General features: G+C 39.5%; 2 protein-coding genes across 7 annotated transcripts; both read right to left on the bottom strand.

Moving 5' to 3' along the window:
• Nucleotides 1-4,899: 4,899 nt before the first annotated feature.
• Nucleotides 4,900-9,149, bottom strand: CUNH1orf115 (chromosome unknown C1orf115 homolog). The gene is made up of 2 exons (XM_050316579.1): nucleotides 8,799-9,149; nucleotides 4,900-6,359 (listed from the first exon to the last, which is right to left on the bottom strand). The coding sequence occupies exons 1-2, from the start codon at nucleotides 9,084-9,086 to the stop codon at nucleotides 6,240-6,242; spliced, it is 408 nt and encodes a 135-aa protein (XP_050172536.1). The 5' UTR covers nucleotides 9,087-9,149; the 3' UTR covers nucleotides 4,900-6,239.
• Nucleotides 9,150-12,610: 3,461 nt separating this feature from the next.
• Nucleotides 12,611-71,816, bottom strand: MARK1 (microtubule affinity regulating kinase 1). Of its 6 annotated transcripts, none has more exons than XM_050316569.1 (18): nucleotides 71,595-71,792; nucleotides 48,880-49,083; nucleotides 48,241-48,294; nucleotides 40,865-40,913; nucleotides 39,674-39,739; nucleotides 38,625-38,695; nucleotides 37,573-37,629; nucleotides 33,544-33,780; nucleotides 33,335-33,454; nucleotides 29,029-29,128; nucleotides 28,308-28,420; nucleotides 26,847-27,000; nucleotides 25,554-25,747; nucleotides 22,853-22,953; nucleotides 20,497-20,655; nucleotides 19,406-19,660; nucleotides 16,823-16,867; nucleotides 12,611-14,707 (listed from the first exon to the last, which is right to left on the bottom strand). In XM_050316569.1, exons 1-18 carry the CDS (start codon nucleotides 71,643-71,645, stop codon nucleotides 14,353-14,355), a joined length of 2,385 nt encoding a protein of 794 aa, XP_050172526.1. In that variant the 5' UTR covers nucleotides 71,646-71,792; the 3' UTR covers nucleotides 12,611-14,352. The 6 variants fall into 6 exon arrangements, 5 of the variants coding, with proteins under 5 accessions (XP_050172526.1, XP_050172527.1, XP_050172528.1 ...); XM_050316570.1 differs by having other exon boundaries at nucleotides 19,406-19,657; nucleotides 71,595-71,790; XM_050316571.1 differs by lacking the exon at nucleotides 16,823-16,867.
• Nucleotides 71,817-72,089: the final 273 nt, after the last annotated feature.

The following is a 72,089-nucleotide window of genomic DNA, read 5'->3' as shown; positions in this document are numbered from 1 at the left end:
AGCAAAATGCTGACCTCAATTAGGTAATAGAGTGTTAGGATGGAGCTAAATGTAGGCTGGGCTTGTCTCAGTGAAGGAATTAAATGCCCATGATTAGGATAAGGCAGTTACTTTTTCAGTGACTCTGATAATTCAGCAAAAGGGTTTGAGGGGATGACATGCCAAGTATGCGATCATAGGATGATTTCAACAAGATATGATAAAAGTCACATTACACACACACACAGACAAATTATATCCTTTTTCAGAAGTTATAAAACCCAATAAATTCAAAAGATTCCTTCACAAAGAGGAGAGGAGGATAAAAGCATTGCTGTTTCCTCTTAAAATCTTGAAGGAAATCAGAGTTCAGTGAGTCATGCACTAGAAATGAGCTCAGTAAAATTCATGTATGGAAAAAGTCTCAGGCGAGTAATTGGCAATGATAGAGTTATAAATAGAGTCATTAATGATAAATGCCATTTAATGGAGTCAGAGCAGTGAGATAAAAGGATCTTTTTTTATGGTGAGGTTTTTCCTATACAGAGAATCATATATACCTAAAAACCAGACAGGTTGATAGGCTACTTTGGTCACTGTCCAGCCAATAGGAAGATGAACTAAAATTTTTCTTTTTCTTCCAGTCAAATGCTAAACTTCAGTCTGTCTAAATGCACCAGGACAATACAGAAATGGTTGTTCCAGGCCAATGTTTGTCCCAGTATTAACTAGCACAGGCTAATGACATTTCAAGTTCTCCCCATGTTCTGTAAATGCTGTTCTCCAGGTGGGTACAATACCCATCAGGCAGCTTTAGGAGTCCAAATAGTCAGGATAGAGCTGCCTGTCATCTGGGAAAGCAGGCAAGGGCCAAAGGAGAGGCTTTACTAGGGAGCAGGGCAGTTGCTCTGCAGCACAAGGACTAACATACTTCTGCAGCTGTGGTTTAGCAGCCATCACAGGGAAGGATGGGATTCACCAAGGACAGGAAAGTCCCCTCCCTAATTCAGGCACAGCTGAAAAAACAATCTGATGCTAGTTTAGTGTCCAGGGAAAGGAAGGAGCAAGGATTCCTTTATGGGAGCAGAAACAGGAGAATGAGCAGAAACAGAAAGCATGAGGAGGAAAGTATACACAGCATGCTGGAGCTGGAATCCAAGACAACTCCTGGGGAGAGTGTGCCATTCCAGTCTGCTGCCCTCCATTAAAATCACACATCCTGAGATAGGCAGCTGTCATTTTTCCAGCAGAAGATGAGATTCAGAAAGAAGAAGTGGCCGTGGCTCATCCCCTCACCTCTAGTGAAGCATCCAAGGCACAAGAAGAACTTCAGGGCAAAGTGTAATGCATTTTTAGGTGTTACAGGAAAAAAACCCAACCAAGCAACCAAAAACCCGCCACAAGAACAATGTTCCTTTGGCTACAAATTTGAAACACTTGCACACAGGAGGTTCAGGATTCCACTGGATAGGAAACGCTGGTATACGGGAGATGCACGGTCCCCTTCTGGGACCCAACATCCTGAGGATGGATCTGGACAAACCGGGAGGCCAGCCCAGTGGAAGGCAGGAAATCCCTGCAGGAGATGAGGCAGAACAACGGGGCAGGCAGACAAGGCTGGAAATCTGTTTCTCTCCCAGGAGATGGCAGTAAAGGACAATTGCCTTACAGCCGGCGTAGCGCAGTGAAGGGGAAACTGTGGGGAGCCAAACAGCCCCTCAGGCAGCCTGCGCTGCCACCTCCGCCAGTCGCTCCTTGTTACCAGAAGCAAAGCTTTATTCTTAGCGTCAGTGCTCCTAGCGAGGGTGAGGATATCAGTCTTTTAAATTTCCATACAGTAGGTACATTTATAAGCTTTCTGCGTACCATGGCAGAATTCCATTCACAGCCTCATCCAAACTGGAAGGATCCCAGGAGGTTTCTCCTCCAGCCTCCTCCTCACAGCAGGGTCAACACTGCATTCACACTGAGTTGTCCTACATTTTGAACAGTCATGCCTTGAGATCCTCCACGGACAGACACTTCCCAGCCTCCTGAAGAAACCTCTTCTTTCAATGCTTATTGATCATATTAGTGTCCCCAGTTCGAATTTTTGACCATGGCCTCTTGCTGTCTGGCTGCAGTCCACAGTAAAGAGCCTGGCTCCATCTTTTTGGCAATCTTTTCTTAGGTCTTGAAAGCTGCTGTCAAGTCTCTCATAAGTCTTTCCTCCTCCAGCTGAACAAGTCAAAAGTCCTGTCCCTGTCCTCATATGCGATGCAGGATTCAGGAAGGTGCACCACCCTCTCTGACCTCAGGCTAGACTTCACCCCAAACCTGAACAAGCCTGTCAGCCTCGTGCTGCTTCCTGCAAGGAGAAGGAAGGCAAGGATTTTATTCCTTTACTTCTTTTTAATTTAATTATCTCCATTAGTCTACAAGCTCTTCAGATTCTCTACTGCTCCTTGAAGAAATAAGGATTTCCAAAGCAGACTGTACAGGTAAGTGCAGCAACTTCATACACATTTTAGGACCAGTTTTGTCTCAGAAGAGGCCAGTGTCCAAGTAATGAGGAACACAGGATACAGAAAAAGAGACAACTGGTTTTACAGTACCCCAACACAAAACCTGCCCCTGTCCCAGTCTTACAGACAGGTAGAGGTCACAAAGGTCATTCATCCCTGAAGTGAACCTGGTGTGCCATGGTGTGGTACAGCTCTCCTCAGTCACTGCACTTCAAAAGCAAGCTGTGCTACAGTGTTTCCTTGCTGCTAATGTTGCAGGACAAAGGACAATAGCTATGAGTCCTTTGCCATTTCCTCAGAGCCTACACTAAGCCAGAGTAGTAATCAAATACTCTGGCAAAAACAGCCGAAATACGCTTTATTCTACTCTGTGACTCACTGAGCAGTCATTAGGAACAGTCAGGGATTTAGATTAAAAGTGACTTGCCAGGCTGTCAGGTTATGGAGTTCATTCCTAGGCTGACTACCTACTTCTTGCCACTCTTGCATGTATTCGGCTTCCCAAAACTATTTATCCTGCCATTTGTTCTAAAGCATAGTGAAAGGTATGTAGAAATCTGAAGGGAACCAGATAGCACAGTAGCACACCACTGGAGACAAAAACCTGTCAGGTGAAGCAACTCCATACAAGTGCCTGAGGGAGGAACATATTTCATCTAGCTCAAATGTCAAATCAAATCTTCCCCCTGTACTCACTGTACCGTAATATCCAGCACATCTCACCTTTGTGAGAGAGTCAAGTGTCTGTTTTATTCCTCAAAGGCACCAGGAGATAAGCTTCAAACAAGCCTATTTTAATAAAAGGGCCTATGTGCACCTCTGGGTTAAAAGCTCTGTCTGCTGGGGTGGCTCCTCCAAGGATAGCCTTGCTAAGACCACAAACTGCCTGTGCAGAAGCAAAGTCAGTCCTGGACTGCCCTCCCAGCTTGGCACACTGTCAGGGCTGCCTGGGGAGCCCAACCTCCTCCAAGTCACTCACAGAATTCCAGCTCAACAGCTCTGTTTCAGATGGAGGTTGCTATTTCTTGTTGATTGAGTGGGCTGACCTGCCACTCAGTGCTGAGTTAGTCAGGGAATATTTCCTCATCTCCTATATCACTGAGACAACATTTAGCAACAGCGCTGCAGGATCTGTGCTGTCCCACCTGTTTGCATCAGCGCTAAGCCTGATCTGGCCCAGCAGGGATGGTGCCATGACTGACAGGAACTCTGCCATCTACCTCGCTGAAAAATGAACCTCACCCTTCAGATTCTCTGGATGCTGCTGTGTGAACTGGGCTATTGAGGAGAGTGGCAAAACCTCAGGCCGAGGCTTGGCCTCACAAACGATCTTCACCAGCTGAGGAGTGAATCACGGCTCAAAGAGAACTGATAAGCAGCACTGATTAGTAGCCTCAATGAGAACCATCAGTTCATTTTGAGGAAGGAGAATGAATCACCAGCTATTTTATGGCAACAACACAGTTTACTTGCTTACTTTTTCTTTCTCTCTCCTCTTTGTTTTTGGTCTGTTTTAGAAACACCACTCAGCTGATGCTGACCCATCAATGTGCATCAAGCTTTGCTTTTCTCAGGCTCACACAGAAACACCACGTACGTGTCATTCGGGTCCTGTATGGATAGCAAGCAGGTTATTCTCTTAAAGTTGCACCAGGTGAGCAGAGACCATAGTTCAGGAGATAAAGTTCATGTTTACCTTAGTGGAAAGTCCCTGCACTGAACGGGCTGGACCCTGCATGTTGCAATGAGTGAGCAGCATTTCTAGTCAGAGAAATAGATGGACACTAAATTCACACAGAAAAATGGAGCCACGAATCCCTTCTGCATGGCTTTAGTAATTTAAACAAAAAGGTCTAATGATTCATGCTGTAAAAGTGCTGTAAAAGCACTGTAAAAGATAGAGTGGTGTAACAAAATCTGAAGTTAATCCCACACTCTGCAGGCTGGTGTGGCACGTGGGTGGTAGGACAGCCCTGTTCTTACTGCAGAAGAGACAGCCTGTATCAACGACCCTCTGACCTGCTGGTGGGGCAGATCAGAGGAATGGGTCTGTCCCCTCAAAGAAGCTCAAGACAAACAACTAAAGGCATAAAATCGGTAGTGAAATCACACTATGGCTATTCCTACCCCAACTTGTGCAACTTTAGATCCCCTGCAGGCCCCACCTCCACACCTTGCCTTTCCTGAGCACGTCCATGCAGTCTGGGCTACAACTGAGTCCTTCTGGAAGGGCACTGAGGCCACGGGCAAAACAACGTGGGGAAGTTTACACTGCAGCTTCCCCTCGCTGGCTGGGCCACCGCTGAGAGACTCCTCCTCTGGGCGCTTACTTGTGTGTGTAGGTAAAAACACGACATGGATCTCATTACTTTTATTTACAGACCAGTCAGAAAAGAGGATAAACCCACCTCCCCACCCCCTTTGATTCATTCGTTATGTTTACAAGAAATACAGTGTGGTTTGCTAAGACATACAAACCCCTTCATTCAGAGAAGGCAAAGCAAGCAATTTCCAGTTAAGTCAACTCCTTGATTACAAACACTATCAAAACTAGAAAGATCTATAACACACAGAAAGTGCTACCAGGGATGTCTTTTACTGCTACCACAGAAGACTGACAGAAACAAACTAACAAAACTCACAGAATTTTTAAGGCCCATAAACCACCTTGTTCCCGTGTCATCAATACAAGATTTACATCTCTGGAGGTGCAACATGGAAGCTGCCCCACCTGCATTACTGAGCTGAGCCATCTGACGTTGACATCCTCTGGCTACAACTTCCAGATATGGAAATGAAGATGAAGCTGGCAGGTTATTTGGCCCCATTCTTATAAACAAGAGTTGTACATTCTTACACCAAACGCTGCATGTACTTTTTTTTTTTTGGATGGAGCTGGCAATCCATCTTTTTCCCTGGTGAACACAAGAGAACTAGGTGTTTTTATGCCCCAGCTTCCAGAATCAGGTATGTCAGATACAAAGTCTGTTCTCAGTAAAAAAAACATCTGCAGATTTCGTAGTAGCAGAGGAAAAGTTTAAAATGTTGATCACAGTGAACCTTTGATGCCCCCAAATCAGAAGACATACAAAACTCATTCTCTTTCTGGGTTTTTACATAATTCTTAAGATTTAAAGGCTCATTACGTCCAGCATTTGAAATGAACAACCATGATGCAATGAAGGTCTCTGTGTCTCAGGCCACAGTCCATTTACATACAAGCATATTTTTAAGTATATTCGTAATCTTAACCCTCTCAGGGGAAAAAACTCCACCAAACTACAAAAATACCTCTGAAACCCAAATACTATCTTTTCCTGATCCTTCGTTATCTGTTTCCTCCACTGCTTTGACAATTCCTGTCCCTACCCAAACTCATCTACACCTTCCCAGCTGCTCTCATCCTCTATTTTCTTTCTTTCTCTCTCCCTCATCTACTTGCTTTTCCATCCTTCTTTGGCTCCCTTCCACACACAGCACGAAGCTCTAAAAAACAAACTCGTGCCCGAGAACAAACCCCTGCTCAATTAATCAAAGATTTTTCCCTCATCCTTGCATTTCTTTGACCCCATCTGATTTTATAAAGCACTGGAAGTTTTTGCAGAGAAGAGCACTCAGTCTTGGAAAAGGGGCTGGCACAGGGGTGTGGGGCTGGGACTGTTGGTCCAAGAGGTTTCTCGGATGCAGGTCTCAAATTTAATCCTGAGAAAGCCGCAGTGGCCTCATGTCCCTCTCCGTGCGGCGCACGGAGCTGCGCTAGCGGACGAAGTTTGCCACCTGTGTTGCCACTCCGAAGGGAGCAGAATAGGCCGCCGCTAATCCTTGCAGGCCAACCACCAAGTAGCGACATCCCTTCTGCAGAGCTTTGCCGACGTTCTGCAAAGAGAGATGGGGAAAGGGGATAAAAAAAATGAGAGACCACAGAAAACACCTTCACATGAAATCGTTCTGACAACCAGTGTCGCTGTCCCAGAAAATGAACTTCTCCCACAGCTAATTGAGGGCTTGAGCGTGGAAAAACATGTTACCATCTATTTTTGTATAGAAATACACACCCACAGGGTATAGTTAAACTGAACGGATGCAGCCTCCACAGGAAGCCAGGCTTTCACGTGGGCTGCTATTCAAGAACAAAATTAGTTCAAATTCACCCTAGTTTGTAGAGGTGCATGTTTCCCACACACGCATGTTCTAACTACGTTAGTAACTCTAAGAGCACGTAAGGTGTTAAAACTGGAGCTGAACAAAAAGCCAGTAATTGCTGAGAATACATTTGTGGAAATTTAATTGCTTTTTGTCGAAATAAGACTTTTTTGGCCAAAATAAGAATGTTTCAATCCACTTTCACCTCTGTACATGTTTAAGAACTCCTCTGCATACTGCATAGGAGATAACTTGTTACAGACTATTTAACTGGAAACCTTAATCTAATTTTAATTTCACTTCTGATGGGTTTTGCTCATATGGCTAAGGAAAAAATACAGTGTGGTCACTTGGGGAGGAATATCATAATTAATTGTTAGTAACTCTTCATGGTTATGTGGAACTAGATCAAAAGCATGTCTTGTAACATGGAAAACACTAAACCAGAGTAAATACTTTAAAATCAGTGAAATCCAGTCAATATTATATTTCTTGGTTTTCTTTAATCTGGATTACAGTGATACTGTCACATGAAAACCTTCAGCTGTCATGATACCACTACAGAGCTGAGTTTTGCTGGTTTTATTCCTATGGAAACTTACTTGAAGGGAGTTAAGACGCCAAAATAAAAATGCAGATCGATCCTGGGGGCAGAGCCTGAGGCCAGAGGCAGAGACACAGAGCCTTCCCTTCCCACATCTGCCCCATCATGAGTTGTTCTTTATGCCAGGGCCAAACTGGCAAACCTTCCCTGTGGGAATGTCATCTGACCAGCACAAAAGGGAATACTCCATGTCCAAGAACTGGCCTGTGCTCTGAAGGTTGTTATAAGTGCCCCTATACCAACAGCACATACAGCAATAGCACCAGAAGCAAAGTTATGACCCGCTGCCATGTAACCACACTCACTAAACTGCAGTGTATAGATTGAGCCTGCTGGCATGAGACAGCTTCCTACTGCTTGTGACCTGGAAATCACGGAGCTGGAAACTCAGAGTACCAAATGCATCATGAAAGAATGAAATGTTCTATTCAACTCTTTATGAAACAGTAGGATTTGAGAGGGAGCTCCTGACTATGCTGACATTAATTTCAAAACTCAGTTTCAAAAGCAAGTAACTTTGTTGAGCTGGCTGGCATTTTCTGCATGTCAGACATAGCAAGCATAGCTTTACCAAAATCATCACTTTTAAAAGAATGCAGTAGAAAGTCGTGGCTCACACTGACATCTGTAATCTCTGCAGTAGGAAAAGATTCCTGACTACAGAGAGGTTTTTCCTGCTAACATAGGAACTATTTTTTGCTACAAATATCCAAGACATACCTGAGATGTACTTAAGTAACATAAACAAGAGAAAAATAATCAATTTCTGCCACATAGCACTTTTGTAACCAAGACAGTCGTGTTCTGGTGGGAAGAAAATCAAACTACCAGACTGTGGGACTGGTGACTTCCCACATAGAAGCAAAAGAACAGTTTTGATCCAAAATAGCCATTACAGATGAAGAACATGTTGCACTTTTTTTTTGTAACTCACAGCAGTGATTTTCAGGGGACACCTAGAAGACAAACTTGGCCAAGGAATGTACTGGAGGGATGTTTACCATTTCAGTAGAAGGGGGAAAAAATGCAGGCCAATTAACTGGAAGTGTTAAAGAATAGTGTTAAAATAATGACGCCGAGGGAAACGCAGAACCAAGCAAGGCAAAGTACCCGTCACATGGATCAGCTTAGTGTCATTTTCACTCCGAAGAGGCAGATTTTGTACTCTTTGATCCAGGCAGGGGTCGGTGTCTGGCCCTCCCCAGCAGCACCGGCTCCTTCCCGGGAAGGTCTAGAGCAAGCCCCCGGGCTGACCCCGTCTCGGATCTGGGTGCTGGCACTGAAATGCCCCAGGGACCAGGGGCACTTCCCAGAGCCCCTCGGAACAGTCGGGGCCGAGACCCCGCCGCCCGCCCCCTCCGCGGGTCCTCGCGCCGAGGATCCCTGTGCCGGGGATCCCTGTTCCGAGGATCCCTGTGCCGGGGATCCCTGTGCCGAGGGTCCCTGTGCCGAGGGTCCCTGTGCCGGGGATCCCTGTGCCGAGGGTCCCTGTGCCGGGGATCCCTGTGCCAGAGGCCCCTTTGCCGACACTCCCCGCTCCGGCCGCCCCGGGCGCGCTGTGCCCTCACCTTCCCGTACTTCTTCAGCCTCTTCCCGTAGGGCCGCTTGCCGGGGGCCCTCGGCGGGCGCAGCGGCTCGTAGGAGCCGGGCAGGACGGCGAAGCGCACCTTCCTGGAGCCGGTGCCCTCCTCCTCTTCCAGCGGCGCCGCCTGCGGGACCCCCGCGCTGCCCCCAGGAGCCGCCGCCGCCGCCTCCTCCTCCTCCTCGCCGGGCAGGATGGAGACCTGATCGTCGCCGGGCCCGCGGCGGGAGAACCTGCCCCTCACCTTGACGCCCAGCCGCGCACCCACCGTCATGGTGCCGCCGGGCGCCGTCCCGTCTGCGCCAACCTCCGGGCGCTTCCTCCGCCGCTGCGCCACAGGTGTGGCCGGAGGCGGCCGCTGCCCCCTCCCCGGGGCGGGACGGCTCCGGGAAGAGGCGCCCCGGCCCCCCTCGGCCGTGCGGACACCGGCACAGGGCGGGGGGCGAAGGCTGGCGGTGCCCCCGGCTCCGGACCCCGGCCCCGCCGCCGCTCTGGTGCGGGCAACTTGTGTTTCAGCTTGCTGGAGAAGCCGGGACCTGCCGCGGGGAGCCCGGGATTCGATCGACCCCGTCAGCTCAGAGGGGACGGGAGGGTCGTGGCGGGGGTTGTAGGCCCCACACTGTCCCCGGTTTGCTTCGAAGTCCGCGCTGCGACGGCTGGAGAAATCCCTGGAAGCTCCTTCTCTGGCACCGCACGCACCGCACTGGCCGACGGCAGCACCGCTCTTGGAGGTCACGCTCTTTTCCCGTCAGAGAGAAAAACCAAGCTCCCTGATCATCCCTCTGCTATCGGTGTTCCTAATAAAGCCTCGGGTGAACAGCCTCTCCTGCGTCCAGGGCTGCGTTCGGCTCCCCCATAGCCAAGGGGAAAGTGCCTAAGCCTTCGCTGAAAGGCAGAGTTTCGCAGTGGCTTCTTCCCAGATGCTGCGGGAGGCGGATAGCAGCCTGCCTCTGCGGCTGGGCGTGCTGCAGTTCAACAACTTGCTCTTCCTGAGTGGTGTTCCTAAGCTCGGGTAGATCAAGAAAAGCAAAATTGTATAGGGAGGAGTGATATAATTTATTCAACCAGTTGGTATGTTTATCAACGTTTGATACACATACAAACACTTTTGGACAATGCAACACAGGGACAAACTAATCCTTTACCGTGGACTTTTCTTACCAAGGAACAAAGCCTTGAACCTGTGCCTCCCCAAGATGCTCCCGTAACACTCAGCAAGTAGGTCCTGCACTTAGCTTTGTCATCTGCCCCAAGGATGGTGGTTCACCACTGTCACAGCTCCAGCCGGAAATCTGTGACAGACAAGTGGGCCAGTCCTGCTGAAGGGTGGGAGACGTGAGCTAGGTCTCAGGTCTGTCGCTAAAGGAGAAGTGCTCTGTCCCTTTCCCTGTTTCATATTAATGGTGTCACCGCTCCCGTTACCATCATCACGTTTTTAAGCCTCCAGAAGGTTGAGGTGGAGACTTAAACCCAGGACAACATTTCATGCTCTGAGTACATTGCAAACAAACACTTGCCACAGACCGCTGCGTGGCACTTGGAGTTCCTCCTTCCTCTGGGCTCCAGTGGCAGCAGCACCTGCAGGGCCCATTTCTGAGCTACCCAGTTCTTCCCCCACCTCCTGGGGCCAGATGCTGAGCTTTCATCCTGGAGTTGCAGGTGTGTCCTGAACGCTGAAGAGACAGTGAAACAGAGTAAGCACCACAGGTCCACAGTAACCGTGTGGTGCAGAGCCTGAAGCAGCAAGGTATAGGAGGCAAATTTTGCACTGCTGTAGATTTTCATGTGCTACTTTCTTGGTTTGAGGGTTGAAGTAATTGCTTGATGTTGATTAAGTGGCAGCATCAAGAAGTAAAATATCAATAATCTGTTTAGCAGCTACAAAATGGGATCTTTCATCTTGTTAAACGGAAGCTCCCTTCAAAAATCTTAAAGAAAAAAAAATGCATTAAATAATTTTCTGGGTCTTTGGAAAGTGTTTATGTATAGGTTTTCTATTTATAGATCCATTAGTGAATGTATACTTGCCCCTAAATGAGAAGCGGAGAGAGCGAAAGCTTATCTGTCTTCTCAAGAGGGACAGGCCTTTCCCTAGAGTGGGTTTGTAATTCACAAGTTTGCGTCATATTCCAAATTCAACTACCAAAACCTCAGAGAATACATTTCTCAGCTGAGATTTACTGTCTCCATTTCCATGGCAGCAGGGGACTCACAGCATATTCTGAGATGAATAGGTCCAAGGTACCCTTAGGAGCATGACACTAGGCATCAAAATCTCACATCTTAACTCATGGAATTTTAGCACCATCTGAACTATATGGCATTAATGACACCATGACACCACTTGCTTCTCCAGCTGTGTTGTTCACTCAGTGGAGCAGGAGTGAACATTTATAGTCCTTTCATTGACCTATATACATTTTAATGTTTTAAATTGGACTGTGTGAAAAGGGATGCACTAAGTTTGGAAGTGTCTGTATACCTTAAAGAAAGAAATAATTAAAAAAACACCCCAACCCAAAACACGCAGTAGCCCAACTGCTCACCCTAAACCCACCCCAAATACCTCCCAGAAATCCTGTCATGAAATTACAGTCGAATATGTAAGCCCTCTGAAGATTTGAGGCATCCCTATCCCTGCCTGGACCTGTGAAGCATGACACAGTATTTAAAAGTCTTCCAAATTTCTCAAGTTAAAGCTGTGCTGATAAAACATCGACCGCCTCCCACATGGAAGCCAAGAACACGTGGATCCAAAATGCAGTTTATCCCACTCTTATCCAAGGCGTAACTTATATGCAATAGGTCCCTTACAAGCCAGCTGTTCAGAGACCCAAAAAACAGGCATTGAGGATTCAGTATGCACCATCTCCCTGATTTTCACACTAAGTACACTCTACTTGCCAATAAAACTAGCAGTTCTGAAAAACCTCTCTTGCTTGGATCTTCCCATCTTACTTCTGCCAGGGGCAGGAGATTTGGAAAGCCAAATGCTGCATGTGGGTGCAGCTACACCTTTCACACTCAGATTATGCCCTTGCTAAAGCACCTGGTGTATTTGCTACGGAGAGCATTCGGTGGTTCACAGCTCATATTCCAGCAAGGGAAAGGGAGGAGTGCAGCAGGGTTTGGGAATCAGGGGGTTTTATACTGCTGGCAGTCACTGGAAATAATGCCATTTGCAAACTGCCCCTATATATAAACATTAAATTGGCACTTTGTATCATGGGAGAGTTAAACTAAAATTTTTAAGCTCTCTCCTCTGGAAACACTATCTGTGTTTTCTGTAACATTAGTACATCTCTGGTTATACTGAGCAGTGAAAAGCAGTGACAATCTAGGGCAAAGTTAGCCAGGGAAAAACAGTGCCTGTAAAGCAGGAAGCTATCCTAAGTACTTAATCTACTGTCTCACAGCATGACCTATATTTTTTCCACTGAACCTTCTGAAAAGGTGAAGGGTTTTGTTTCATGACTAAGTTCATACACAACCTTGCATTAGCATCATGGTTATGTTCCAGTTGTGTATTTTCAAGGATAACTGAACATTTATGGATAAATTGAGCAGACACACAACCCAATCGCAAGGCTGATTTTTGGTGAATTTCTGAAAAGCTCTTGGACATTTATTTCTAAGAAATCCTAAACCACTGGCAGTTTCTTGACAGCACAGGATCACTGAACCGCTGCAATGCTAATCCTGAATTCACAGGATGTGGAAGATGAAGCCTGCACACCTTTAAAATATTTTGCTACCCATGGTAATTATTGCACTTTTATAAAGGGCAAACAACAAGTATTTTAGTATGAGAACTGTTCAAGTAAGTTTTAATAGAGTGCACCAGTGAATCAAGATGACTTGCATCAGATTTTGTTTCAATGAACATCAGATAAAAAAAAAGGAAAAAAAAAGAAAAGGGGCTACAGTTCTTTCTTTCCAAACACCACCCTTTTTCTAAGGCAACAATACACGTCCATTTCCGAACATAACTGTTACATAGGAAAGCTACATCACAGTACAGTATGTAAAGTCCATCTCGGTCAAGAAGCCATTAGAGAATGGCACATTTACTACACTTACAGCCTTCTAACTTAGGGTTACAGAGTTTACCACAGCTTTTTTTTTAATTTTTATTTTTTAAAGTGACAATTTCTTAATGAACTTTCTATTCTTCACAAGAGTGTGCAGATGGGGCCCATATGTTGATATTACAGTAATTACGACATTAAATAACATTGCACAACCAACCTCTATGGTTAATTCAGTACAAAAGAACAAGTATTAAAATGTACCAGTACTAGTGGTTTTACACAGTTTATAATCATTAATTATGAAGGAAAAAAATGTGGGGCTGTTTTTTTTTTTTCTTTTCTGTAGGCAAGTGCCTAATTACAAAGCTGCACATTACAGGCATAATGATGTGGAATAAATACAAGAAATCTGGTAAAATATTAAACACAAACAGGTTACATGGGAACAAACTGTACAACCACAAAAGCATAAATCAACAATTTATCATTATAAACAATGTATGTTTAGCTGTAAAATATTACGTGGAATTGCATGTACTCTTTGGGGGGCACATGTTCCAAAAGCCAAGCTAATTCCTGAGGTGGTATTATTAACTTATACAATTGGTCAACACTTCAGATTATCTTGTGCTATTAAACAGTCCCAATGTTAATATATTTCCATAAAATGGAATTTGTAGTATTCTGAAGGCAGCAAACAAGTGATATTTTACACCATGATATTCAAATGAAATAATTCCGGTTCTCCATTTGGTGCTACATTTGTTAATGGGCCACGGGAGTAAGGACTGGAATTTGCAGACAGAACACCACTTATGCCTGGTTTCTGTTCCCCCACAGCTCTGAGCTGGCCCAAGGCAGAACAAAGTTTCTAAACTGTAAGTGCCAATACTGTAAACAAGTTTGTCTCTTTTTTCAACTAAACACTGTCCAATAACGAGGATGAGAGCCAAAAATAAGCAGGAACAGTCTCGTGTAGAACAAAAGCCAATTCCTCGACTTCTGGTTCAATTAATGAACAACCTTTAAATAATTAAAAATGGTCATGCTACAGTTGTGAAATTGTGCATTTGACTCAGGACACAAGTTTTTTAAAAAACGCATGGTAGAGGTAAGACTTATAAAAACACCAAAATTGTAAATGATAGGGAAGAACTTCTCCAACTCAAAGCATCAAACATACATTTCTGTGCAGAAATCTAGACAACTATACAAGATCTGAATTTAAGCAGTCATCTTTTTATTATACAACTCTATGAACATAAAATGAACAGAATGCTCTATATACTTACCTGTACATGTGAACATAACTTCTTTAGCTACAGTTATTTAATATAGGTCATACTGGATTTAACTTTACAATTCTGAATAACTATGTATAACCTTATTGCAATAAGGGCAATTTCTACATGGGGAGTTTCACAGGCCAATCACATTAGGCGTAACCAGTACATTCAAAGTGTAGATCATGTATGAATCTTCCCTGATCCCAAAGAATTTAGGTTCTCTTTACAGCTTAAGCTCGTTCGCTATCTTGGATGCAATGTTCTTAAACGCGATAGAAGTCCCAGATATTCTCTTGAAGCGAACTCCATTGAGCGACAATCGTGGCAGCTTGCAGACTTCCATCTCCCACTGAACAAGGCTGTCTTGTCGTGCATCACCGTGAACACAGAAGAGCAAAAACCTCTCTTTTTGTTCGTAATCACAGTTATTCGCATCTAACACTTTCCGAATCTCTCTCATCATATCGTTCGGGTCCATAGAACTAGTGGTCTTCATACTCCATGTGAACCGCAAGGAGCGAGGCTTCGAATCTTTACTATCCTCCTTCTCTCTGTCTTTTGGCTCCCCAGAAACACTCCTGGAACGAGTCACATACAGAAAGTCAAAACCAAAAGCAATACAACCAAGAGAAAGAAGAGAGAAATACAGTTGTTGACCAGGGGTTTCTAAACTGCAACTGACCCGCCATTAGTCACACGCAAGATAATTCCAAGAGTTAGATGGATACTGCTGGAAAGTCGTGCCCCATCTCCTGCACACATGTGCCTCAGCACAGTACTGTGCCACAGTAGTGGCACACAAGCAAAGCAAGTTTGGAAACCCCTGCTCTACAACCTTCTGATGGTGACATGTGCAATGGTAACTGCAGCAGACACACGTTACTCCATACTGCTCCAAAGAAAGTGGAATCTATGTAAAAGCATGACTGAAATTCTGCTGATTTCATGATCTGGAGCATGCCATACACCAACAAAACTGAAGTTGAGGGACACAATCCTGAAGCATAAATTATACTGTAAAAGCAGCAGAGGAAGAAAACCCACCCTGTGATTCACAAGTCTTCAGTAATTTCCTCCCCCTCTTTTCCGCCTTTTCCCCTTTTGCATTTATTACGTATTTTTGACCTCTCTCTGTGTCAAAAGACCTTATAATAACATGTTTTATTTTAACTGATGAAGCAGAATTTTGTGCTGTAATTTGGTTGTAAACAACTTGATATCACTATTTGAGTACAGGGCCAGCAGCTTTTCCACAGAAGAAACAGCAACATCTAAACACAAAGGATTTTATTTGATACAGTGACTCAGACAAAATTGCAATGGAGTCATTTCCAATTAACGTTCTTAATCTGATGCTTCCTTACCAAGTAGATTACTTATTCCACTGTAGAAAGCATTTTGAGAAATAGCACTCATTATTTTAAAGTCACTCCACAATCAGCTACATCTGTTCTTGTCCCAGGTACTCATGGTGCTGAAGCCTCCCCATCTGTCACTGGGGAAAGGTGCTGTTCTCATTTTGACAAGTCTATAAACCATCATTATTCAGAGAGGAGTCAAAATAAGTATTTTTAATTTAACTTTCAGTGTGATCCCCAGAGAACCACATTGATATTAAGAGATAGAGCATGGCAGAGGTAAGATCTCAAATGACTTTTTTAGCCCAAAACAGACACTGTAGGATGACAAAAAGCAGAGAAAGCTAGAGAATGAAAGCAAGAGCTGAAAGCAACTTCACACTTCATTTCATTTGAACACTTGATTAATCTCTTTTCCCTTTCCACACCCAAGAATGTCAGCTAATAGACTTTGAATCGAAAAGGGCTAACTTAGATAAATGCATTGTGTATTATACAGTGTATCCTGTTAAAAAGGTGCTAGTTTTGTTTTGTTTTTTAAATAGAGGCTTTTTTAAAACTAAGTTGATACTTTGTGTAAGTGACCAGTTTAGAATGCAAACTACAATGCCTGTTCATTAGAGAGCAGAAAAATAAAGAGTTATGCACTGTGCTTAAGCACACCAAAAATGCAAAACCAAATGCTGAAACATGGCAAAGAGCAGATACACTGGAAAATGAGCACATGAAGGAATGTTTCATTACTAACAAAGCACCTACAGATTTGTGTACAGTGGTTGCCATACAAAGTCAATATTTGGCAGTCATCACCCCTTTTCGTCTGAATGTCACTTGTTTTATTTCTCAGTGCAAGGGACATTCATTCCTCAGGGACTATAAGGTGTTTACTTCTGGCAAACAGCAGTTTTAGTAATGAGCATAGTATGTAATGATAGTAAAAATTTAATAGATACATATCTACACACAGACACACAGAAAATATATTACATTTTCCACTGAAACCAAAAGTAAACACCATTAAATATTTATTAAGCCAAAACATGATTTGAAGTGCTTAAATGATTGGTTAACTCCTACAAGGGGCTTTATTATTTAAAGAAATACTCTTACATAAGATTTTATATTAAATACTTCGCAAGAAAGCAGATATAAAGGGATATAAAGAGGGATATAAAGGACCTCACCAAAACCCCCTCCCCCCAAATAAAAAACATTTTTGAAAAACAGATTACTTAAGCACTATTCTGTTTTACATCCTGATTAAAAGTCTTTAAGAAATCACTTAAACCTTGATGCGAAAGACCTAGGAGCGAAGTATTAATAGTGACTCCTCACCTTGAGGTGTCAGTTCTGCCACTGGCTTCGCCTTCACTTGGATCCCTCAAAACAAAGTTAAGGTTGAGATTCAATGATAAAGGTGAAAAATAAAAGTTAAGAAAACCTACACCTAGAACAATGTTAAATAGCTACTGAAGAAAAAAAAAAATCAGTATAATAATGTCAAGCCTGATACTGTTTAATAGCACTTTTTCACAGCTGTAATTTTAGTTTCCCTTTATGATACCTTAACTTCTTCCAACTCTGACATGTAATTATTTGGTTTTGGTTGGTTTTGTTTTTTTCAAAGTGATGGCAAAATTAACATGTTGTTCTCAACCTGCTGCAGACAGAGCAACGGCCACATGTAATTCCAGCAAGCACAGAGGAGCAGTCAGTCAAGGTGGTCCAGGGGGGCTCCACTCTGCACCCTTGCGGGTCAGGCCTTTATACCTCAGTCCTGAAAGCACTTTGGGACATGCCTATGCTTAAGCACACTCGAATAATTAACAGTAAGATGTGCCTAAGAGTTTGTGAGACCAAATGTTTGGAGCCCAGTTCACAAAGGTTACTTCAACATCTGGTTAAGCAAATCAGCTGTTACATTGAGTTCAGTAAGAATGCTGGCAAGCTTGAGGTTAAACATATCTCTGTCTTATTGAATTAGAGCTGTGCTTTACAAGGAACTATTTTATGTTATGTCTTTTTAGTATGAAGCGGCTTGAAATATATCCACACATTGTATAAGCCACCTAGGTGTGTTCCAAGTGCTGCTGTACAAACATTTTAGTACCCAATTTCAATTATCTAATTAATTTAAAACCTTCAAAACACCAATACTTTATTAACTAACATCAGGGAAGTATTGCTTGACATAAACCATTGATTCAAAGTACTTCAATACCCTATTCACTAAGCATTCTCATTATGCATGATTTTATATACTTACCAGAAAAGGCATTTACCTTTGCCAAAAGTTAGTAAAAAAACTCTTTCCTGACACCTTCTAGTCAAAGTATGCTTTAAACTATTATTTCCTGAACAGTACAGAAGTTAAAGGCATGCAGTTATGTGACCCAACTCAAAGAATAGCAAAAAATAAAACCCTGAACCTCCACCCATGTAATCCCAGCCACTAAGTCTCAAACAACACACATTTTAACAAAATAAAAACCACAACAAAACAACACCAAAACACCCCACTATCACCAGCAACAAAACAAACACATCCCCTACAAGGCCTTCACTACAAGAAAATATACTTTTAACACTATAAAACATAATAGGAAATTTATAAAAGTCTTCTATACTACAGATACATCAATTTAAGATATGTTAATTCTAAACACGTTTTACAATGCTCTTTTTATACTGTGGTTTAACATAATGAAAATACTAATTCTTTGATCTCTTAAAAAAAAGGCAGCAAGATACCATTCCTTGCAAATAACAATCAGCTATAACACAAAAAAACCCAGCTTGTACTCTTTAAATTGGTTAGTTACTCAACAGGAGATACCTTCGTCTCATTTAGAGACCTACACACTCACTACAGTTGATTAATTTGCTTTAACTTTTTTTTCCCCTCTTTAAAACCAGAGGACAATTCTCTCCTTGCACCTATGTAAGTGCTGGAGATACCAATAAATGAAGGATCATAGTCCTGTATCTTCAGGTTTCTGAAAAAAGAAAATAATTCATATCTTTTTTTTTTTTTAGATCATCATAGGCACTATTACTTAGACACATACTGATGCACTATCAGCTCATCAGGTGAAATCAATTTTATGAGGAACATCACTGCATTTCTAGCTTTCTCTCTTCTCTCTACCACCTTATGCAATTCATGATATTTTCCTTACAAATTTGCAACGATGAGCTTAATGTAGCCTTGAATTTATGTTTTTTTTCCCCCTACACATGAATGACAGAATTCAGTACTTAACAGCATGATTCTGCAGGAATGAATGCAGATCCAGGATGTGTGGGTTTTCTTCTTTCAGAATCCTGAACTTAAATTGCAAGAAGCTGCTGACATAATAGAAGAGGGTGTATGATACTGAAATATTACTTCCAGACATCCAGACTTCTGCCTGCTTCTAAGCTTCTCATTTCTTCACAGATTTCAGAATTCCCCAAAATAATTTGGTAATACCTATTCCTTCTAAGCACAGTAATAAAATCATTGTAAATACAGCCCTTGCAACAAACTGCACCCCATTAAAAAAGTACAATAGTAAAAATTAACTAATGACTCATTTTGAAGGCCCTGTTTTCAGTATTTAAATTAATTTGATTTTAACTGTATCATCTTTGTGTTTTAGCTGTAAAGCTACGAGCAAAAACTCCTTTTGAGCAGGGTTCTCTTGCTCCTTTAAGATAAAGAAGCCAGAGAGCTGGTCAAACATAATGGCTACAATATATACAGAGAAGTAAAACAAGGCAGATTCTGGAAGGACCACACCAGACAAGCAGCATTCTAAGTAAATTTATAATTACTTCAGACAAACTGTAAATTCTCAAAGACTTCGCAACTACAGCCCTTGGTTACAGGCTGGGCTTTTAAAAAATTTTCGTCTCTTAAAAAATCGAGGTACTAACCTGCGGACAAACTTGGAAGTTATCTTGCTTATTATACCAGTTGAAGTCCCTCTTCTAGCATGTGCAAAAGCACCGGTTTCATGGGATGGTGAGGCGGGCGGTCCATTGTAAGTGGCATTACGCCGCTCCCTCAGCTGCTCCCCATGGAAAGTGCTTCGACTTGAACTCCCCCGAGGAAAGCGGGTTCGGTCTGGAGTGGTAGTGCTAATACTATGAGCAGACGGGGAAGCAGCAGGCACTCTTTGAGTTGCACTGCTGGGAAAACAGAAGCATGAATAAAGAGAAAGACTATGCTAAAAACCCTCCTACGTGACAACTGGTCTTCGAAGGCAGGAAAGGAACCCCACTCTTGAGTCTTTTTATTTTAAAAACTGAATCTGCCACTGATTTTCTTTTATGATTCATATTTAGAAATGATAAAGAGATATTGTCATTGTAAAATCAAATTATATTTTCATTGTAAAATCATATTATCTCAAGTATTAAGAGCAGTTAAAAAAAGTACACACAGAAAATAGGACAAAGGAAAAAGGTAGAAAAGTCTGTGGCAAAATCTGGAAGTGTTCCCAGCCCTTTTCTGAAAAAAATGTATTCATCAAAACCTTTAACACAAGCACTTCCAAAAACCTTAATGGATATTTCTTAAGCAATTGTCTGTCAGAAATAAATGTGTAAAGCTATTCAGGCAGTTAATGGTAAGAACAACTACACTATGGTGCTTTTAGACACAAATGTGTTTAGCAATCTACAAATCAGAGAGGTTAACGTTTTCAGTACTTCATCTGAATCTATGGTGGCCTGTGTTGTACAGTCCTGTCTAAAGCAGTCAAATTTTTAACTTGACTTTTCCAAAAGTTTCCAGAGGGAGGCAGTCACGGAACTTGTTTAACTATATGCAAACATGTTTGTCATGAACAAAACCAGGCTTAAATCATCTATAATACCCACAATACTTAAGGAAGCTACTGCTTCAAAACAGAATGCAATGTGACAGTTTCGAGTAGACTACAAACATACTGAGGTCCATCGTGAATTGAACAACAGCATTTTTGAAGTGCACAGCACTAAAGAAATAACCACCCATTTCCTACCTTGGTCGATAAGCTTCAGTACCATCTTTGATGGTTGGCAGTGTAACTTTTATAGGATGACCAGAGGCAGACATAGACTTTTGATGCCGAGGGCGTGTGGATACGGAGGCTACTGCAGAGCCTCCAGAAGATGTGCTACTCGCAGACATTTCCGTCAGGCTTTTGCCATGGCAGCGAGGCAGGAGAGATGGACAAAGGGAAAGGGAAGGAAAAGGTTAGTGTAAAACCCTTTAAATGATTTCTTCTTTCAGAAAACAGCAAGTGCTGTTTAAGTAACTAGAAGGACTGAGCGACCAGGCTGCCTTAGTCAGCTAAAGTAAAGAGTACAGAATTCTGGGAAAATTATGTTCATCCATAAATCAAATCACCACACACGTTAAGTTAGGCCTTTTCATTCCTCCCGAGGTTAAAGTTTACACACAAAAAGTAATGAAGAAAAACTACAAAGAAGATATAGGAAAAAATACCGAAAAAGAAATTTGCAAAAGGTATAAAGAGATTGATGAAATAGACTCTCCTTTTGTGGATACCTCTATTTGCAATTAAAACAAGCATCTAAAACTTGAAACATTTGGAAGTGCTGTTGCACTATCACGTGGAAGTGACTGTGTTTTTAAAGGACCAATTTGTGCTTCTCCTCTAGACTATCCCAGCCGCTCCTGGGCTGAGTCAACCCTTTCAAAGTACTGTTTCTTCTATCGGTACTTTTATTTCTCCTTCCTAATGTGGTAAGAAAGATGAAAGTAGTGGTAAAACTATTGTGTTATTAATTTTTAAAAGAAAAGTCACATGACTTAAGGCAAACTACAGCTTTGCCTCTACAGGCCTAAGTGAAATTGCATTAATAATGTATTAGCAACTACAGTCCCAGAGCTAAATAATACCAGTAGTAAAGAGGTAAAGATTTCAGATTAATAGTTCGATGACACAAGACATTCATCTGCACCAAATCCAAATACAACTGCAACACAATGTCTTGTAGAAAAGGTGTATAAAACTCAAAAAAAAAAAATTTTCATTTCTTAGAATATGCCCAAAGAACTGAGCATGATATTCATTGCACTAATGAAAGGAACAGGGATTAAGAATCTTTATACAGAAATATACATTTTTCTATATATAGAAAAAAGTTAAACTGTAATATGAAAAACTTTGAAATAAAATCCCTACTTTTTAAAGTGTTTTTTGTACTAAACCTCTTGAAAAAAAACTACCTATCTTTGTGAGATCAGAAAAAAATATTGTAGCATATATTTTAACCCTATATCTAAAAAACATGTTATTTTCTTTCTTTTCAAAAAAAGATTCTTACTACCTTAGTTTCAAATATTTTGAACATTACACAAAAATTTGGGAAGACACTTTTGAAAGCACCCATCCAATAATTTGAAACTAAAATACTGAAAATTAGTTTTCTGCTTTTTAATTTTACCTCCTTAAAGCACCTTAAAAACTTTTTAAAATAGCTGTACTTTACAGGTTCCATAGCTCATCATTTTATGACAGGTGAGTAACCCTATACTTCTCTTATTTCAAATATTACATGCATCATTAAAAAATTAAAGCTCTATGACAGAAAATAAAACCAAACTAGTTTACTAGATTATGTCCTCTCATGCTATGGATTTTTTTGTTCATTTTAAATTAACTGTTTTATTTAAATAGCTTAAAAAACATCAGAATAAGAGCTGTTACTTGAATCTAAAAAAAAAAATCCAGATTTTATTACTCCCCATTAAAGCCAGTATTTCATCTCTCAGTCAGGTACAGGGTTTAACTAACACCAAGGGTGAACAAAGGGCATAAAAAAAACCCCAAGCAGTAACTGTGGCATTGTTAAATACAATACTATTTAACAAAACATACTAAACCGAGCATAATTTTTGTCTCATGTAAAGACACAAGTTGGTTACCATCACTACGAAAATACTATTCAGACCAAAAGGTTGTACTGAAAATGACTGACAGGTTTTAACAGTGTCAGCTTTTTGAGCTATTACAGGGGAAATGAAAAAGGATCAAGCTACACTGTCAGAGTGATCCACCTGAAGTTCTCCACAGCATATCTGCCCACTTAGCAATTAGTTGTTGGCAGAGTTATTTTATTCTGTGTTGGAAGACAACCCTTGGTAACAAATGTGATTCCATTCTAAGAGGCAAAGGCCAATTGACACATTTAGTTAAAAAGTTCAGCACAAACACAGAAACAGCAGTGGAAGACAAGATGAAAACATACACTTGAACTTTATGTATCGCACACCATGCTTCATAAAAGTATTGATTAATTGCATAACCTGCTGCTTCTGTGCCTCAATTCTTGTACCCAAATTAATAAGCAAGAAAAGTTGAACAATACCTGTTGTCCTTCCCATTCTGTATTGCAGAATAGCGATCTGAAGAACGTTCACAAACGTAAGTGTTCCTCCTTGTCATTCCACTGCCAGAAAACACATTATTCTAGACGAAAAATAAGACTAAAATTAAACTAAATACTTTCTTCTGCTGTAATTACGTTGTACAAAAACATAAACATCAGAAGCAAATCAGAATGGCATTTCAACTGTTTATGTATATTCCTGAAGTCTTCAAACATACCAGATTAATCTGTTGACATAAATCATTTGTATCATCAGCTATTTTATCCAACATCTCATTACCATTACAAATATGCTAAGAGAAAACACAGACAAATTTAATTTTGCTGACACTTGCTTAACTCAGTATTATTATGCCATTTCCACTTCCTGTGTTACAGAATTATTTGTCTTTGGGATCAGCTAAACTGGAATCCAAGAGAGCACACCTATGGTTGGCTGAAGGGCTTCCCTGCACAGATTAATTTGCCAACAAGGGCTCCAGCCTTACAGTTTGTTGCCCTTGTCAAAAGAGCTTTCAAGAGGAAAATGAAAATACTATCGACCTGTGTCAATCAACCCAGAAATTATGATGCAGATAACATGGTAAATAGGTCTTGTATCAGCAAATACTGACAGGAATTGCTTTCTGTTACTAATTTCAGTTTGCATACACTTCACAAAATATCTATAAATGTTCTCCTCCATCCCATCACACACAGGTTACCAGCTGAAAGCTTACTTTTAATACATGACGTACAATTCTCAGTTTCTCAGTTTCACAGTAGACATTGAATTTAGGGTGGGAGAGGTTGCAGTGTGCTAACATTACATACTGACAGACGCTGGCAAAAGATTTCAAACGCACTAGACTTGGGCACTGCAGGACATCATGAACTCTGCAAGATTTACTGTGCTTGGGTCTCCCTCACCTACAGTTTTTCAGCATTAATATGACCCCACAGAGACTACTGAATAAGCTGTTTCAAGGCCAATTTATAAGGAAGATTAACGACTGCAGCAACTGTTTCTGAAGTTAATTCTCATAAGTTAGAACAATATGACTGAAGGTGATAAATGTTTTCAAGAAATTCTGCCTTCCCTAACATCATGTTACCCCAAAGGTTACACAAAAGTATTTTAAAATTACCCACATCAAATTAGCTTTGTTCACTTTGAATGTTTGACTTTTTAAAAAAACAGTTTCACTTTCTGTGTAAGCTGCTCAACCTTGAACTACTGTTGCAATATCAGACACCAATATTACTTAATCGTGCCCATCACAAAGCCTTTCAGAGTCCCAAAATAGTAACAGAGCTAAAAATGTACAAATACTGAAGTTGCCATTAGCAAGTAAATCAATTTCTCATTCTTCATAGCAAAGATACTCCATTTAATTAGTTCTCACAAAGCAGAGAAATGCTTTTGACATATCAGCTTGAACCATACATGACTATAATCAGCTTTGGGGCAATTTAGTTTTGGGAAAGCTCTGATATGAAATCTAATCTCAGAAGACTCAAAGTTCCTGCATGCAATACACACAGCCATAATTTCAAAGACTCTCAAGGAGGGGTAGGGGGACAATGATCATATTTAAAATCTAAAAAAAATATTTAGGTTCTGCAGATGTATTGCAGACACAGCCTATAGAGCATTAAGAGTTAAATGAACTTCAGCATTTATTTTGTTTAAAACAACTCCAGCAGAAATGCATACAATCTTTTCAGAATACCCAATATGACAGCAAGCAACTAGAATCCCAAAGAACAATGAGGATTCCTGCTGCCAGTCTACTGTACTAAAAGATGGTTGGAATTTTCTTACTTAATAGAGCATATCTCTTAAATAGCAAGAAGGACACTTGAAGATTAAATCATGATTCATGCATATTTTTTCTCCCCATATGAACTCTTGCTCCTAAGAAGCTGCAATATTTTTTCATTGTGTGTCCTAAACACCGATCCTACTTCACATGAATTTCCACAAGATAAAGTAGATGCTTTCACATTAGAAGAAACAGACTCTCCTATGAGGAAAAAACATGTCTGAGACAGTAATATGATAGCAGTTTACAGAACTATGAATGATATCATAACAGAAGTATTAAGAAATTATTAATTTGTTAGTTCAATTTCTGAATACAAGAACCAGATTGTAAATCATAACACCAACAGGCACACGCACCAAGGAACAAGTGGGTTTCTCACCCTCACCTCACCCCATTCCCGAAGTCCAAAATGAAGTGCTTTCAGAAAACGAAACAGCCAAATTTATGGAGAAAATTCATGAGGGATATTATGTAGGATTGACAGATGAAATCTCTGATTCAGGAAGTCCCTTGACTTTCTTGTAGATACACAAGCATTAGAAACCAGAAAAAGAGCACTCTATATTGGCTCTGTTCTTATGTTCTTTCCCTAAATATCCACTATTTGTCTTGACAGAACTTCAGTTTGCCCAAGTACAGACATTCTCATGCTTACTGTTATGTTAGTGTCACAAAAAGTAAAGTTGGTGGGAGGAAGGGAAAGGTTTATTTTAAAAGATCCACTGTAGCCTATTTCTGTCTGCCAGTAAAAGTTACCAGAAATAGACTTAGTGGCTTAGTCAGTAACTATTACGTCTATAGTAACCCTGTGCTGCAGATTTTGTTTAAATAGGGAAAAATAAATATAACAAGCCAAAAGCACACACACTCACACTGGTAACTGCACTTGATTTCTTTCTGTCTGGACCCACAAGTGGACTTGCAGCCATCTCTCCTTTGGATCCCACTGTGGTGCTGCCAAGTTTGCGCGAGACATCCTTGTCCCACTCTTCTTTCTGTTCACTTTCCACACTATTTGCCTGAGACCTTTTTGTGTATGACACAGCAGGAGGAATTGAGGGACCAACTGCCAAATAAAAACAGTATTAATAAATACCTAAAATTAGTCACTGCATTTTTCTTGGCCAAAATAGTCTAAATATAGTCCCCTGAGTCCAAAAAAAGCATTTGAGCATCTATGACGGCAAACTCAGCACATATACCAACCTACTAAACTGAGCTTTGACAGCTCGTTTTCTTTTTACCCACTCTCTCTTCCCAAACAATTTGCAGTTCAGAATTAGTTCCCATCTCATATCAGTATGTAAACCCAAGAAGAGTATTTTAATTCTCATTTTAAACCCATGCAATTTGTACGGTATCATGAAAAAAAGGAATTAGAGGATGTTTTTCAAAATATTTCTTTAGTGCTTTTTGCCACATACCATTCCCTCTAAATACTATGAGAGACTATTTTCCCCTGAAAACCATAGGACTGCTTGATTTAAAGGCACTTTTTACAATTTCCCCCACCTCATCATTCTTTAAAATGCTTTGGGAAAACTCCTCTGTCAGTTGACTTCTACATTCCCTTAAAATCACATTTGCTAATAATTTTTATAATATCAGTTGCTTTTTTGTAAAAAAAAAATAAGAAAGGGGGAGAACAATATTGTGAACTAGGCAGAGAAGAGGGCCAAACATTTATAGCAATTTAATAGCTCTCTGAGGAAAAAAAAAAATCATCTTTCATTTAGTGTTTTAAATATGTACTCCTTTGTGACATAAGCACTGTCACCTGAAAATGTTTCCTGAACACTTGATAAAGTTGTTGTCTCTTGGAATCAAACAATTTGCCCCCCCAACTCCAAATGTACTGGTAAAAATAATGCTTTGCTACCCTTGAGGTTATCCAGACCAATATTTGCCATTAGTTCCTGAACAGAACACACCCACAATGTCTTATTTAGCGAGCCAACCAAGTATCAAGTCCAAAAAACTAAATCTGTGCATTATATCCATCCAGATCTACCACAGAAGCGTTCGTACAGACAGAAGCATCACAGCAGAGCACGATGAGATACACAACAAATGCACAGAGCAGTGGACCTGCCCGGTGCACAAAACGCTGCACATCCAGGCTCAGCTTGCGCACGTTACTTTACTTGTTGGAATGTCATCCCCACCGTGATCACTGAACCGCCGCTGTTTCTGGTTGGTCGATATACTCCGCTGGACCTTCAGGTGAGCGGGAGACTGCACCGAGCTGTTGTTGAGGTCGCTGCTGGGACGAGATCTTTGACCCAAGTTGCTGCCGGACAAGGAATCGCCCACTTCAAACTACAAGAAAAACAGTTTTTCAAAGCATAAGCAAAATTCAGCAGTACCGGTATTAATAAGGCAAAAAGTTGCAATTAAAGGATTTTGTTTTGTTTTTTTTTTTAAGTTTCAAATTGTATCCAGAGTAGAATATTATTCAAGATGAATTTTATCACTTCATCTATGTTTAATGTGCTTTAAAAACACACAGCTAAAGCGAAGTTAATGAATGCTCAAAATAAAATTAGAAGAATCTTGACAGAAACAAAAAGTGTGCTATTTTAAAACCTAAGCCATGGAATGGTTCCCCCTGCTTTTTGTTGGTTTGGTTTTTTTTTTTTCATTTTATTTTAAAGCCTAGAAGCATTCATAGCTTCAGAACAATTTCAAAATGCAGACTGAATCAGAAGGGCTAAAAAAGCAAGTACTGATTAAAGGATTCTTTATGGCCTTCAACACATCTTTATATAACTGGTATGTAACTCAGCCACTGGTTTGTTGATATCTAAGAAGTATAAGTTCTAAGTAAGAGCAGAGGAAAAGACAAATATCCTCTTCCAAGCAATTTGAGTCAAAATGATTTTAGACAGATTCCCTCCATGCTCTGCCATCACAAGGGAATTCAGGTTCAGAGATGTGAGAAAATTCACTCAAGGATGCATGTATCAGATCTACACTGTCTTAGAACTGAAGGGAGGCCAATGACGCAGCAGGAAAAATTCCTTCAAAAAGAAAGTCTTGTTCTCAGTCTGATTTCTTGAAAAATCCATGTGATCCCAGAAGATTTACAGATCTGTCTATTTCCAAAAGATTTACAGATCTTTCTAGTTCCAAAACAGTAGAAAGATCTTCCACCACCAATTTATTAATGACTACAGTGCAATTATTTATTAAATAATAAAATATGCTATAAACAATATGAGTGAGAAAGGATGAGCATTTCTGAGAAATAAACGATGTCATATCTGAGTAGTTAGAAAAATAATTGCTGTAGTCAAATTTACTCTTTCAGATTTTAACTGAAAACACACATGACAGGAAGAAGGCTCGGCACTTAGAAGTTATGCCAGATTAACAGTCAGCTTTTTAAAAAAGTAATTCAGTGTATTTACAAGCAAACATGAAGATACTAAATTTAACTTATTTCTTTGTATGGACTATCTAGTAAGATATCCAAGGAGATATGAAAAGCAAAAGGCACTAATGAGTGATTAATTACAATTTTTAAAAACATTACAAAATAATCAGTACAAAAATCAACAAGCAGAATATTGAACCCAGCCGTATATAAATGTTAAAACAGAAACTATAAATTAGATAGCACTTACTTCAGGTGGTTTTCTACCTAGAAGCAGGTAAGTAGCCATGACTTCATCATACTTTTGGTTTACTAAAGATTCATGTATTTCTTCTCTTGAAAAGCCCATTGTGACCATAATGTCTAAAAGTAAAACGAAACAGATGCATCAGCAGAATAAGTGCTTGGGTTTACTGACGACTTAAGAACAGTGAAAACAGAAAAAATCTTATAATTTACAGTAACTAAGATTCAGTGCAACCCACTGAGGTTCTTATGTTGTGCAAAAATAAAAAATGCTGCAACTCCTCTCTCTCTCATTGTTATTTTCATCTTGAAAACTCTCAACTATATTATACAACTCTTCACTAATTTATACAACACTCAGTGTTATTCAACAAACAAATAAAGCACTGGCAAATAGAAACTATGAATAGATACAGGGCCAACAAAATAACTTAGACTAACCATAGCAGGCAAAAATTATTGCCCTCATAACAAAATCTGTTTCCTTCAGCCTGTTGAATTCTGTAGTCTTAATTGTCTACTGTGCTTGTATATTCATGTCAGCTCAGTGAAGTCACAACAGTAGTTATAAGGAGGGCATTGTAATAGAATTCCTCATTTAAATAAAAAAACCGCATTTGACTTGTATGATGAGACTGCAGGTCAAATTCAGTAAGAGTTTAGTTTGGCTTACAAGACAAAATTGTCTGTGTGCATCAGATGCAACACCCTTGTGAAACTCTTACCTATTCTCTTGGTGTCATTAAAATCCGGTTCAGGTTCAGTATATGGCTTTAGTTCTTCTTCTTCATGGCCAACATTCATCCACCGATCCTTCATAATTTGCTAATCAGAGAAATAAGTTTTAGGTCAACATTCCATTTACCAGACCCCATGTGCTAAGTGCTCTGATGAAAAACAATTTTAAATTCATAATAATCTGAATGCTGCTCTTTCACTTACACTTTTTTCCCCTCACTTCTTTACTTTTATCTTTCGCATCCTTTTGTTTCCATTAGTTCATTTCCCCTAAAATTTACCTTTTATTATACAACTCCCCTGCCCAAAATACCAGAAAAAAATTGAGAAAAAACCCTGCAGTTTCAACACAAAAATCTTTCATTTTGTCCCCTTTGCTTCCACTGTCTCTTAATCTCCTCTTGCAGAGTGTCTGACACTCATGCCCTAATCTTGGTTAAGATCCCTTGATGCTACTACAATACCAACTCTACCACAATAACTAACTCCTTCAAATAATAGCAAAGGAAGTGTTTAGAAATTAAGGAATACTTCAGGAGCGTGCTTGATGCTTCCTACAATCATTAGTTTCAAGATCATGACGCCAACTGGTCATTTTTTCTTATGGACCTTCTCACTGCACTTGACCTAAATATGTTCACAGTTTGGCTGGAGGGAAAAATGCCTCTTAACTCTCTCTATGCCAGGTAGTTATTTACTCCAAAAATTTTTTCTGCATTCTTTGGAAAACTTCCTTCTGCTCCATTCCAGATCTTTTATATGCCTTCAAGATTGATTATCTGGAATCCCTAACCATCACAATTTCTCTATAAGGGCATATTCAGCTTTAAAACACCTAACACCATTTTCCCTCCAACAGCAACAGACACACGTCTCTTTAGGGACAGATGCTAATACTGCTCACTACACAAACAGAAGAATGAAACAAGTGCCAGCAAATCAAGTTTCCCACAGGCTCCAAATATGCCTTGCAAACACCGAATTAAGTTATTTCTTAAAAAGAGCCAAAGACTCAATTTTCCATTGATATAACCAAATTCTTTGTATGTAGTGTTGCTGCCAAATGACAGACTCCAATAGCTGTACCTTTACAAGAACAATACAGAACTTTGTACTTGGGCCAGTTAACATTTTGCTGACAATAAGACTTATAGATCTCTTCTACCATGGAATTGATTTTTTGGCTTTTGAGGGGGATAAAGGGGAAGGGATTGTGAACACATATTGCTGTATTGTGTTTCTGACACACAGAGCATGGGTCTACTTGACAGCAGACTTTGGTTACATATTTGCAGCCTTGCAAGTAACTCCTTGCAGTAACTCCCCAAACAGTACTATGCAGTATCTGCAATCCCAATTTTTTAAAGATACCATTAAATAAATCTGAAGTTAAGTAAATATGAAGTTTAAGCACAGTGAAGTGGATGACAGGAATAACTGCTCAAACCCTGCTCCCTCTCTTGATTTTTCTTGAATTAACAGGCAAACTCAACAATGTCCACTTAAAGTTTTTCATGTCTCTTCAGTAGGTGGATCTGCAGTTCAATGTAATCTGCTCTTGGTTTCCATCTGTTAAATATCTAAAGTGGCTTCTGTCTTTCAAATGCAGTCTCAGAGGCACACTGAGTTATTGTACAACTCTTAAACAGGCTCTTACAATCAAGCATTTTGAAGCGACACAAACAATCCAATTCCAGGATCAATATTACATTTGTGCAAGTTCAGCTGGGCTTCCAGTCAGCTGACTAAAGAGCATCAGCCTTGGTCAGAGTATTTAAAAATCTGACCCTAATTAAATTTCAACCAACTAGGTATTACTAAGAAGTTTTCGTTCAATTTTCAGAAAATTATCTAATAAAAATCTGATCTGGCTCAAGATCTGTCTGTGTCAAAATTATTTGCTTTATTACACTTTGTAAGCATAAATCTGCTCTGTGGGAATTTCAAAGCAATACTGTGCAAAAGAATTGAAGACTGAAGGAGAGGGAAAGAGGAATTTGTTGAAATCCTGACAGTTAAGAGATCCACATATTTCATGACAATGCATTTTTCCTATCTTTTCCTAGTAAGATTTACTGGTTTATAAAGAACATTCTCTTGCTCCTAAAATGTTCTTTCTCTGCTGCAATCAGGAAAAAGCCTAGATGAACCATTTTAATAAATATTTGCCTGGTCCTTACCAGAGGACAAGTGCTAAGCCTAACCCATAGAGTGCTGACCCTGTGTGAATCTCAGCTTTTGATGCCAATGTCACTGCTGAACATCCTCATGGGATGGGCTGCAGAAAACATGCATGGGAACTGAGAGGGTCTATGGCTGGGACTGAGTAAATAATCAAAAGACAGTGCACAAATAAATCTTCCTCAACTAAGATGACACTGTCTTCCCACTTTTAGAAACTTGTAATAAATATACACTTTCATTCTAAACATGAATTTTAGAAGTGTTCAGAGAGAAGAAACAGTAATCACTCCAAAACACATACCACAGTTTTTTAATTCAAGAAATGGGATTTCAGGAATATTTCTTCTAAGAAAGGTTGTGACATCTCTTTCTCTCTCCTCAGATTAGCATACTGATCATTGCCTGTTATCATCAGTGTTTTGGTACTGGCTCAAGACCCTCTGTCACACAACATTCACTTGCTCTCTCCCACACAATCTGACAACCTTGCCGTTTCAGTGAGGCTGCTATCCAACACCTCTCCCCAGGGACTGGAAGGAATTTTAGAAGAACTAGATAACACTACAATATCTAGAATGAAAGTGAAATTAGATCTGAAGAGAAACTGCTGAAAATCCAGAAGAAAACTCAGTAAAGGAAAAATTTGTTTTCCTAAAACTTAAACATGAGACAGGAAAACAGCGATCTTCCTGCATCTTCAAGTGACTACACTCTTATGTCCACTAGACAGTAATAATAGAACATAATCAATGAATATCAGTAAAGTAGAAGCCATCATTCACTATTCAGAACAGATTTTATTCAAGTTAAAACTATTTATAACAAGTCATAAACCAGCATCAGTTTGAAATGAAGTGCATGCAGACAGAGCTCAGTGAATGCAAGCTTCCGTGCACAGGTAGCATCCATGCCAGGGAGTGTAACTCATGCCACTACAAATAAAAAGCTGCTTAAATGGGATTATTCTCTGGGACACCAACCATTGCTCCACAAGTATGTGTAGAAAGATGAAACAAAAGTCACTGGTGATTAACTCATGCAAATACTATTTTAAAAGCATTCTATTTATCTTCTGCTCTACTTTCATCTCTATGGTAAGTAGATGCTATTTTTAAAAAATCTCTTGTTGTTAAAGAAATCACAAAATAGAACAGAGTAGCCTTTAGAGTGAACTCTACACCAAATATTTGTTAAATACCAGCTCTGGAGTTATCCAGTAATTACATGCCAATATAGCAATCTTGAACAAAACAGCCCCTTAAAAAACACTGAACCTTTTAGACACTTCACAAGTTATGCACAAATATACTCTGCATCCCATGAAAAGAAAACCCAGTTTACTAACCAAAAAAAAATTATAGCTCAGGAGAAATCCTCAAAATAGATTTTAGCTGAGGCAGACAGTAGGTATTATTATATATGTTCATTTTTCAGCTATTCAGAAACAAAACTACCAGGAGGGGGAAAAGAAAGGATTGAACAGACATAACTAGCAATTATTAGCTTATCATTCAAAGAGTTTTTAGTGTTTACATGTATTATAGCACTAAAACAAGCAAAAATCAGAGTTATTCTTCTTGTACATATATTTCAAAAAACGTCATGCTGAAAACAGTAAGTTAAAAAAAATTATGGCCCTGCCTGATGCTGTTTTTGTATTTTGTGGGGGTTTTTTGTTTTTGTTTTGGTTTGTTTTGTTTTTTTTTTTTTGGGGGGGGGGGGGTGTTTTTTTTTTTTTTTTTTTTGGTTTTTTTTCTGAAAAACTCCAAGAAGAAGATATTTACAATCTTGTCCTTCTTTCCACAAATTTTGAACTATCTCCATTATCTGACTCGAAACAATGGGGAGTAGCTTGCACTTTGAAATGCTCTTAAATGATAGTCAGCTGCAATTAAAAGGTTAAACTTTCATTCATTAACACTTACTATTTTCAAGCTGTATTGTTTTGGGACATTTGCTCATTTATTTATTTTTTTAAACAAAAAATGTTGGGCCCTTTCAACAGAAAGAAAGTATCTATTGTGAAAAAAAACACAAGCCTTCAGAAATTACTGTATGTTATGCTTTCTTAATCTAAAAACCCTTTTTTCCCAAGATGAAATTACTTACTTCCAAGCTGCCTCGTTTTATTGGATTCAGTACTAGTAGCTTCTTAAGCAGATTTTCACAGTCTGTGGACATATAGAATGGAATGCGGTACTTCCCCCTCAGTACTCGCTCCCTCAGTTCCTTTAAAATAAGAGTTTTAAAAGGTGAGCTCCCAATGACACAGGAGACTTAAAGACAGTAAAACCCAAGTTTTCAGACTGTAACTGTACCTTTAGATTCTGTCCATCAAATGGCAAAGATCCGCTTACTAGTGTATACAAAATCACCCCAAGGCTCCACACATCCACTTCAGGACCATCGTATTTCTTCCCTTGGAAAAGTTCAGGAGCGGCGTAAGGCGGGCTTCCACAAAACGTGTCCAGTTTATTACCAACCGTAAATTCATTACTAAAACCAAAGTCTGCAATTTTAATGTTCATATCTGCATCAAGTAGAAGGTTTTCTGCCTAAGAGAAAAATAAAAAAGGAAAAAGGACAATTTCTGTATGAAAATAAGTGTACATATATACATAGTACAATGTATCATCAATAAATACAAAAATGTTTCTTTTTCTAAAATGATTCACCATCTGCATCTTTCTTGCAGAACAAAAGAAACTAATATCCGCCCAAACACATTAAAGGGACTGAAAGTTCACTGTGTTTACTCAAGAAAATAGAACTGTTAAATGCAGCTAAACAGACTTAAAAGTCAGCTAGTGAATCAACTATGAAGATTTTATTTTCTGGAAGAAATATCTTAGTTCAGCTTTAGACTGAAGTATCTAGACATCTCAGAATAGCAGCTGCAGCTTTTGACAGATTCACGCCAACTTCTGATGCCAAGGAGAGTAAATCTAATCCCTGACATCATCTACCATTTTGTGGAGTAAATGTAAGAAGGGATTTAAGACTTTAGAAGAAGACACCTTCTGCTTACAAGATGAAACATTTCAAGCTACATACTGTATCTCAGCATTCTGTACCAAAAAATTCTCTCCCTTTTATTATTAGTGTTTGCTTCAACAATAACACCAAGTGTTAACACTCAAGTAATTTTTTTTTTTTTTCATGAACCATGTATGTATTCCACACATCTAAGAATATTAATGCCCATGCAGCAACGCATCACATAAACATAGATGCAAGAATGCAAGTATCTGGAAAGTCAGTAAACAGCATGTTATATTTACTATCACAGGTAGGTCAGAAAATTAAAAGGGTGAAGTTAGAGAAATACTAATAAGTCATTGTGGAAAAAAAGTGCATTTCTCAAAATGCAAGGATGCTCTTCTAGGAGTGCAGCAGAACCAGGCAATGTTTATTCACCTAACTGGGTCTCGGCTCCTGATCTGCATATCAGCAACACAGGAGCAGCACTGAGCAGTGCAGGAATCCTCTTTCAACAGGGGGACAGACAAGAGCCAGTGCAAAGGGTTCACCTCACTGCCAAACATCAGTTTTATAGCAAACAGACATCTCTCAGATGCTACTCTAGAATGGAGCTCAGAAAAATTAAAAATGCCTTAGCTTACAATCAGAGAAGCAGCTAATTAATTGTTAGTTGCTTTGATTAAAAGGGTAAATATGATTTTGTTTGGGTTTGCTCATTTGTTTGGGTTTATTTCTAATAATTTCACTTACACTCAATGAACAAAACAGGAGGCAATTAACCACGAGTATATCAAGCCAATAGCTGTGCAACAGAACTTAGCCTTTATCAGGACTAAAATACAGCCCATTTGTAAAAACTCTAGCCTGGAAAATATTTTATTTTCCCAATTCATGGGAAATTCATGAGACCTGTGATCCCAGCTGGTTCCAGCTGATGTGCCTGCAGACAGACTCACAGAGCTATTTTCCAGATCTGACAGCCTTCTACACTAGTGCACAAAGACTTCATTTTCCTTGTGGTGAAAACAGTACTGTCAGTGCAGCTGCTCTGCGATTACAATAGTCCTCCTGGTTCAACAGTACTCTGCTACCCGAGTACCCCATGCTTTTGGGTTCCTTACTTCCAACAAAAGCACCAAAAACCTTTTCAATAAGCCAAAGAGAAAGACTATGCTCTTGTTGGTTACGTGTTTAGGGCAAAAAAGGATGAAAAGAAAAAGGTAAGATAAGTTTTGTGCATTGCGGGATGAGTAACGCCAGAATTGGTTATAGCCCTTTCTACACAAGCTGTTTATAACCACAAAAAGTTAAAAGGAGACAGTTTAAGTTCCCATGGGTCTTGCACTTCCTCCTCTTCTGCCAGAATAGCCTGGACAAACTTGCACGTTTTCTTAAGCAACTTCCCAGTTTAGTCTGAAGTAACTTAAATTTGGTAGAGTTTAACCTGTTATTAAAGTCAAAAAGTCTTATCAAAAATATCCAAAGTGGTGGTAGACCTGTGCCTTGTGGTGCTGCAAATGTCAATTGCTCAATGTGCTGATACCACGGAGAGTCAACAAAAGCAGATGAGAACGCAGACACAATTTTAAAATTGCTTTTTCCTTCTCTGCAGCTCCATAAGAAGAGTTTTAAAGGAGGCAGATGACATAACACTTGGAAAGAAGAGATGAAGCAAGAACACCTCCTCAAAGCCATACATACATTTAGCCTTTTTCCTCTGGGAAATGTATTTTTTGTTGGCTAGGTTGGCTGGCTCTCAGTTATACCTAACTGAACTTTACAAATGAGTCTAGCATAACTCCAGCCAAGAGACGACGAAGGGAGAAAATCAAATAAAAGAGCTATTTTGGAGCTTGCCTGCCTTGCAAATAGGAAGATCAGCAGCAGACTACTTGTGGCAGGTAACTCCTGCGTGAATGCTGCAAATTAGTTTTGGACAGGCCTGCAAGGAATGCAGTGAGTTGTGTGTGTGCTGTGGAACTAAGAAATGAAGGAGTGGTAGGAACTGTAACAGGCTCTGGGAGAAAGAGCAAGACAGAGAATATGCTGAGTAACTGCAAGGGTTAATGCAGCAAGACTCGGTAGTATAGCTGGGCTGAACAAGCCAGTGCGAGATAAGCATGAGGAGATGGCTGGCTCCCTATTTCCAGCCAGAGTGTAGGAGTGAGAAAACCAGGGAAAGTGGCTTGTCCTGGCAAGCCAATAGGTCCCTGGGTGCAGCCTTCTGGAAAGCTCAACAACAGTGGCTGCAATAAGCTCCAGGGAGTTTAACAAAACATTCACAGACTTCAAACCACCATGCAAGATGCGGAGGAATTTTTTTAAACCAAGATTTCAGTGAGATCCCAGCCCTTTCCTTCCTTGCATTCTGACTTCAGAGTGCTGGCCAGGCATCTCCACCATCAGATGACAACAGTCCCGGGGCAGGGACGACTCAGCAGAAAAGGATTTATTATCCTGAACCACGTGCACATGCAGGAGCTGGCAGATTGACAGATACTAGGGAACAGATTTTTAAGATTTGAAGTTCAAACAACAGTGCAGCATATTATAAGAAAATTAAGACAGGGGATACTGGTGGAAAAAAACCCTTAAAAATTATTCAGCCTCAGCTTTTCACAAGTATTTAGATACATTAGTAGAAAAGAACCTACACAAACGTTTTCTTTGTAAATGTACAAAGACATCAAAGCAAGAGCACAAGACAGCTTTTAAGTGGGACTTGTGTCCAAGTCTCATGATATTTAAACTTGGCACTAAGACAACTTCAGGCTGAAGGTCTAGGTTGTACCTATTGTTATTCAGCAATTGCTGAACTCTTAATATGGTCTGGTGATTCACATAGATTACCAGAAAGCATAAAGAAAAGCAAATTCAACTAATTTCTCTTTATCCTCGATTTATTTTTCTGCCCAAATTAGACATCACAGTATAAACCAGAAGTTCAAATGGATTAAAAATCTAACATATTTCTTAAAAATCACTAAGAAAAAACCCTTTTACATATCCTTCCAATATATTTTAACTGAAAATATTTTAATAAGTAGTGCTGACTGGTATCAATTGAACTTCTGCAGCTTCACAGTGTAGGTATCAGCATGACAGCAGGTATAATTCTCTGGAGAGCATGTCCTTTCCTTAAAGCCAAAATTGGAATGAAAGTAACATATGTTCTATTCCTGTCTCTCCCCTGTTCCAACAGGCAAGCCACGTTATTTTTGTGCTTCAGAAAACTAAGAATAAAAAAGTGATAGTTCTTTCATTCACATGTTTGAGGCATTCACAGACAGTGGCAAGGACAAATATACAGAATAAAATTAGGATTATACTGTCAGGCAGTAAAAGTAAAATAAGTAAAAACCTACCTTAAGATCACGATGAACTATGCATTTTTGATGACAGTACTGTACTGCAGATACAATCTGAAACACCAAGATGAACAGTGAAATATTTTATTTCAACCTCAGTATAAGTTTTTGCATATAATTTAGTAATTTTGGTTCCTAATATGATTCATTAGAATGTAAGAAATGAATAAATCAGGCTTTTAGTTTAGAAAATATTCATTTAGGTTTCTTTCATTAAAGCTAAAATACTAAGAGGTTCCTAAAAGTAGCTCATTTTTCTACTAAAAGTAAGTTTAATACATACTCTTCAAGATAATAGGAGAAATACATTTTAAATGCAAATCACCCAAGAGCAATAACTATTAAAAGGAAATTAATCCACCCTTCAACCCAATAGCCCTATGTATCACCTTTAGAAGATTTTATCTTCTAAAACATCAATTGCATATCTCTGCAATTCACCCCCAACAGAACAATTCATTCAACATTGTCATATCTGTCTTTCACATACATAACAAAAACCAAGCCTGAAACAGCAAGTTCAGAGCAGTTCCTTTACATGTTAATTACAGAGCTTAATTCTGAAGAATACCAAACTTGGTATATTTATCTAATTAGAGCTTTTCCAAAATAATCACTAAAACCAGGGTAATAAAAGGATTAAAATGAGAAAGTTTGTAAGAAGAATATAAAATCCTATTACAGAATAGCCTTTATACAAAACAGTGACATGACACAGCAATACATGTCATCATAACATCTGTAGATAGAACATCTGTTAAATTCAAAAATATTCAGAAAAGGAATTAAACCTCAAGTGAATCACAATAAAAAAAAAAAGTGACTCTTAGGAACATTGACTACAGGAATGCAAAACAATCTTACTATTTTTAGACAGCATGTAGGAAGTAGATATTTTTCTCTTCGGGGATTTTTTTCTACTGCAGCTTTAATAAACGTTATCAAAACAATGAATATGTTTCTAAAGTAAAAGAAGTACGCTCACACTCCTGTCTACCTGAAAACACCATAAATAGAAACAGAAGGAAGAGTGAATGTTAATTTCATACCTGCCTGAATTTTGAACGAGCCTCTTTCTCTTTCATTCTTCCATGTGCAACTAGGTAGTCAAACACTTCTCCTGATCATGACAAGGACAACACATCAGTACTATTTTTTGACTGTCATGCACAATCAAATCATGCTTGAAGACAACACACACCCCATGCTCCCTCCCCTCTTGAATGGAAAGGAAATAGAAACAGTCAATAAAAATTCCTTTTTACTGTTTGCACTGGGTTAAATTTTTCAGACGTAATAATCAAGAAGTGTAAAAATGGAACCCTATATACTAAGGCTTCTTCAATTTTTAAAACAAATTGACCTAATAACCACTGTGAAACAAACAAAATAATGGAAAATATTTATGTTGTTTATAAGACACAGTGGGAATTGGGCAACTTCTTATGTACCAGATTTGTTTCACATATATGTAGTGGTTTCCCTTAACATTATCTGTACTACTTTTGGTTTTTTTTCTTCTTGTTCTCTTTCTAATAAAACTGCTCAAATGCCTTTCAGATCCCCACCTCTGCAGTGTCTGACAGCAGCCTTTCCTAGCTGTGTGAATCCAGCCCTGTGCTGGATTCTCTTCCCACATTCAAACATTTCCCAATTCAGGTGCTAAGCAGCTTCTCAAGCAGGCACTCACTATCCCTCTCACTATGACCCTGTGGGTCCCCTTTCCCATGTTCTTTATTCCCTTCCCAGATCTTCCTCTCCAATTGCTTTGGCACACAATTTTGAGACAAAATAAGGCACCAGTGCTTGCCTAAATATAGCAGATAAATACCGAGCTGAGTTTTTGCCAGAATCAGCACCAGATTATCTCATGATACTGCAGCAGAAACCTCAGAATGGGAACTACCCTCAAGCACAAACCTAAGAGGTTACCTTATGGAATATGATGCAAGGAAGAAAGTCTGCCCTGGGAGGTCTGCTAGGACTGTTGTGAAGGCCAGATTGCAATAACCCATTAACCGTTAAATCCTTAAATCGTTTCTAGGCATGTAACTGGCATTTCAGTTTATCTTTAACGCAGATTTAAGAATCCACTTACCCCCACTGGCATATTCCATTACCAAATACAACGTCTTTTCAGTCTCAATAACTTCAAATAATTTTACTGCAAGAAAAACAAATGAGAGAGAGATTGCAGCTGGGAGTAAAAGCACAGCACAAACAAACAATTATACTCATGGAATGAGTATAATTTAAGGCCAGTGATAACACTATATCATACAGAAACTTTATGTCCTTTAGGTTAGCATTCTTTTGAGGGGGAAAAAGCAAAATTAATTTCTAAACCACAGTTGATAATAAAGCATATTAATTCACAATTTTCTGAGAAGTTTATGCACACTGTACAAACGAGTTCATGCTGAAATTAGTGTTTAATTTGACACAGATGTCTTTAAGATCATACAAACCTCCCCTGTTTTGCTAGTAAACTGCTCACAGTCAGAAATCTGAGATTCTGACCAACTAAGAACCAAATGGATACCAGAAATGTTAAGTCTGACTTTCCTCAGATTGTAATAGTAACCACTCATTTAAAACAAACACAGCCCCATCACCACCCCCAAGAAAACAAAAAACAGCAGAAGCTATGAATGCTGAAAAAGCAACAAACAATTCAAGGGATGAGAAGGGAGTGCCTAGCATGTAATAACTTGTACACCTCATCCATACCTTGTATGCAACAAGCCCTCTGGCCGATTCAGGACCATTAACTGTCTCTGGAACAAGACTGTCCAGCCCTCCTCAGCCAGAAGAATTGTCATCACAAAGTAGGGCCCTGAAGCTGTGGGGTAGGTGAAAGAACTAAAGCAGAAAGGGAAAATTACATACTTGGTAATTCTAATTTTCTGGAAATATCAGTCAGCAGGAGTCTTTCCTAGACTGAACTAATGGAGTTTTGCTGCTCTCACCTAAGAAACTCATGCTTTTGGGTCTCAAGAGTAATTTCAATGGAAGAGGGGAGTTAGGGTTCTTGACAGACCAGAGTGCTCCACATCTCCTACTCTATGTAAGGCTTTCCTACACTGAGCAGTTTACCTCCTCAGAGCAAAGTTCTTATTGTAAGGAGAGTCAATAAAGAAGGTGAGACAATGAAGCATTTACAGGGTGCTTACTGTCCTAGTATCTTTAAAAAAAAGTTAATAGCAGTACATTCAAATAAAGCCAAATAGAGTAAAATGTAAACAGTATAACAGGGAAAAAAAAGTTTGCAGAAATGCAGGGTTCCTACCAATATTGGGATGATTCAGTATCTTCATTATTCGTACTTCTCGAAACAACTGTCAAGGAAGCAAGACAATTTCTTAGAGCATGTTTATTTGCAAAAAGTTACACAAGATAGGCAAATTTAGTGTCAAAAAGGAGACAGAAAAGGCAAAAGAAAGAAGCTTTAGCATAAAATACATAGATAAATATAATGCAGTGAACTCCAGAAAACAATATACATCTTATGCATTATATAAAAATAACCATTACATATGAAAACCAGATTAATTTTTAAGCTTTATACAGACACACTAAGTTTTATAACCCTTTCTGGAGTTTCACATTGACCAAAACGAACAGATTATTCACATTAATTTTCATTGTCTCTTTGCTCTGATTTCTTTGGTGACTGGCAAGCTCAGCCAACTACTCCAAATGCAGACAAAACTGCAGGTGCAAATACAAGGTGCAAGGCTACAGAAAAGTCCAACAGGTGTTCAAATGGAATTAGATACCAGGAATCCTGATGTCCTCCAGTCCTGCCACTCCACAGAGCTGAACTAGACAAGTTAACTTCTCACAATTACCAAATTTTACACTGGGTCACAAGCAGTGATGTCCCCCTCCCCCAGCAAGGCCTGAAAGTTTATGATTGCTGCAAGTCTGCTTTATGATGCTGAGTCACATAACTAGAGACAAGTGGACAAACTTACAGCCCTAAGCATATATACTTAAGACAATGGTGGATTTTTAGATTTTTTTTTTAAAACAGAAACAAGAGATCATTGCTCTTAAGTTTCTATTCTTAAATTTATGCATTATTAATTAGAGCTGCAGCAAGACTAACCTAGGTGCTCAAAGGAAAGGAGGCAAATGAAAGAAATCCAAAATGACCACGTGGTTTGGTGCTGTACACTTGAGGTTGACAATACTGATAAGCTTGCACTGGTTTACTTCAAGTGAACAGCACCTCCCCATCATCAAGTCAGCTCACAGTGCTGAACACTCCTTGGTCCCTTATTGGGCTAAAGTAGGATGCTGAAATGAAGGAAGAAACGCTCACTGGCTTCAGCACAATGCTTAGACATTTTGGAAACATCTGAGCACCACAGTCCTCCTTACAGAGAAACTTGGCTCAACGCAGAAGCGCGCTGTTGCTGTTTTGCCTGTCTGATGTCTCGGAGACACCTCTCCCTCCATATTCAAAAGGAGTCCCATTTGTTCAGATGCAACTCCCACAAAAGGGTAAAATGATGCAAGCCAAAGACCAAACGCCTCCTCAAGAGTAGCACTGTAGTGTCTATTTTATGATGGCTACAAGTTAACAGAGATTAAAATTCTTTTGCTTAGACAACATTAAAGTTTTTCCACTCCATTTGTGCAACTTAGTAATAATGTTTCTAAAATTCTGCATTTATTCTACAAATTAAGACTATAGATCTTCTTGAAATTCAGTTTTTGATAAAGTACTTTTGCTACAGCTTAAGAAATAATAATATAGTTCTGTACTTGAATTATTTAAGTATTTCACACTAATTACTGTGCACTTGCCCTATAATTGCCATTAAAACAATTTCAGACAGAAGCAAAGACTAAAAGTATTTCTTTGAGAAAACATGAACAGTATGATGCAGTTTGCTTGTGTACAATACGTAACACATGGGTATGTAATATTATGCACCAGAATTAACTTTAGCAAATATTCTTGTTTCCTCAAAAAGTCAGTTATTACCAAGAAAAAAACCATCACACCAGGACATTCTCTGTGCATTTTTTGTTTTTCCAAGTATTTGAATTTGTTGCACAAGAATAAGTTTCTCAGTTAAATCAGTATCAGCTGGTCAGAAGTTAACAAATCTAAACCAATAAATGGTACACCTTCAGAAGAGCTTCTAAGCAGGTATGTGAAAAACTGCAATTCCTGCCAAAAGATTAGAAGGATATTTCACAACTTAACTCTATTAATGCTGGTATAAAAGTTACAGCAATGAGCACATACCTTCATCAGCAGGATTAAAATACGAGACTTCTATAAAAAGTAATTTCAAATCTCACAATTTTATATTTCAAGTAAAGCACATAGTTCAAGATTTAAATTGATTTTACAGTGACATGAAATTTTGTTCCACATGTATTTTTTATTTCCATAAAGGAAAAGCCTATTAGAAAACAGACACCAAAGTCTGTTTTCCTCAAGACACAACATTACTGACCTCCAGTCTGATACACATACTTTGTTATATGAAATAAATATTTTGGTCCAGTTCTGAATAGAGCACATCACCAAGACTGAAAGTAGGGGCTTAGGTTTATTTACAAACATAAGTAACTTTTTTACAACATCTTGTATTCTATATCCTGTGTGTCTCCCTATAAACTCATGAGAGCAGGAAAAATCAGCAGAGTAAGAATCGAAAGAATAGCTTAAAACTTGGAGTCTACCTGCAGGTACCTGCTGACTAAATGGCTTGCTCTGAGAAAAGATTAAAAAAACCTTAAGTGCTTGTATACTCCTATAAAACTCCTTTCTCAAAAGCCCTCCCCCTACTTAAACTACAGTACACAAGGTTGGCTTCTTCACAGGGAGATCCACATTCCTCTCAGTTTGTGCTCTGCAGTCATTACCAACTTCTGACAAGTTTCCAGCAGTGTCTACTTGTAAATCGACATTTTCAAGAAGTTACTTTTTCTGAAGTAACTCAGGTAAAGGACATCGTGCAAATTAGGCAGGTGTAACTTAGATATTCTGTAATACTGCTACATAGTGAAGTTAAACAGCTTCACCAAAGCTGCTTGACGTGACACACACCTTCCAACCCAGGAAGAAAGAAATGTCTGAAAGGTTGGAAGAACTGAAATAATGAAGCAGCACTGTGTGAAGACCACAAACACAGCCACATTACACCTTGTGTAGTTCCTGGTCCATAGGGTCCAACTGGATGTCTAAGTGTCTCTCAAATGCAGAGTACGGAAAAAGAAAGGGAACCTTACTTCAATATAGTTCAAAACAGCAGAAAGGGAACAGGATGGAAATTGGACAAATGAACTGTCCTCTGAAGTCCTGGTGCATATTCAGGATGTCATTTGGTCCAGTGTAAGTGCACAGTTTCTCTCACAAGAGAGGAAACAGTCCAGAAAATCTCTGAATGATGGATAACACTTCAATAAAAGAGTTAACAATATTCAAGTATTAGAGTACATTATTTTACATTGCAGCTCTGCATTCCATGGAGCACTACTTTGGGATAAATCTCCCCTGGTCATTAACACTTGTTACATCACTAATTATATATTTACAAATATAGATACCTTTAAAAAATATCTACTACATCCCTCAATAACACCCAGGATGCATCTCTTTCTTTGCATGTAGACGTATTTAAGCAAAAAGACCACAGTTATTTCCTACAAAGTCAAGTCTGTTAAATTCATAAAAATCTGGATGTAACAGCGATATTGCTTCTCCTTTCATGACAGGTGACCTGCAGGATTACAATCTATTTTACTGATAAAAACCAGCATTTTCAGAATTCATGCACATCTGTTTTTCTTGAGCAGCAGTGTACTGCTCTCTCAGAAGGTATAAGTGCTCCCTGACTTCTCTCCCCCAACTCTACCACACATTCATAGGACTGCTCTTCATTCTTAAAGAAGTGCTACCATCCAAAAAACCCCTCTTGAACAAGCATCTCCTTGTTGTAGAGAGACTGTAGCCTTAACAGCTTCACTTACAGAAAAGAACAGTCAGCACCATACTGAATTCCTAAAACTTGTACTTCTGGAAAAGGCACAAGACTTAAAAATTCAATTCCTGCATTCCCAGCTTAATTTTTCAGGGCACAGACTGCAGAAAGTACAAAGATCTTCTGTCATGCCACTGATAACACTTCTACTTGCTGCCACATTGACAGCTATGTTTAAGATTGACTATTTTAAGTCACTACAATCCAACTGAAAATCTTGGGTTAACCAAGGGGTTTCTTGCTTTGAAAGATATAATTGAACTCTTCTCCTGTTTGTAAACCATTTGAGAAGGGATGTTGAAAAACCCCATTGCTTTCAAAAGGTAACATACTGAAATTGTTTCAAGTCTCCTACTACTACTTTACTTCTGTTTTTCTTAATAACAGAAAGAACGGAAGTTCATGGCTTCAAATACGTTTCAAGAATAAAAAGCTCGCTGATCCCTAAAAAGGGAAAAATCTGAAATATAATTTCCTAATTAAACCTATTAAGTTGGGGGGAAGAAGCACCTTCTGTTCCACTAGCAGTTTGTAGAAGAGCAGCAGAATGCTATTTCAGAAACATCCCTGATGAAGCCAGTACAAGACAACACTTCCAATGCAACAGACATGCAGAAAATAGAACAGCTATTTTGATATAAATTCAAGTTATGACGAAACCTAAATACTTACATTTGGGAACAAATTACAATAATGACAGTGGAAAAGCTAAGTCAGTACAATATGTTACTATTAAGACAGCAAGTCAACAAAAAAGCCAGCTCTGTCTTCTAAACAGGTGGTCACTAAGTAAGGCAGGAACTATATACCAAAAACTGGAAACAAAACAAAAAGGCAGGGCCCTTAATCCAACATCGATTTTCTAATTAAAGAGGTAGAGGTCCTGAAGTGAGATATATAACTTAAGACTATCACATTGCATGCACAAGAAAGTAAAATTTTAAATTCCCAAGGTCAGTTTACTCAAACCTCCAAATGCCAGGAGATAACCCCAGTTAAAACAACTATGTCTGAAGCACCCTCTCCATACTACACGGCATGAATGCCATTGGAGAGAACATCTACAAAAAAACTAAATGCTATTTGCTTTTATACCCGTGACTAACTACAGACCCAGCTTGCATGACACTTTCAGCAACTGAAGTATGTGCTCAAATATTTCTGTTTACAAAACAGAATGGTGCATGCCAAGCCGTGATGACTCATTTCACTTAATTAGGTCAGTAGCAAGTACTGTGGCAAAACCTACTTGCACTTAGTATCCAGTGAATGGAAAGGGGATGGTTTTGTCAATGACCCTCCCTGTGCCTTAAGATCACTACAAATTTGTCTTATTTCATTAATAACAACCAGTAGTGACTGAAGGCCCAGAAGTTTTGCTGAACTGCATATAATGTAAGCTTGGAAGTTCTAGAGACTTTCCTCTCAACCAAGCAAATTTAGATAGGTTCAAACTCAGGGATGGTACTTTGTGGCAGTAACATACTCCAGTGTTCCTCTATAAACTTTCATTAGAGAAGTGTCTGTTCCTATTAAACACAATACTACTATCACCACCACTTCCCATTCCCAACATTACCTCTTGACAAAAAAAAAATTGACTACTAACAGCCCTATGTACAGTATAATCCTGATGACAAAATTATAAAAATTCACATTACAGTGATACTAAATAGTACATAAAGAATCGCAAACATTATGTAATAGTTCAGTGCACAAAGAAAAATAAGGATGAGTGATTTCACAGAACAGAACAAGAATTTCTGTTGTTTTATTCACAGTTCACAAATGACCCATCACAACAGTAGCAGAAGTTCTTCTGAGCATGCTAATGAACCACCCTCTCACCCTTATTTGCTTTTTATTTACAGTTGCTTCAGTGACTGTGCAAAAACTGTTCTTAAGCTTATTTAAAAGCTTTCAGGGAATCAGTATTCGGTCACTCGCTCACAGTCACAGTTGAAGACATACAGGGCTTCAAAACAAACATTTTTTTCTGAAAGTTATAATGAATATTCTACAAAGGAAAACTACATAGCAACAAATGATCCCACTTTCCAGTATAGCAGAAGATGCATGGGATAAATATTTTTAGAAGCTATTGAAGAATGAAATTGGGGTTAAATCTCTAAATTTAAACTTGTCTCCTTAGTCTGCTATCAGCTGCTTCTAACTGTACCCAATACTGTTTATGTTGTTACCAGCTTTGCACTTGAATAGACAAACAATAACAGCAGTGATGCCCTACTGTATGAGTATTTTGTGCACTATTTGTGCACTGTGACAGCATTTTTTGTGGGCTTTGAAAGTTTTATTTATACTTGGAACAATTTATTGAATTACTATTGAATATTTTTGTGTGAAATGTAACTTATTTATCATTAAAATAACTGTCCCAGAACTAAGTTTTTCTTGCTTAGTTTTCCAGAAAGTTTTAGCATTTTTTTTTACCCTCTTGTTGCTCAACAATGACACAAACTCACCCAACTCTCCAAGAGTGAACAGTAAGCTAGGTAGGAAACAAGCTACATGAGCAGCACAGGATTTCCACAATATCCTCTGTGATATATTGCCTCTGTGGGTCCCTCTTCACTAGTTCAAATATTAGCACAGAGATTTGCTTAATACAGGATATAAGACTTAACAACAGCAAAGCTTTTGCATGGACTGCACAAGCAGGTTGAATTAAAAAAACCCACAAATCCAGAAGAACCCACACTCAAAAGTACTAAAAAAGAGAAATTAAAGCAAATAAATCAAGTATAAAAGAAATAAAAGAAAAAAGAAATTAAAGCAAAGCTGTTTATAACTCTCCATAACCAAAGTTACACAATTAAAAAGAAAAAAGGTAACGATAGCCAGAGATAAAAGAACAGAAATAAGCTCTGGCCTCTTTCTCTCATTCTACAGCTACCAACAGCAGCAGTCTAGTATTTGTAAACAAAAAAAATCCCCAATTTTTTTAATGAGCATCCTCCAGTAGGACATTACACCATTTCTGTCCTTCAGCCACAAAACATATGCAGAGTTAAATAGTAAAAAAACCCAAAGCAAACAACCCCCCCCAGGGTTTTGACAAAACATCACAATGATTATGAAGGACTTCTGAATTTCTTTCTACAGGCATAAACACTCAAGACTGTTCTGAGTACATTCAGTCATTTTGTCAATTCTATACACAAAAAGTAATTGCCACATGTCCCCTGAGTTTTGCAAACATTTTATTAAAATTGAAAGAATATAGAGACAAAGGTAGAGAAACCCATTAAAGCAATAAAAATCAGTACTCTAAGTCCACAGAGAAACAATTACTCCATTATAGAAAAATACAAGAAAAATACCATTCTTTACAGCATTACATCTTGATTTAGCATGTGGACAAACTATTCGTGCACCTAATTAGAAACAAATTTTACTGTTGGCAAAGCTAGAGGAGGAAGGAAGACCAAAACAGCAGTGCTTAGATAGGAACCACATCAAGTAACTGCCCCCAGACAAATTGTATGTGCAAAGACAATAGGATATCACCCTTTCCCAAGGTCATCTGTACAGAAAGATGTTATTTAACAAGATAAAGGGATTAAATATTTTTGTCAAGTAAATAAAGGATCACAGTTCGTCTGTTTACAGAATTTCAGATGTTATGGTCTATTCTTACCTTTTGCAGACTAGTAGGATTTAGCTGGGTTTTATCTATTATTTTCACAGCAACCTTGGTTTTAAAAGAAAAAAAACAAACATGAATTACTACACTCAGAAAAAGGTTTGAAGAAAAATATATTGTGCCTCTGTGAGCAGAAGCAGATTCACCTGTAAGACATGCATATGCATCTACTTCTATACATTTCATCAAGCAAAACTTGTCTAAGTTAGGATATTAGAATTTTGCCAGTCAGGAATTTGTTTTATACTTCTGTCAGTGTTTGGACAGAACAATGTTATCTTGTCCACTGCAAAACCAGGCCCTCCAAACACAGGCTCTATCAACAGATTATCAATATCAATGGAACCTGCCTATCAATACATTTCTCTCCAGTTTTGAAAACGCTTGGGGATGAGTAGACCCCCTCCCAGACCCAAAATACCCCCTGATGCACAACAAACTGTTTGATCTTTTCACCAAGAAGCTACATTTTAAAAAAGAAGGTGGGTGGTTAGGAAAAAGCATTCTCAGTTAACTTATTCTATGTCCTGAAACAGCCTCTAGAAGAAATACTAATTATAAAGGTAGTCAAAGGGAACATAATACAGACTGTCAGACTTTTTCTTTTTTTTTTTTTTTTTTTTTAAAGCTTACCTCTCTTCCAGTAAGCACATGCCTTGCCAGTTTCACTTTGGCAAAATTTCCTTTTCCTATTGTTTTCAGTAAGCGATAATTTCCAATGTGAGGATGCTCTTCATTTGTAGACGTAATGGAGTTTCTACATCGGGGGATGTTTTGTCTGCTACTTGACTTGATAGGCTGGACATGTGGTTCAGTGTATCCATCCACAGAGGTATGCTGGAAGGCAGACAACATAGTTGGGAATTTAGCTACTTGGATTTTAGGCAGTTGCAACAGAATAGACTAAAAGCATTAAAAGGTACAGAGGGGAGTAATTTCTTTACTTTTACAATATAACTGATAATTCTGGACAGCAGCCTAAGGGGAACATGCTGTCTTTGGGCAGAGTTTGATCTGTGTCTCGTGAAAAAACAAAAAAAGCCTGTGGAAAGATTTTACCAGCATCAAAACTAAAACTAGAGACACCTAGGCAGTAATCAACAAACCATTACAGACCTTTTTAAAATAAGCTCAAATACACAGTATAGCACTATGTTGCTTGTCTAATCATAATCAAATTTAGTCTTTTAAAAATACACAGTACAAAATATACTTGTACTTTGATATATTTGGAAACAAGGTTTTACTCCATTTTTTCTTAACTTTCTTCACTCAAATAACATTATCAAAAAATTTTCAAGTAAGCTTTGCTCCTCAAACCTGTTGGCATCTTTTTACAGTCACAGAAGTTCTCATTCGAGTAACAATCTACATTTTTATTTAAAAATAACTATTCTTTAAAACTCTGTGATATCTCATAAAATATTTTAAGTCTCAAAAAGTCTGAGGAACTAAAAGGAAGTTATTTTTAATGCATGCCAACACATCATCCCACATTAGATGTTAGTCACTGAAATCTGCAGTGCTTCTGTACTCTAACTTCCAAGTACACAAGGGGCAAGACACAGATGGGGCTTGGAAATGTTCCAAGGAGAAATCAAAGTAATAAAAAATATCAAAGGGGTGGTAAGTGTTTCAGTATTTCAAATACTTTCTATTTGAAGGTATTTGTGGCAGACGGGTACAAATGTTTAACAGGTATAATTTAGCTTCTAATCTCTCAAGTTACAGATTTTAAAAACTGGAAAATACTGGAGGTGGAAACAGCGTCTTCCCAGGTCAGTTATTAGATTTTATAACAGAAAGGCATGCTTACTCCCAGCTAAGCATAAAGCACCAACAAAGCTCAAGAGACACCTTAATATTTTCCCATTACTGACTGCCTCAATCAAAAAGTGGATATCTTTGTACAGAGCACCAGCTGAGCCTGTTTCCAGATCCTTGACCTTAAGTAGACTGAGGGAAGCCAGAGATTTCACTGTTTCTCCCAATACTCAACCTAACATTGTTCTCTGCTGATCTCACCCCCATTCCTTATGGAATTAATTATTTTAGTATACAAAACAGAATTTAAATCAGTATTTCCAGCTTTAGTCTGCATTTATTATAGACTGAAGTCAAACCCCTCCTGTAAACACTCAGATTTACAGAGAGTCCCACTGAACCAAACGAGATTATTTCAGGACATAAGCACTGGTGGAATTGGGAAAACTAGCAAACAGCTGCAACACAACCGGAAAAAACAAGGAGTTTACCACAAGCAGAATGTTCTTCCCAAATGTAGCACAACTCTGCTTACATCATCACCAGCATTATTAATTATTCACTATGGCCAGGAGAATGGTCCTAAATATAATTTTGTTTGTCTTTTCATTACCTGAGTCTCTCTGCAAAACACTACTGTACTCCCACTGCTAAAATATTCTCCAAATTACTGGGGAACCAAGCAAGCCAGGCATGTTTAGATTCTGTGTATCAGACAAATTTATTCAGCCATGAAGTAGCATGCTAGTAACAGTATTTACCCTTTAGAAGCACATAATTAAAATATTTTCTGTTGACTTGGAAAGAGAAGATCAGAAAGACAGCCTCAGGCAAGAAGGCTTGGAAACATTCCTTCAAAATTGGACACTGGTCTCACATGTGATAAGCCACAGCCCAAATAAAAGTCTCCCCTAAAAATACACCCTGTGAGATCAGTATCTGTGTGGTGCTAATAATGAATGTTTGAGCTGTACCTAGAGCCTGTTTACACGCAGAATTACATCTTCACTACCGGAAATACAATGCCTACCAGAAGCATTAGCAACCCTAATATCTATCAATGGCCAGTTTCGTATGCTCCACAGGAATAGCCTCCTCCCAATAGGTAGCTGGAGAGATCTCTCAGATAAACAGTTGCATAGGCAAGCTAAACCAATGCCATGGACAAAGAATAGATGGCCTCACAGGACAGACCATTTTAACACAGATTTAACCGGGAAAGCATTATTTAGTCATAATGACAATATAAAACGGTACCAAATCCAAAGAGGGGAAAGAAAAAGTAACAAGGTTCATGGTCATGATGATTCTGGATTTTGGTCTTTTTGTGACAGAAAAACTAAGCCAACCTGGATGGTTTCTAATTATTCCCTCTTAAACAGATTATCTTCAGAGTCAACCATTCTCCCCAGCTATGCCCAAAGATGACAGAAATCATGCATAAAGAAGGTCAAGTTTCCTAGTTTGTAAGCCACATATAAATAAATATATACAATTCCTGAATTGGAATAACACTGAATGAAATTCAAATTATTCTTAAAGTCTTGTAATAGGCCTTTCTTTTGCACACAAACAGCATGCTGCTGTTGGAAAGTACAGAGGAATTTAAAAGTAGAATCTCATCAACTTGTAGAAATTAGCACTTAATAAAATTACAACAAAAGCTTAAGAAGTTGGGAGGGAAAAAAATCAAGGTCAACTAACAGTATCTCAGAGACTATTTCCAAACAATACTAAGGTTGAATTTCACAGAAGCATGCAACATCCACACTGTCTAGAAAGACAGGCTACATAGTTTTAAGATCCTTCTGGTCCATTACAATACAGTCATTCATTATGCATCAGCTACTATGTGGCTATTTAAAATGCCATTTCAGTAGAACAATCTCTCAACTCTGAGAAATTTTTCAGGGTGCTGGAAACAAGGGAATAGTAAAACCCAACTCTCTTCTTGAAGTTCACTGCCATCTAAAAACAATTCAAGCTAACAATCTGCGTTTCCCCCACAAGATTTTAACTCAGAATTCTGTTATTTCTCTACATACCCTGATAATATATCTCAATATATGTATAATGTAGTGGGAAACACTACCTTACTAGTACATCATGAACATGACTCAATATACCCAGTTTATGTCAGTGTAAAATAATGTGTCTATAAATATACACGAAATTAGATGTTTCTTAAACAAAAACAAGGTGCAGCAGTAATAAAAGTTTAGAGTTGAAACTATTACAGCAGCCATTTAGGCATTTTGCACACTAATCAAGTACTTAAAAATAAGAACATAAAAACTCTTACAAAACAAAATCCACCATGTTTTCAGAAATCTCAAAAAAGTGCTTGTAGCATTCAATTTTAAATTGTCAATGAAAAGAGCACAATTAACACTTGTTACTCCCAGTTAGGTTTGTTTCTGACACGTTCCATCAGAGTTATTACAGCAAGTCAATGGCATTAAGTTCACAAGAGTTAACCTGACCCAGTGCTTCCCCAAGACTCAAAGCTATCATTTTCTTTGTTTACCCAAGGTAACTTTGCCAAAGCAAGATGACCTGATGGCCAGACACATTATCTTTGGGAAAGTGCAGAAGAACTAACCCTACCAAGTAGGTACAAAGTGTGGCCTCCACTACTTGACATATCCACTTACTAGCCACTGGAGTAGTATTCTCATGGATTATATGCTGTAATTAAATTTATACCATAACCTGTATTAACTGCTCTTACAGCTTAGTCTTAAGAATTCCCCAAAACCATTCCAGCCCACCAATCCACACAGCCTTTCTTGCTCAAACAACAAGAAGGTCTACGTAGTCCTTCAGAGTAAGAGGGTAATTTCCACACATCCATCTGCCCACAAACACACCTCACTTGATTAAACAAACCTCTTAGTCCTGAATTTTCCCCATCTCAAACTATCACAAGGCAAATTCCTCAGTGGAATCACCCCACGGACGCAAAGTATGCACGTGCAGTGCTAGAAAAGGCACATCGTCACACTTCCTCTCTCAATATTATATCCTGTTCTGGACTTAAGTATCTTGCAGCCAATTTTTACATTCATAACTCCTAACAGTTTCAAGCATGTGCCACACATATGAGCATTTGTAACAGATGTCATATTTTGCAAATATGCAAATATTTTTCAAAAAAGCTAGCCCAGACAGAGGGAGTCTGTGGGGCTGAGAAGACCATCTTCTAAATTGCTCCGATCTGCAACAGCTTGGATAAACAATACAGGGGAAGGGGAGAGAGGTGTGAATTAATGTCCTGGATGTCCGGCTGTTTTCATGTTTTAACTGCTTGCTGCCTGTAACTATTCCTTTAGGACTCAGCAGCTTCTAGCAAGCCACCTAAAGCAAGTCCTCTTCTTTTGCTGAAGTAACAATCAAACTAAGCTGGAAGAGTCAAATATTTTGAAAGCTCTGGGTAAACCTCAGTGTAGAAACCAGCAGAGCTATTCAGATAGGATTGTTCTGCATACACACAAGGAGCATCCAGAGGTCCATCCAGGCACAGAGGTATGATGCACAGTACAACTGCACAAGATTATAGCACCTGATCCCTCAGCTTGCATCAGAAAAAGGAGATTGCCTCCTCTTCCAGGTACACCTCACATCTGCACAAAACTACAGCCTACCCTTGCCACGTGTACACATCACCTCATACCACAATTATTAAAGCACTGCTTTTTCCCATCTCTCAGACACATGAAGGAGTGCTTTGGAAGGGGCAATTAAAAAGGTTGAATGTATGCACACACGATTTTTTTCATAATTTCTTATCAATAATTAAACATTAGATTAGGAATATGCATGATAGAAACTTTGCTATTAAAAAAACTCCCAAAACAAAAAGCAACCAACCTTTTCCACTGAAACAGGAGATAACATGCAGGACTAAGTTTAGAAAAACTCAAACAACAAATACACAGAGTGAGGAAAAAAGTATATAGAGATTTTATATCAGATACCAAGGTCAATACACGACTGAGACAGAAAAGAATCAGACAAAATTGTGACAAAATTTAACATGTATGCATACCCCACACTTGCTCATGCATGCTTTCCAGAAGTGCATGAAGAAAATAATCAAATACATGCATGTGCATCCTTCTGGGTAGAATCAGATCTACATAATATGTAGAAATTCCAGGCACCAACTTTTGAAAGAGTTTGAAGCTATCAGCAATAAGATACAAGGATTTTGAATAAAGTTGGCCTCAGTCAAGCATAGGCAAACATTTCATTAACTGATGCTGCAACTCTGAAAATAATTTTATAAAACTTGATTTAAAAATCCAATCTATAGGCAATATATAGTATTAAAAGTCCAATACACAGTATTAGGAGAGATACTGAACAAAATAACTTTCCTCTTACTCTTTTCTTGCATCTTTTTCCTTTTCTTCACAGTTGTAATATTCTGTATCGCATGAAAACAATTTCAAAGCTAATAGCAAAACATTTCTATTGCAAGGTGAAATACAATCCCTTAATGCCAATAGACAATAAAGTTCCCTTTCTAAAAGCAGATATATACAGGGGTGAGAAGTAAACTCATGCTGAGCACTGAGTAAAATCCTTTTCTGTGCTTGTTACTATGGAATCTAAACCCCTTAGAAGTTTTGGTGAATTTTTTGTTTTGTTTGAGGTTTTTTGTTGCTTGTTTGTCTTTTAAGTGCTCAACATAGATCAACATATGTGAGACATATCAGAAATAAGCTTGCACACTTCAAGACAGAATTGTTTTCTACTCACAAGCTACACAGGATGCAATGTTTACAGCTCCATACTCGAAGCAATCTAGGATAGAAAACAGCCCATTATCCACCAATGCAGCACCAGACACTGCCAGTGAGAATTTCAGAACTTCATACACAAGGATCTTCAGAATACTTCTAATTTTCATACAGTACACCAACCTGTATTAATCCTGTGCATATTATATTACTCTTGCTCCTTTTTTTTTTTTTTAAACACAGCACTAATGTCCTATGGAAGGGTGGAGTTTATTATCACATGGAATCACAGATCCTTTTTATTTAAAGGATAAAATAAATAAATAAATAAATAAATAAATGTGCTAGTCCCGTCCCTGAGATGTCAGTCAAAACATTTCAGAAAAACAAATACCTTCATAGCATTAAATCAGGTCTTGTAACCTGAACTCAGCTAACACGCTTCCTCCTCTCCCTGGGCCTGAAGCCCTCAGCCCAGTCAGGCGTGCAGGTGCAGCAGAACAGGACCTTCCTGCCTTTGTTCCATTTCACTCAGAATTGGCACAGTTATTTCAACCTGGCACTTTCCTTCCTGACTCATCCCAAACACACAAACAAGATTTTCCAGGGCTAATTCAGGACAGTCAGCCCATATCATCTCCATTAATTGCTATGACAAAACTGAACCCTCCCTGTAGTCCCAGTGAAAACTGTGACAAGTCAGCTAAAAGCTGATGCAGTAAACCACAGGTGGAGCCAAGGGGAGGGAGAAAAAACAAAGTTTTTCCTAAGATCCCCTTGTTTACTCATTTTTATTTGTCACTTGGTACAATACTAGAAGCTACAGTCAGCCCTACCAAGCAAAGGAGTAAAACATTTCCTATCTTGGCAAAATAAAATGATTAAGGTCCCTCACCCATGAAACCTAACATGAACCTATTTTTTTGAAGAAAAGCACTTATGGGAGAGGGAAGGAAAGACTCCTAGACATATTTAAACATAGTCCTTCAGAGACAGAGTTCTCTCCACATTTCTTGCCAGCCATTGCTCTTTTCTCAGGACGTGATCACTTTAACCTCACCAGTCTTTTTTGGCTTATAATATGGGATCTTCAAACCTGCCAGCACAGAGCTGCTAGTGAGCATTCCCAGCTCACTCAGGACATCCTGCCAGCACCTGGAGATGCAGGCAGCTACAGGGCACTTCTGATTCTGAATGCCACAGAACCCACAGTTTGCTCCAAAATCCCCTCAGTGAAACAGAAAGAAAACGACATGCTAATGTTGATCATTAATTGAACCAACTAAACAAGAACAGGAACACGCCCAGAAAGCGAAACTTCTGGCAAAGGAAACTGGCAGGAGTTTTTATTGCACTTATAAATGATGCAGGTCATTTTTCAAACGGCCTCATAAAAGACAGAAGACACATGAAACAACTTAGGTTCAGGATCATGTCAAGCACATGGAGCTTCTCAGACACTTTCAGGGGCACAAGAAGTGGAAAATGCTTTAATATCAAACTTCAAAACTGAGGGGAAAGGGCTGTCTAGAGACTACAATCTGGAAACCTGAGGCTTTCCTCCAGACAAGGAAAACAGCAGCAGGAGGCAAGGTTTACTCACAAAAGAGCGACTAGATTAGAGTGTTAAGTGTGTCTGACACAAGAGCAACCAACCACTCTCCTGGACCAGATGAGGTTTTTCAACAGAATGAAAGCATACATGCAGCTAACTGGGACCAGGCTCTGAATCTTAACTCATTCCTTCTCCCAAAGTTTATGAAATGGGATTTTTTTCCTTATCCATTGCATACCTAAAACAACTCTGGGTAAGACCCCATGTGACATAATGGCTTCTGAAGCCAAGCCAACCCAACACTGCCCACGTCTGCACCTGCTCACAACCCCACTACCAGTGGGGCAGCAGGACAGGCAGTCAGCACAGGCATCCATTCCAGACAAACCCTGGCAACTCTTCTGCCAGGGTAACTTCCAGCTCCCTGAGTACACTGACCTCCAGAGAGTTCCACAAGCATCAGCACAGGGCCCTGGACAAAGGGAAACACCCAGCACCAGGAATTCAGCACCACATCAGCTGTGTGTTAAGTTGTCACAGAACCACACTATCAGGGCAGGAACAACATGGAAAAGAAAATTGATCACACCACTTTTCTTGATAATCCAGAGGCAAATTGACACCAGTAGTGAAACTTTAGCTAGGAGATACTTATTCCCATTCCACAACAAGGTAAAAACAGAGAAGGACTGGGAAAAAACCCACAACACAACAACCCAAAACATAAAACCCCAAACCCATCAAAACCAATCCCACAAACAAGTAAACAGACTTGCTTATTTCTGTTGTTTACCTGCACCAGGTGTGTGAGACACAGGAGTGCGAGACATAGGAGTGCACCATGTGAGCCTAAGAAGCTCCCCTTTAGGGGTGACATGCATGGGCAAAGCATCCCTAACGTTTCTGGTACATGAAAGAGAAAGTTTAGTTACTCCTTTAGCAAACTGGACAGCATTTCTAAAGGCTTTACATCCCCATTACTGCATTCATCCAATGGATCCAATGACGAATTCATCAAGACAGATCACCATCTCATTTTGAAAACTATTTTACCTCAAGGTCTTATTAAATTCCTGAAGTAAAGCCGGTTTCTAAAAAGTGATGAGATGACCAATTAAAATATCCAACCTGATAGCAATACACACTAATTGATGCACACATGTCCTAGAAAAGAAACTGTCTAGAGTAGTGCAGGACTCTGCAATGTTTGAGGATGATGCCAAGCTGTGTTTCAAATGCAGTTACCCAATATTCAGAAGGGTGTTCCAGTATTTCCGTGACATATTCTTTTTGGGAATCTAAAAGTTACAGAGACTTATCTTAATATTTCCCTTCATACAATGCAATACATAAAATAAATGTAACAAAGTAATCCTGAAAATTAACTTGTTGCCCAATCAGATGGGGAGGGGGAAAGCATGAACCTAAAGCAGATTAACAAGGTCTATCTCACGCCCTTCCACAGGAGCTGCAGCCTTCAAGGGAGGGGGCAGGCAATCTTCCTGAGCTGGAGAGAACTTTCATGGCCTCTTGCACTAGAGCATACCAGCTCAGTTTCTCCAGCTTCAAGGTTTAGTAGTATGTGCTGGTCCAGCTCTCTGCAACAAGGACATATACCATTAACAAGTTTTGCCTCAGCAGAGTGAACTGCAGAGTGCCTACTGGGCCTCATCTGCCACAGAGATGTGGTTTTCATATTCAAGCCAGGATATTATCAGACCCAGCATTCTGCAGGCATTTTTTTTTCAATAAGCATTGATACAAAGGTTGATTTTGAAGAGTAACACATTTTGTCACAGGAAAAGCAGATGCCTTCCTAAGAGGAGGAAGCATCTTAGATGGTATAGGACGCTCCTACCAACGAGCCTGCACTCAAGCAGCAATCAGTTACAATGGTTTTGCCGCCTTAGAGCAGTCCAGTAGAGCCTGACCTGACGGTAGGAGCTGTAGATAGTTATAAGGACACCACTGAACTTAGTCAAAAACCAACTATGCTTTACATACAGAGCAAGATTATGGTGATGTATCCAAGCCAACTGGTATAGTGGAACACGGTGAACTCAAACAAAACAAACAGAGCAAAATGAAGACAGTCTTCTGTTGAGTGCTCTCTACCTTGTTTTTCATGTAAGTGTTAATTAACAGATCAAATAAAATGTCCTCAGTTGAGTTGTAGTAACTATTTACCTTTCTGTGGATAATTGTACCCCACATTTCAGCTTAGCAAATATATTCCCAACAGATTTATGCTTAACTTTAGGCTGTCCAAACACTGTCTGGCCCTTGGACCAGCTCCTATCTCATGATCAAAGAGTGCGCTTTACACAGAGCTGACACTACAATCTCCACACGGAACCCCTTGTTTCTAAACTTGTGCAACCACCTATTTTAACCTTTGGGCTTCCATTATTTATTATCACAAACTACTGTAATTTAGCACTTTAGAGATGTGTGCAACTAGGAAGCTAAATTCAAAAAAGAGCAGGAATATTCCTAAAAAAGATTTTGCAAAGTATGTAATATAGATAGAAAAAAAAGAATACATTTCTTCAGATGTTTTAAACTGGTTGATACAGTATTAAAGTAGATAAAAAATACTGATAATATCATATATAGGTATCAGATACATGTCAATGTCCTGAATTCAAATCATAAACAGAAATCATGGGTGAGTGTAACTGAGACATAGAAAGCACAAGAAAAAGGATAAATATAATAAATTAAATAGTCCATGTTACGTAAGTCACAGAAAGTGAAAAAATATAAATCACAGAATGCATAAAAAAATTAAAACCAACAGATGCTGGATTTACCCAGCCCATTATAATAAAAAGTTAAGAAAATGTGGAAGAATTAATGTACTTGGATAAATATATATATGGTTAAAACTTAAGACAAGCCAAATAATCTATGATTAGAGATTTGAACAAATCTAGTATATATTCAAAATGAATACAGTCATTAAAATTAGCAGCCAATCCAACAGTAAGAGAAAAGACACGTAACTTTCTCTTGAGTCCTCGATAATCTGAAGGTGAAGAATCCCAGATCCTCAGCTTTGGGCTTTACCCAGTATCCCAGCCTGCAGTCTGTCAAAATTGTACACTTTCAGACTTCTTTGTCTAGCTGGTGAAATACAGTAAATAACCAGTAGCAGCAATGGTGGCCTCCAGCTTCGCCACTAGCAGGGACAACTCTTGGCTCTGTCATGAGCTCGACATCAGAACAGTTTGGGTAACATTAAAACAACATGCCTGGAAATCTCCAGCTCAAATAGCTTACTTAATAAGATGCTGTCTCATACTAAAACAAGAATTAATTTGATCCAGTCTCAAGGAAGAGAAATTTATAAAAGCAAAGAAGTCATGGGAACCTGAGGGCAATGTCAGCAAGTGACAGGAACTACCAATATCCCTACCAGAAACTGGGAATCCATCATCAAAACCTCAAAGGAAAGTCATCCTTCTGCAGATTTCAAATGGACATCGCTGAATTATTCCAAGTCTTAGGATGAGCTGTCAGTAATGTTTTGTTGTCTCTTTCACCATCAACCTGCCAAGGGTCCTAAAATGCTCCTTGCCTCTTAAAAGATGAGAAAAGCCACTGCAACTGTAGGTTGCAACATTGCAACATGCAACCCCTAAATTATAACAGACTGACTGAGAATCTCTTCCTTAATTTACCAAACTAACTAGAATGCTCCCAGTCTCAGTGGATGAGAGCTACTGTGTTAAATATCTTTCTCATTTCACCAAGCAGTTAAAAAAACAGCTGTTCATTTCCTACTGCCTTCCTATGACCCAACAGCTGACCTGGAATCAGGCATAGCTGCCTATCCTTTCTCAATAATTATCTGGAGGTATATTTTACTCAAATATACATAAATGCTACCTGCCAATATACCTGACAGTCTCCCAGCTTGCTTTTTTATTTTCCTCTGTCACTAGCTGAGCTAGTCTTAGAAATATCTTCTATGAAAGATAATATTAGGAAAATGGCTCATGCACCATTAACATTTCCCTTTATCATAACATCTCTAGTTAATAGTCGTGTTATATTTAATTCAGCTTCTTCAGGTTAGTAATTATTATATGACAGTAAAGAAAACAAACAGATGGATATAGGAGTCCAGTTTGTCTCTTCTATGCTCCAGAAGGTTCGACATCACTCACTTTGAAAATAATTCAACTGAAACTTAATACTACACACCACTAGGAAATGGATTTAACAAGTAACAGCAAAAAAGTTGGTACACAAAAACAAAATACCAAGTTTTACAAAAGGCAAAGCAAAACTAGTAATGGTGACAACAGCAACAGTAATAATAATCAATATGTTACCTTGTTGTATTTAGAAAACATCAAACCTCATTTTTATATGAGCAATATACTTCTACAATCACTGGATAAGCAAAAGTAGCTTTCTTGAAAAGACCTTTAAATGCAGTTTTAATTTTATCAGTCTACTTTGCACGGGATTATATTTCCCCTAGCCTGACTAAGAACACTGCTGCAGTCATACATTCTCTAATAGTAATTATGTCTTCCATTGACTAATTTCAGCACCTATTTTAGCTCAACCCTCATTGCTCATACCAGCTTTCTGAGGATAAGATTTCTCTGGACTATGCAGCAGATGGAGCAAGAGTTTCATTGTGAAGTGCTTTCATAAATTTTCTTTGTTCATGTGCATCTTATGTCCATCACTAAAAGAAAGAACTCTAAAAGCAACCAGTCTTGTTCATTTAGTATCAAATTAAAAAAACAAATTTGAAAAGATATTATACATAGCTATGCCTAATAAAGACTGCTCAGAACAGTATTATCAATATTTTCTGTACACATTTCATTGTATTGAATGATTAAAATTGCTATTTCTTCTGGAGTCTGATCTTAAGGAGAAAATACTACTTTAATCCTGCAGTAAGTAAAGATATATATTCCTGGTTTTTGGTTTTTTGTTTAACTACTAGTAGACTGTCCTTACTGTAATAATGGCAGGGGGAAGAAAATCTGATTACTGTTGGGAAAAAAAATTACTAAATAAAAACGCAAATGCTTTAAAGAATTACATTACCTTGAATCAATAGTATTATCTGGAATAGAGATATGAGTAAATACATTACACGTGTAATCCATTTGTGAAAAACAACCATATCCTTTGTAAGAGCTCAGTGTAGCATTTCACAAGCTAAGGTAATTTTTAAGGCAAAAGTAAGACTCTTCTTAACACAAGATTCTCTGAATTTCTGAGCTACTTCTCTGCTTATTTTAAGTAATGACAGAAACATCTCAGAAATAGTAAGATACTTGCATACTACTGAAGCCAAGCATGCACTCTCAAAAGGAATTCCAGATATTTACTGTTTAGCACAAGTAATTTACACTACTGCTACATGTTCTGCAGTACATCCTACACTCCACTTCTTCAACTGTGCAATTCTCACCCATTAAAATCCTCGAGTATCTGAGAGTATCAAGAAAATCTCTAAAAAGAACATTATAAAATTCCTAAGTAATCATTATAAAGCTTTGATTACTCTCTGATGTTATCTGAGAGAATAAAGCACAGTAACTATAGCAGGGTTGAGGGAAGGAAATGTGGAGAGAGGAAAATATGGTTTAACTGATGAGCATTTCAAGTTGTAACAACCCTTTTAGCTAATACTTCAAAAGGAGCCCCCAAAACAGAAAAGTCCTCCCAACCAACCCACAGCAAAGCATTTCTTCACTCCCTTTAGCTTTACAATTCAGATTATTCCCATATTAAAATGCTCCTTGGGATTCATACAGAAGGGTATTACTGGAAGGATAAACAGGAGCTGCAACTATGCAGCTTTTGTAAAGCTTTGTATTGGGTTTGCTTATGTCATTAAACAAGCAAAACTGGAAAAGGTCCCAGAAGGAGTGAGAAGCATAAGGAAGCTGGTAATGAGTATGCCAGGCTCAAGCACAAAAGCACGTTAGTAAGCAAAATGGGGGACAAAACAAGGCAAGGGGAGCAAGAATGTGATACGTAGAAAATTGTAGGTTTTAAATGGACAACAAATCGCAGAATCAAGCAGGTTGGAAAAGACCTCTGATATCATCCAGTCCAACCCATGACCCAACACCACCCTGTCAACTAGACCACGGCACTAAGTGCCACATCCAGTCTCTTCTAAAATACCTCCCAGGGATGGTGACTCCACCTCCCTGGGCAGCCCATTCCAATGTCTGATTACTCTCTCTGTAAAGAATTTATATCTAATGTCTAACCTAAACCTCCCCCCGCAGAGCCTAAACAGCCCCAGCTCCCTCAGAAATGAATCCACATAGGCATTTAGAAACTCAGAAAAATGGATATTGGGCAAATGTGTATGGATAAAGCTGCTGTGACGGCAGGTTATAGCCCAGCACCAGGTTTAAAATAAAATTGGACAAATATTTGAGAGACTAAAGATAAATTATCTATGTGATAACCCTTAACCTTAAGATTACAAATAAATGGCCTTTTTCCCTTTGTAGGCACGTAAAAGATATTTTACTTTATTTTTCTATAGCTTGCTGCTTGAGTATTGGGTTGAGATGAGAAAGATAAGAATCAACAGTGGGGAAAGGAGGAAGCCAGGAGGAAAGCTTCCAGGAGAGCTGAAAATAGCACTGTACCACAGTGACTAAGGCTGAGCCTCTGCTTACAAGGTGTGTGTTTCACAGCACCACGAGTAAGGCGTGGGCCCTCCTACAGGAGCACAGTAGAGGCTCTACAGGTTTTACCACAAGGCTCGCCTTGGGCAGTGCCTTTACAGCAAGCCCTGCTAGAGCCTAATCTATCCAAATCTAATCTATTTCCTTCAACCGCATCTGTCTAATGAAAGGTATCACTTCTCTCTAACAACCTTGTCTAATTCTGTCTCTGCTTGAGATTTTAAAAGTTATCATGCACTACTATTACTTTATAATATAGAAACAATTAGACTTTGTCACCAGTAGCATTATTATCATTATCTGCCCTTGCAAAAGACTGCCATGGGCTATCCAGTAACTCTCTATGGTTTAGCTACTTGAACATCAATGTACTACACAAGTGCTTTCATCAGAGGTGAAGTTCTGTCTTGTTATTCAAGCTAACCATACCACAGCTGCGTATGTTTAAAATACAGTTCTGCAGCACAGCTGGACAAAGCTCCTTATCATGAATCAATTTAAATATATATTAAGTTTGGACATCATTCTCTGATCTGAGTAACATTCTGCTACTTTTGTGAATTCGACAGGTGTTTAAACGTAAACCAGGATTATTAGTCTGCTTATTACCAACACATCACCAAGGTCACAGGGAACAAGGCAGAGGCTGATCTGAAGTCAAGAACGTGTTTTATTCTGACCTCAGTATAACTCCAATAAGTGTAACAATCCTCACCTTGGAAATCATTACACCTGTGAACACACATATCAATGTGTGGGCATTCAGTGCTTTTTTAGATTCAGTATACATCTTGGAAATTAAAACAATGACTGGCTAGAGCTAACTATAACCAAGAATCCTCTTTCTGCTATATTGTCGGGCTTTTGAAGAACACAAGTGTGAAGAAAAACAACATATCTTGTCCAATGCATGTTGTATTGCTGCACTTTGAATGAATGTTTCTATAATAATCTTACATTTTTATAAAACATTGCTAACTTGAAATAGTTTGCACAGAAAGACACAGGAGTTGTTGGCACTGAGCACTTAGATCTTCAACAGCTCTGCAGGAGCCTTCACAGAAGTCATCTTGATTGTAAAGCACACTCATGCTAACCCAAGGAGTGGAGTGCAGACCACTTCTCATTTTGACACCCACAATCTATACCTAAGGTGTCCCACGAGTACAGGAACAGCAAGATGAAATAAAGGAAAATTGCTTCTTCCTGAATCCATATACAACAAACAGCAGAGCAGGAAAACTTGGAAAACTCATGGACAACACATTCATTCTAGCAAAAAAGAACCCACTTTCCACAGTGATTTAAGCAAAGTCCAGTGTCTGTCCATCAGCTGTCCTGATAAGTTGGAGAATTTTAGAATAACATAATGATCTTTCATCCTACAGAGATGCCCAATAAACCTGTGCTTTTGTGTTTCACACAAATACACTCTATTGATCAATCGTTACAGACTAAGCTGTGGAACCGCTCCACGAGCGTGTCTGGTTCACTGCTTTAAAGGTTAGCTGTAGCCCAGCTGCATTTAACTGTGCAGGTACCTTACCACAACTCTGACCGTATGTCTTTCAGCACAAGTTGCTGTTTTCTTTGAAAGCATACATAAAGCAAACCCTGATAAAAATGCTTACCTTAAAAAAACAAACAAAAAACAAAAACAAAGAATTCCCAAACAACAAACCACCACGAAAATAACGAACCAACCAAAAAAAAAAACTCCCATCAACCCAACTTTTTTTTTCAATTGCTATCTCAGGTCAAAAAAAGCAGGATTATGATAAGCACAGAGAGTTACTTTCTAATGCTTTTGCCTTCAACTGTTTTACCATGACAGCTATAGCATGGTTGGTGACTACTTCAGAAACTAAAGTTGAAACAGTCAGAAGAAAACGTATCTTAAAAACAAGGGCCATCTTATCCTCTTGGAATTTTTAACCTTAGATTCACTAGGATGCTCAAGAAAACTATCTAAGCTACATTGTCATATACAGCTATGAAGTTTTAAAGTGACCTTGAGACATCTCATCAATTCTTTGATTTTGCTATTTTACTAAGTTATTCACAGAAAAACAAAGATGATTCATGCTTACATGAAACACAACTGGCCCAATTTAAAGCTCAGTTTAGCACTGAGCACAGAGAATACACACACAAAAAAAGAGCTAATTTAGAACGTGAAAGAAGTAGAGAAACGCTAACAATTGAACAGGCTTGGTAGCTGATGTGGAGAAAGAGCTTCTTATTAAAACTCAGATTGAGTTGCATTATATTCATTACACTGAACAATGCGAACGTTTTGGTGAAACTTCCCTGTTTTCATGGTTGTTTTCACAAACAGTCAACTGTGGAGAACATTTCTTCTTAATTTACCACTATCTAGAGCAGAGTAAACATTCAATAATCAAGACCCAGCAAAAACTGTCAAGTCCTAAAAAGAATTTTTTTTGGCTATTCTGAAACTCCAGAAAGACTAAAAAAACACAACAACAAACCAAACCACAAAAATCAAGCATTCTGTTTATGACAACAACAACAACAAAATAGATGGTGTCATGACCACAACATAAATAAGCTAAGTTTGAAATTTGTCACTGTCGGCAGCAGCTTACAAGTAGTACGTTTAACCTGGAGGGCAGCACAGGGTGCAAATGTGTATTTTAAAATAAATACTGAAGCTACTAAAAAGTCAGAACTAAACAGAGGTGGTAAAATGCTTTCTCTCCAACATTTCAACATATAAAAAGTTTGCTCAAACTCTAAAAGTTGTGAGTAGGCCAACCTGTAGAAACCTGTCTTGGGACTTAAGTTGCACCATAGATTTATAGCTCCACATTAATAGTAAAATCATCTCTCCTCTTTACAGGATAGTTTCTCAGTGAATCTGCTCTACTGGAAAACTGTTTAAAGTTCTCACAAGCATCAGTAAGATATAAAGGCCACGTCTATACTAAATTCTGAGAACAAGAAAAAAGGTCTGGAAGTGAGAATACAGGTCACTGATTGAGAACACAATTTCACAGAAATCACCGTATGTGCCCTTAAAAGAAAAATGAAATTAATCTTTCTTCTGTGTTTAAACTATTGAGGTCAATTAGAAGTTAGCAGGAGCTTCCTCTGCTAGGCAACAGCAATTGTGATGGTAAAAACACATTTACCGTGGAAACATTAATTTGTAAATATAATTGGGTGCTATGGGGAAAAAATCATGCCTTTGCTGATGATTAAAATACTTTAAGTGAAGAGTCAATTTTTTTTAAAAAACTTGTATTAATATAAACAGTAAGTCCATATGATCAAGAAAAATATGCCAGTAAAGACCCTGTTAACAACAAGACTCCCTAGAACATAATTTCCTTGTTCTAGTTCAGTGTTTATCTGCACTGACCATGGAAGTACAGTTTTCAGAATGCCAACCACAAACAATCTAACTTTATGTTTACCTATGAACCTCAAAAGCCCCACGAAGTATGAAATGAAACAAGTACTACAAGCAAACTGGATTAACTCCTTCTGAACTTTAACCCTGCATACTTTCATGATGCCTAGAAAGAACACTGAAGCATGAAGCTACATTTTCACTCCTTTGTACCAAAATATTTCTCTTTACATAAGGAAAATGAAACTAAACATCTATCTCACCTGTCCAATTGCTCTCTCTGATCCACACAGAAGGTCCACTTCAAAATGGACAACATACTTTATAACAAAATGAGCCTTGCTTTCTCTGTGCACAATGCTCTAGCTAAACGAGAGTTTCCCCCCACAATGTAGGAGCCTGTTCCAGATGTGAAGCAAAACAACAAAAATAAAGTCTGCATAAAGGAAACAAAAACCCTCAAAATAAGATCAGAAGAACATACCCTGTTCAAACAAACATTCAACCTAATGGTGTATTTATGATCAAGGAAAACAATATTGCAAGGAAAAAATACAGGCATTCCTCACTTTGCTCAAGCCCATCTCCTGTGGATAAGAGAGATCCAGCTGTACTCTTGAACCCATAAGGCTTGGAAACTAGGCCATTCTTCTGCTTAAGGCACTGAGGGAAAGAATTCTTGTCAGATACTTTCTCCCACGCCCCCTCTGTCCAAATAAAAACCATGTGTTCTTATTGTGCAAAAGCAAATCCAGAAGGGGAAAAAAAAAAAAAAAGAAATTAAACATGGTATAATCATTATCATCCCAACTTGACCACTTCAGTCTATCCTCTTATCTCTTGCCCTGTTCAATTTTTTCCTCTTTAAAATGCAGCTGTCTAGTAGCCTCCCCTATCAGAAAGGTATCCTTAACCACACCCACTTTAGGTGGCATCTGAGACATCAACCTCCCCTCCCTAGCCCACAAACGGATGTGCATGTGTCAAAATTAGAATTACTTGTATGATAATGAAGCAAATCACATGACCATAGGTCACTGTTTTATCCTTCCTTAAAACTCCCTCTGCTGTGACATCTCTTAATCATTCTCAGATAGTACTGGCTAGGTAAGACAAACCACAATTCCCACATTCCTCCTTGACCCTGGCCAGTTATCATCCAGCATTCCTGCCTTGTTTGTTCCTTCTTCCATAGTAAACATGCCAGATTGCTCCAGTAGAATTAAACAACTTTGATGCCTCTGAAAAGTATAAAACAAAGAAATACTTTAAAACTTAGCTAGATGGGTAAGACCACAACACAAATAAACAGTAATACCCTCACAGGTAAAGGTAACACCTTCAAAAGATTAAATTACACTTACCACAGAGAAAAAAAAGATGTATTCTTATGCCAGACTAAAGAGGTCTTTAAGTCAGAAAAAAGCAAGCTACAGCATTCTCATTTTTATTCATTTTATTAAAAGTACTATACAGCAAGTAGCACAGAGCCAACTGTTGGCTCTCCATGAGTATTTTCTTATACAGAGCTCCCCAAAACCATTTAGGAGAATATATTACTGATGCATTTCTTTTCTTTTGCCTTACTTCAGGAAAAACATTCCCCAATTTAACAACACAATACAACACAGCACGAAGGGAAAAAATATAGAAGCTCCTCTCTCCTCAATTCATACCAACTCAAAGAAGACAAAAGAAATACTCTAGCTCAAAGCTTTTGATTCCTGCCCTTCTCCTCTTCCAGCGACAGCAGAGCAGGGAAGCTCAGTTCACCCAAACTAACCCCAACTGCAAGTATTTCAATGCACTGACACATTACCCGTCACAGCCTACGTAAAATGCATCAAGAGGAAGCTGTAAATAGTTACACGTACAAAATCAAAACACGGGGAAATTATTATTTTGAATACCACTCCTATCCCTCATTTGAAAAAACAAATCCGGTAATAGGCATGAAAATACAGTAGAGCCTCCACCCATTAATTTCCCCAAGTTTCCCAATAAACTGTTCAGTGAGAATAAGTGTTTGACAATCATAATCTATTTATTTTCCTTAAACACAGCTTTCATGAAAGAGAAGTAACATTTCCAGTGAAAAGTATTTATGGACATATGCTAGAGAAGCTAAACATAGCACTGGGAGATGTCAGGAATAGCAAAAAGGCAAAGAAAAGACAAAGGGTGTGAATCTGCACTAGGCAGACCTATCAGTTACACACACACTGCTCCACCACCACTGGTCCCCTCCACCTGTTGTGTGCCCGTTGTTGACGGTTCCTGTACTTTTTACTCCAGCTTTCTGATAAGACTTTATCAAGGAATATGCTGCATGATCATATCCCTTCTAGACTATTTTCAAAGGGCACTGTGGGATAAAAGGCACAAAGAATTGTGGAAATATAGAAGTTTTTCACCCACCCCATCAGGAACTCCTGTAATTCCTTAAGGAATGTATATTATGATAGGTGCTATATCCCATTATTACATTATTTTTCAAAGGACATAACAGATGCCTGCACACTCACTGAGAAAAAGACACATTAAAGTTGTATTTATTTTCTATTTTAAAGTACTGAAAGCAGCTGCCAAGAGACAGGGGGTGGTGGTGGCAGGGTAGTTCCCTGTGATTTTACGCAACAACCTCACACCATGTGCAAAGCACAGCTGGATGGGTACGTAGGTTTGTACTCAGAACCATCAATCAGCTCTCTCAGGGATACAGAGCTACGGTCTGTCCCTTGGGAGTCACACAATGGAGCCACACTGCTGAGACGGCCACACGCATGAGAGGGAAGTAAAGAGCCTCTCCTGAAGAGTGCCACTAGCTGCAGAACTAGGGAGAGCTTTGCTAATATACATACTCGAGGATTAGAAATATGCACCACAAAGATAGATTTTTTTTTTACCAGGTCAAAACCTGCTCCTTAACGCCTCACTCTTTCCAATTACTTCTCCCTTTTCTCGCAACTTCTCACCGCCTCAGTCACCCAGAGCTTACTAGCTCGACTTTGTACGTCAAGACCCATCAGCATAAACAGTTCCCCAGTCCATTAGTGTTTATTAGCAGAAGAAAGCACATTAAAAGTAAATTAAGAGTCTCACCTCACCCTCAGAGAAGCCATTTTAAATCAAGGAATGCTGCTGATCAGGAAGTCAGCAACGGACCACCTCCTCCATCCTACATTTGCCACTTTAGCAAAAGTCAGGGACACCACGGGCAGCAGAGACAGCTTCCTGAGGCTGCCTGACGGGCAGACCTCGAGGTCTCTGCTCCAAAACCCATCAGACGCCACACTAATGACAGCACTAGAATTACTTTGTGCAGATTTAGGAACTTACTACTGCACAGCTCTTTGCTGTTTATCTGGCTGGAGGATTATATTCATTAGTATTAGGTTGCAGACTTACACCAAGGTTTTCAGAAGCAAATGTGCAATTTTCAGTATTCTGACATCCTGTACAAGCGTGGGGTTTTTTAGATACCCAATGCACTCCCTGAAATTACAACAATAAAAAATAACACTTACTATTCCCTAAGTGTCAACATTGAGCACTTAAAAGTAGCATATCTTTTAAACGAACTACTAACATTTTAATTGAAGTTTTCATTCTATAAAAGATGATGACATTTGAGAATATTCCTATCTGCCTTGTGCAAATTTTGCAAGTCTTATGCACTATATTACTGGATGTATGCCTATATATATCCCTTCCTGTCATCTATCTCTCATCAACATTCCCATATACATTTGAAATGGAGACTCATGAGTAATACGTATCACACAAACCTGGGCTTTATCATTTAATTAAATCGAACTTTTCGTCTCAAGGACTTACTTTCATTGTGACAATAAAACAGAACTCATCAGTCCATGAAGAGTAAGGACAGACCAAATACATCTATTTGCCTTAACTAGCAATAATGGTGATATTGCTGTGTCAACTAAACTTCCACTGAGCGACTGATACTAAAAGCTCATTATAATAATTCACCAAGCTAGGGTTTCACTTCTTTAGCTATATTACCTCATTTCTGTTTCCTCTGTCTTCCAAATCCTCTTCTCACATTCACTTTTCATTTCATATCAGTCAAGAACCTAATCAGAAGACACCATTGCTTGGGCTTGTACAGTCACAAACCTTATAAGCTCCTACTGTTGACCGGAATCTCTCTGTAAATTGACTCGATACAAACAAGCATCTTCTTCAACCCATTTCATCCCACTAGGCCATCCTTCTTCATTTCTTACCAGTCTCTTTCCACCTAAGCAGAAGGTGGGTATGACTCCTTTTTCCCCTCCTTCTGCCACCTTCCCAAAGTCAACTAACGATACCTAACACATTACAAACATAGCACTTTTAACAGTGGTCCCCTCACCCAAGAGGAAAACGTCACACCTCCTCCACACCTATTTAAATAATCACCACTGATGGACAGGACCAGACAGGGTCCAGCATTCCTCAGGTATACCATCTACCGTAGCCAAGACTGGTTGTTTTCTACGGAAGACCACCACAGCAGAGAACACCACCGTGCTGCCGCTCCAGCGAGCCCGGGCGGAGCAGAGGAGAGCGCAAAGATGTTTAAACGGAGCACAAAGGAAGATACAACGAACTCGGGAGGAACCAGGACACGACCACAGCCTCTCCGAGAGGCAACACAAAGCAAAACAGAGGAAGGAATACAGCAACACCAGGGACCGTCTCGGAGGTGGAAACTGAACAAAGAGCAAGTAACGCTGAACCCCAGAAAGCGAGACAGGGCCAAGCGCCAGGCGGTCTGACAGCCCACAAGTGGATATCCCGGCCCAAGCGCGGAGGTGCCCGGTGCGGGGGACGCCCTAAGGCGGGGCTGCCGCCCGCGGGGGCTGCAGGCCTCTGCCCGGCGGGGGCCCGTGTGCGCCGACAGCCGAGGACATATAAGGGCAGCCCGGCCCAGCCCGGCCCGGCCGCGCTGGAAGGGGCTGCGGGAGCGCTCCCTGCGGGAGGCCCAGGCCCGCTGGGGCGACGTGGAGCGCGGCGGGCCGGACCCGCCCCGGCAGCGCCGCACGGAGGAGCCCGGGGCGCGGGCAGGCGGCGGTGCCGGCTCGGCCGCGGCCCGCCCGCCCCTGGGGCACCCGGCCGGGGCGGCACGACGGGCCGGGCCGCCGCGGGTGCCGCGGAGAGGCGGAGGGCGGGAGGGAGGAAGAGAAGGAGGGAGGGGGTCCCGGCGCGGCACTCACGTTCTCGGTGTCCCGCTCGTTGACGGTGGGCAGCGGCGTGCGGGTGGACATGGTGTGGGCCGCCGCGGCGCCGCGCCCGGCGCTCCGAGGGGAGAGACCGCTCCTAGGCCGCGGCGGAGCCCGCCGGCCGCCCCCGCCGGCAGCCGGGCGCACACGGCGGGACGCGGGGCCTCCTGCCCGCTACGCGCCCGGCGCCATCGCCTCGCCCGCCCCGCCGACCCTCCGCCCGCCTCGCCGCCGGGCTCCGCTCCGCTCAGCCGCCGGCTCCTCCTCCTCCTCCTTCTCCGCCCTCCTGCCCGCTCAGGTGAGCGGCCGGCAGCGCAGGGGGGCCGCGGCGCCTCCTCACCGCATCCGGCAGCGGCACCGGCCCCTCCTCCCTGCTCCCCTCCCCGTCTGTCCCCTCCTCCTCCGCCTCCTCCCCCTGCCGGCCCCCGCCCCGCCGGCCCGCCGCAGGAAGAGCCGCGCGGGGCGGGCGGGCGCGGCAAACAGGGCGGG

This window comes from Myiozetetes cayanensis, unplaced genomic scaffold (genome assembly GCF_022539395.1).
Source record: "Myiozetetes cayanensis isolate MyiCay16 unplaced genomic scaffold, myiCay2020 scf2-11, whole genome shotgun sequence".
Classification (NCBI taxonomy): domain Eukaryota; kingdom Metazoa; phylum Chordata; class Aves; order Passeriformes; family Tyrannidae; genus Myiozetetes; species Myiozetetes cayanensis.
This window is presented reverse-complemented; position numbering and strand designations above follow the sequence as displayed.

Bases quoted from the DNA above. Each gene is read 5' to 3' on its own strand.
- MARK1 (XM_050316569.1), bottom strand. From the start codon at position 71,645: ATGTCCACCCGCACGCCGCTGCCCACCGTCAACGAGCGGGACACCGAG. The intron at 19,661-20,496 runs GTAGGAAATGGG...CTGTTTTCCCAG, and splicing joins ACTGAAGCTTATCGACCAAG to CAGTGCAACTCAAAGAGTGC. The intron at 16,868-19,405 runs GTTAGTACCTCG...CTTTGTTTTGAG, and splicing joins ACTTCCAAGTTTGTCCGCAG to GGATCCAAGTGAAGGCGAAG.
- CUNH1orf115 (XM_050316579.1), bottom strand. From the start codon at position 9,086: ATGACGGTGGGTGCGCGGCTGGGCGTCAAGGTGAGGGGCAGGTTCTCC. The intron at 6,360-8,798 runs GTGAGGGCACAG...CTCTCTTTGCAG, and splicing joins GGCTGAAGAAGTACGGGAAG to AACGTCGGCAAAGCTCTGCA.